Here is a 51,229-nt window from a genome sequence, read left to right on the forward strand (position 1 = left end):
GGATCCCTGTCTTCTGGTATCCACTCCTCTGGCATAAGGACCAGCCTCATGACTTGCTTCTAGTTCACAGAACATAGCAAAGGGATGAGATGGCATTTCTTTGATTAGGCTACAGGAGCCTGTGACTTCCATCTTGCTAGCAGACTCTCTCCCTCCGGTTTTGATGAAGTAAGCTGCCATGCTGGAGAGATACATGTAGCAAAGAGCTGAGACCCTCAGTCCAACACCCTTCAGGAACTGTCAACAACCACCTGAACCTGGAATTAGATTCTTCCTCATTCAAGCCTCAGATGAGACTGACACCTTGATTGCAGCTCAGAGCACACAACGAAGCCATGCCCTGAGTCCTGATCTATAGAAACTGAGAGTAAACATGTTTAAGGTGTTAAATGTGTGGTAGTTAGTTAGGCAGCAATAGATAACTAATATACTCATTTAGTAAAACAGCCTTGAAAAAAGAATTCACTTTCGTCCCTTTTTACCAAAGAGGAACCTGAAGCTGAGAGAGGCTGGACCAAATGTCCAATCAATGTTATCAGTCATCTTCTTGGTTGTAAAAGCAGAAATGGATTCCGACTAATGTGAACAGAAGAGATATTTTTTGGTAGGTTATTGGAAGGTCAGGGACTAACTTGAATTTCCCTGGTGGCTGATGATAAAGAATCTGCCTGTTACGCAGGAGACCTGGGTTCGATCCCTGGGTTGGGAAGATCCCCTGGAGAAGGGAATGGCAACCCATTCCAGTATTCTTGTCTGGGAAATCCCATGGATAGAGGAGCCTGGGGGGCCCGTCCATGGGGTCCCAAAAGAATTGGACATGACTGAGCGACTAACAACAGGGAATAGCTTGCTCATAGAATTGATGGAAAGGTCTGAGTACCAAGCTTAAAAAACAGGCAGGAACAAAGGGAAATTACTTCCCAGGTGGTTCAGTGATAAAGAGCCAATGCAGAAGATGCAGGTTGATCCCTAGGTTGGGAAGATTCCCTGGAGGAGGAAATGGCAACCTGCTCTAACAGTCTTGCCTGGAAAATTCCATGGACAGAGGAGCCTAGCGGGCTTCAGCCCATGGAGTCATAGAGTCAGACACGACTGATACTGCACGCGCGTGCGCACACACACATAACCATGGAAGAGTCTGATTCCCATAGTGTCCGCCGCCCTGCCCCAGCACGGATTGTAGATTGTATGGTGAAAAACTGGAGAGGCTAACTGTGGGCTGCAGTGTCAGGAATCTGCCACCAGAGGGCACACAAGACTCAGAAATCAAAGGGAGCAGGCGGGCTTGGGGGCAGTAGAACCGGGTGTAGAGAGAAGTCTGGCTTGACTGGGGCTCTGGTGTGTTCTGGCTGTAGGGACTCAGAGAAGCAGGAGCTCGGTTGTGGGCACCATCTGGTTTCTCTTGTCCTCATGGCCCTGTCTGCCCCATCTCCCCATTGTTGGAGCTTTGGGCTCTCTCAGTCTTTGCTCGGAGATCTTGGGAGGACTTTGGACTCATTTTTTATGGCATCAATTCTCCAATTGTAAACACTCCCCCCACCCCCATCCCATTAACTCCAGCTCAGCATTGGAGTATAGTGCAGCGGTGAGGTGAGGGTGTGGCCATGGCCCCGAAAATGGGACAGGGCCCCGGGCGGGCAGTAGCTTGCCCAACCTAGAGCTTGATATGGTGGTGGGGCGGGAAAGGGTAGATTTGTCTCCTCTGGACTGTAACTTCCAACACCTAGCACAGTGTCTGGCATACAGTGGCTGCTCAATACATAAATGTCAGTTTGGGATTATTATTTGATGTGGATCAACCATGCAGAGGGAACCAAGACAGGTCATTAGGGCACTCCAACTCCAAACCTTTCACTTCTCAGTAGCCCACTATTATCACCATCCTTGTTTAAGACACTGCTGTTTTCCACCTGAACCACTATAATAGCTTCCTAAGTGGTTTCCCTTGCATCTCTTGATCCCTTGATTTATTCCTCATCTAGCAGCCAACATGATCTTTTAAAACCATAAATCAGATCATGCCGCTTCCGAGCTTAACATATTCCAAAGGCTTCTCATTACACTTTGAATGAAATCCAAGCTCCTCACCCTGGCCTCCGAGTTTTTGCACTAGCTAGGGCATGCCTCCCTCTCTGACCTCATCTTTACTCTCTTCCTCCAGCACACTGGGCTTCAACCTCGTTGACTTGCTTTCTGTTTCTTGAACCCAGTGAGCTTGCTCTTGCCTCCGGACTTTTACATTAGTTGTCCCCTCTGCCTGGATGCTCTTTACTCATATTTTTTGCACGGCTGATTCCCTGTCGTTCAAGTCTCCATGAAAACATTAGTTGCTCAGAGAGGAAGCTACTTCCTATCTGTCCCTGCCTTTTTTTTTTTTTTAAATATTTATTTTTGGCTGTATCAGGTCTTAGTTGCAGCACTGGGGACCTTTCAGTGAATTGCGTGGACTCTCTAGGGCTCAGTAGTTGCAGAGCATGAGCTTAGTTGCCCCAAGGCATGTGGGATCTTAGTTCCCCACCAGGGATCAAACTTGGGTTCTCTGCGTTGCAAGGTGGATTCTTAACCACTGGACCACCAGGGAAGTCCCTGTCCGCATTTCTAATGGCTATCATCGAACCTATCACCATCAACATATCTTCTCATCTATTCATTTGTTTCTTGCCTCCTCCCACTAGAAGGAAAGCTCCATGAGAATAAGGACCCAGTCTGCTGAGACTGTAGCCCCAGAACCTATGAATAGAACAGTACCCGGCCTTAGTAAACACTTGATAAATATTTGTGGAAAGAATGAATGAATGAACGGATGATGGGGAGCTAAGGAATGAGGAAGTTTGTATCCATCTTGGGTTGACAGTTAATCATTCCATTCCCATAGGTGGTAGCGCATGTGGGGCTGGTGGCATCCAAGGGCTCCTCTAACCTGGGACATAGTGGAAGCCAAGAGTCTCTGGGGTGGTGATGGTGGCAGTAGCCACGTTCCAGTGGGGTAGTGGACAGGGGATATACAAATGTGGGTTGTCTTGACACATCTTTCTTACTTTCCAGAAATGAAATACACAGAAATCTGATCTTGAAGAGAGAAAAGTCAGGGAATGGTTGTTTGCACTGTAAAGGAATCCTTGCCTTGTAAAAGGGAGTAGGCAGAGGCTCGCTTAACAGTTTCCCAAACAAGCCAGGGAAAGCTCAGGGGACCCAAGCTCTTCCATTAGTTATGTTCCAGGGTGCTTTCAACACTGGGTATTTATAGCATTGTCCAGATACACTTACAGTGATATGGAACTTGTATTTACATATGATGCACTTTTCTCATAGGAATTTCCTTTTTGTCTGAAAATGAGGGGTTGAGAGTATATCACTCTGTGACTGTGGTCTGTATTAGAAAAAACCACAGTCATTGACATTAAGCTAGACTTGGACAATAGAAACAGTTCATGCCAGCTGCCTCTCTCTTTTTAATTCTCTTTGTTAGGGTTAAAACTTTCCAACTGATTCCCGACTGGTTTTATTTTCCATCCTGGGATAAGAAGGTCTTTTCTGAATATTTCACTTATTGTAGTGGTTCTCAAACCAGGCTTTGCAGAGCTGGTGTTCCCTCAGCTGGATCAAGGTGTTCTGCCATGAAAATTGAGTAATAGCCGTTGTGTTCTGGCTCAAGGACTAAAAATTAATAGAATTTTCTCAATTTTAAAGTTTCTCCAATATTTTTTTCTAAAACATTGGTGCCTGTAATTCTACAATCTATTAGATCTGGCAAAGCACATTATGTATTTAAATATATTAATATTTCATCATGGTCTGCTAAGAGTACCATTTCTTCCAGGGGCTCAGGATTAAGTCTGAGAACCACCGTCTCAAAAATTCCATGTTTGCTATGCAAGCTCTTTTAAATAGCCTTGGTGCATTTCAGACGGAGGTGATTTGACTTAAAAGTGTCCCACATGTGCAACCTTCTTTCACCGAGGGGCTGGTGGAAGGCCCAGACTCTAACCCATGGTCTAATCTGGAGTCCCTGGTCCTCTGCAGTCAGTCACTAGCAGCAGGTCTCACTCTTCTGGGGTCAGGAAGCTACAGATCAGGGGCCCACTGTCCTTACCCTTCAATGCATTCCCCGCAGCCAAAGGTGAGAAAAATGTTGCCACCTGCCAGCAGAAGAATGTGGTGCTTCTGAGGGAACATAGAGAAGGATGAGAACAACTCATGTCTATAATCTCGGGTTGGCTAAAAGTTCATTTGGGTTTTTCCTTAAGATCGTATGGAAAACCCCAAACAAACTTTTGGGCCAACCCAGTGAAGCTGAGTAGAAAGGGAAAGGACCCGGGGTCAGGGGCTCTGTGTTCTGGTCCCCCTTCTGTCACCAATCAGCTGTGTGATCATTTGTTGTTGTTGTTGTTCAGTCCCTAAGTTGGGTCTGACTCTTTGTGACCCGATGGACTGCAGCACACCAGCCTTCCCTGTCCTTCACTATCTCCCAGAGCTTGCTCAAACTCATGTCCTTTGAGTCAGTGATGCTATTTAACTCTCTCATCCTCTGCCACCCACTTCTCCTCCTGCCCTCAATCTTTCCCAGCATCAGGGTCCTTTCCAATGAGTTGGCTCTTTGCATCAGATGGTCAATATGTTGGAGCTTTAGCATCAGTCCTTCCAATGAATAGTCAGGGTTGATTTCCTGTAGGATTGATTGGTTTGATCTCCTTGTAGTCCAAGGACTCTCAAGAGTCTTCTCCAGCACCAGAATTTGGAAGCATCAATTCTTTGGCACTCAGTCTTCTTTATGGTCCAACTGTCACATCTTTATACAACTACTGAAAAACCATCGTGCTGTGCTAAATCACTTCAGTCGTGTCCAACTCTTTGTGACCTATGGACTGTAGCCCTCCAGGCTCCTCTGTCCATAGAATTCTCCAGGCAAGAATACTGGAGTGGGTTGCCATGCCCTCCTCCAGGGGATCTTCCCAACCCAGGAATTGAACCTGTGTCTTTTATGTCTCCTGCATTGACAGGCAGGTTCTTTACCATGAGTGCCACCTGGGAAGCCCATAGCTTTGACTATATGGACCTTTGTCAGCAAAGTGATATCTCTGCTTTTTAATATGCTGTCTAGGTTTGGGTGATCATAAGGAAGTCAACTCCCATCTCAGGGTCTGGGTTTTCCAGAGTCAGTAGAGGACAGTGGTGACACACACAGACTCTGAAGCCAAGCAGCCCGTGTTCAGAATCTGGACCTACCACTCTTTGACCCTGGGATTAGTGAACCTCTCTGTGCCTCATTTTTCATGGGAAAAGTGAGGTACATCCTCATTCCAAGGTGAGGATAGTAATAACATCATGAACTTAATTATGAAGATTAAATGAATTATTTTAAGTCAAGGGCTTAGAAGACTACTCAGTGCACAGCAAATGATATAAATGTGCTTGCTATTTTGTTTTTGGAAAGTATAGCAGCTGAATTACATAAAGATTTCTTCCTGCTCTAATATTGTCTAGATTAACATTTTTAATTATTAAATATTCCCCACATGGCTAGCACTAGCTCATGTTTCCTATCTGTGAAGTAAAGGGCTGGAATCATTTTTATGGCCCTGATAGCGCTAGAAACAGATCCTCTGTGTAAGGGGCTGATAATAGGGATCAAAGAAACATGCTGGTGACAGCCTTGCCCTTGGGGAACCGGAAAAGGACTTTAGGAGGCCAGACTGACATAGCAGCTTTACAGGAGCGTAGAGGAGGCCAGAGATGTACCCCTAGCATATTTCTTCAGCTTACTTGGTTGGTGTCCCCCAAATTTTCTTTTCCATTCCAAAATAAAATGAAGGATAAAGCCTTCCATTCTGAAAAATAAAATTTCATAACACACACATTTCTTTCCCTCAATGTCTTTTGTATTTCCCCAATACTGTCCATAAACATATTATTCTAAGAGATAAATGGCAGATACTAGATTCAGATCAGAGAGGAAATTTTGACAGTGCAGAACACTGGCTACTTGAAGGGAGAAGTCAGGCAGAAAGGCCCCGAAGGTCAAATTACAGGCCAGGCCTGAACCACTGAGACTCATACATTTTAACCAACATTTTTCTAGCTTATCCTGAAAATTCTGTAAGAAAAGACAAGACAGATAGTTTTATCTCTATTTCATAGATGAGGCACCAAGAGAGTAAGTGATGATTAACCCCAGATGAAGAGTTTGCAATTATATATGCCTGGTAAGTGACTGAAAGAGGCTTTTCTTCTTCTTCTTCTTTTTTAAAAAATATTTATTTGGTTGCACCAGGTCTTAGTTGTGGCATGTGGGATCTAGTTCGCTGACCAGGGTGGAACCCAGGCCGCCTGCAATTTGGGAGGGCGGAGTCTCAGCCACTGGACCGTCAGGGAAGCCCCTTGAAAGGGATTTTCTTAATTCTTCGCCTCTCTTTCTGGCCTCCGGCTCTGTCCTGGGCAGTGGAATCCTAGTAGGAGTTTGGCAAGGACAAGAGTTGGGTCCTGAAGCACAGTGCAAGGAAGGGCTGGAGGGCTGGGTCTGAAGAGCAGCTTCAGATAACTAGCCTGGGACCTCGGGTGGGGAAGGCGCTGCCAAAGGAAGGAGGAACTACGGGTCTGGTTGAGGACCATGCGAGCCGCTCCAGGGGAAGGCTGACAAGCCGCCCTCTCCCCAGCTCGGGTGGACTGGCACCCCTCTAAAGTCAGAATCACCTACATCCTGGGTGAGTTCACCCACCCTCTTCTCCTTTCCGGCGACACCGTCTTTCTAACCCTCGAAGGGTTAAAGTGGTTTCCACGTGATTTCCCCATCACCCAGGTTACTTGGGCTGCAGCTCCGGGCTTGAAAACGTGGGAAATAAATAAGAGTCTCAAACAATTTCTCAGTACCTTAGCAATGCACCCTCTCTCCACCCCCCCCCCCCCCCCCCCCACTTCACAGAGAAGCACAACCCTTTGGGTAAAAAGTGTGTGTGTGTGTGTGTGTGTGTGTGTGTGTGTGTGTGAAAGGTGCAGGTGTGTGTGTGTGTGTGTGTGTCTACATATGGGCAGGTCCTGGAGAGCGGCTTCCCAGGGAGAGTGGGGCCACGTGGTGAGTGCCCCTTCCCTCAGTCCCCCTGGGGCTCTGGGTGCAGGAGATTCACGTGGGGCCAATGCTCCGGAGGGAGGAAGAAGAGGAAAAAAGTGATGTGTGGGGAAGCAGGCCGCACACACCTGGCGCCTTGTGGAATGAAATCTTTATTAATTATTAAACCGAGTTCCCTCGGGAGCGAGCAGAGCCGTGGCAGGCGGGGCGGGAATGGCGGGGTGGAGGCTGGGGTAGGGAGGAGGGGTGAGGAGTGGGTGCTGGGCACCCGTTCAGTCCCAGGGTACCCCGACAGGAAGGCAGCTGACCCTCTGGGCGCGGGGCGAGGGCGGGAGGGGGGTCGGGTAATCGCTGCCAGAGAGTGGGTTTCCCCTGCGGGTGGGGGGACCCCGGGAGTGAGGGTGGGAAGAGAATGCTAGAGGAGGCAGCCCGGGGGTGGAGGGAAGTGGGGAGAAGGCCGACCGGCCGGCTCCTCCCCGGGGTCTTGATCCCAGAACAGTAGCCGCCTGTTTTCCCAAGACTGGGGGAGGGAGCGGCCGGAGGAGAGGAGGGGGCGTGCGGAGGGAGGGTTTCCATTCTTCTTCGGTCTCGCTCGCCCCTACCCCGTTCCTCCGAAGGGAGTCGGGCCGCTCGGCCGGGCGTCCGGGGTGGTGGTGGGGGGGAGGGGGTGCCCAGACAAAAGGAGCTTGTGCCTTTAAGGCGGGGAGTCCGGGAGCCGGCGGGGAGGGGACTTCTGGATCCGGGGTAGAGGGCGGCTGCGCTGGACAACAAGGGAGGGGGCGCGGGCTCGGCGGACTGCGGACGGCGGGCGGCACGGCCGGGACGCACGGGCGCCGAGCGGGACCGCGGGACTGCCGGCCGGCCGGCCGGAGCCCGCGGGGACGGCGGGGCGGGGGCCCCGGGGAGGCGCCGACCCCGGCCAGCAGGTGAGACCGCGCGGAGGAGCGTCGCGGGAGGCGGCGGCGCCCGGCTCTCGGGTCTCGGCGCGGCGGTGGGCGGACTCCCGCGCGGCCCCCCGAGAGTTCTGTGGTCGCGCAGGAGCGGGGAGCACCGGGCCGTCGGGACTGGCGGAGGGGAAGTCCGGGAGGGGATGGATGGGGGACGGTGGACTCAGGTCCCGGGCTGCAGGCTCCCACCCTCACCCCTTGCCGGACGCTTCTCTTTCTCCACACGGAGCGAGTTCCCGGCCGGCGGGGAAGATGGGGAGAGGCATGTACGGGGGGGAGGGGCTGCCCTGAGGTTTTTGCAGCCGGGCTGTGGGTGAGTCTCCGAGTTTGGGGTAGAGTGTGGTTGTGCCTGGGGAAGAAGGGAGGGAGGGGTGCCCTCTGCCTGCAGTCACCCCCCTCACCCCAGACCTTGGGAACAGAAAGGGTTGGTGTGCTGGCCGGCTGTTAGGGCAGAATTTATTCAGAACAGCTCTGGGGCCCGACTGAAAAGCTCGAATCAGGAGTCAGGCGGTGGACTCTCTTCCCCCAGCCTCCCCTGATCCGAGTGCCTTGTGACTGGAGGACCCTGATGGGGGTTTTCTGGCTGTGGCGGAGGACGAAGCTCAGTGCCATCTTCAGGGAGACCAGGGGCTGGGGGAGGGAGGGGAAGGGTCGCCGGACCTCCTGATACAGGCCCTGGCAGGGCTCATTCACATCTGGATAGGCCTGGAATTGAGGCCCACGTCCCAGCCTCTTGGGTGGTGTTGGCACTGAAGTGCCCGGCCTGGGCAGCGCCTTCTGCCATGAACTTTCTGAAGTCCTTTTAAAGTCCCCCCTGGAGCCTCCTTTTGCTGAGGAGGGCAGGGGCAGAGGGGTCATGGGGACAGGAGCTGGCCAGGAAGAGGGTGTAGAGCGAAGGGTGTAGGGAGAAACAGCAAGTACAGCCATCCTTGGGGCTGGGGCCTGGCCTGCTTCATGCTCCAAGTCCCAGACCCACCAGAGGATCCAGATTTGGGGTCAGGGGCCCTGGGCCTGGGTCTGCCAGGCTGCATGGACACAGCTCCCAGATCGAGCCGGAGGTGCCTGGATCTGCATTGGAGCAGAATATCGGTGAGAGAGCAAAGAGGCTAGGAGCCTGGGGAGGAGGGGTCCGGGGCACAGGCTCAGGAGCCTGTATCTGGGGAGGAGCGGGTGGTCTGTGGTTCACAGTGTTGGGTTCCTGGACATGTAGGGGTGGGGGCCCATATAGGGAAGTTTTGTGGCTTTGAACAGTACTCTGCCCTGTTCCCTGCCGTACCAGCCTGGCGTGGGGTGCCAGGAGTGAGTTCTCCCAAGTTGGGCAGTGCCTGGAGTGGAGCCCAGGGTGGGATGGTTGCAGTTGGTTGGACAATTACAGATCTCTGAAGCTATCCGCTTGTGGGGTCAGAGCGTTCTTGGGAGGGTCATGCATTCTGCTGGACAATGTCTGTGCCTTCCTCTGTGAGTACAAGCCACATGCTAGGATGTGCTTCCAGGGGGCTGGGAACATGGCCAGAAACAGGTCCTTTGGGAACAGAGGTCTGGCCGTGGTGGGGAGGGTGGTGGTAAGGACAGGTCAGGGGACGGGTGAGGGTGAAGAGGCTTAAGTAAAATATCACGGGGAGTGGGCAACCTGCTTGCTCTGGGCTGTGTCTCATGCAGCTCTGGAGACTGACAGTTGAGGACATAGTGACACGTGACTGGCTGGCATGCGTGGGGTTTTGCTCATGACTTTTCCTCTCTTTCCATCTCTTGGACATTGACAGGCTTTTAGATTCAAAGTGGTGGAAGGCGGGGAGAAGAGCTCATGTTTATTAAGTGTGTACTACATGCGTGGCAGGGGCTGTTCTATTCTTTCCTTGCAACTCTTCTTATTCCCATTTTACAGATGAAGAAAGTGACATAGGGAGGTGATGTAACTTTGTCCGAGGCCGTGAAGCTAGCAAATAATCACAGTAAGGTCTGAAGCCTAGTCTCATCCCCAAGACCCCGTTTCCAGGGAACTGTTTTGGAGAGCCAGGCTTTCTTCGGTGACCTTTTCCAAACACCAGCCTGACCAGAAGTCTTGGGTTTTTGATTTGTTTCTCCAGATGGTGCAGTTAGTGATGTTAAGGGGTCGAAGGACACCAAGGGAACGTGGCGGAGTGTGCTTGGGAATGGGGGTTTCCCGTGTTCAGAGAGGTTCCCAGGCTGCCTTCTGCTCTGTGGGTCCCTGGGTGTCAGTTGAAACACTGCTTCCGTGGCCACCTGGGCAAGTGCTGGGTACTCTTCTCATGAGTACAAATGTCAGTGCTGCTAGCTCTGCAGGTTTGTGTGGGGAGCCCCTCAGGGTGCCCCGTGGGCATGGAAGAATGGAGCCCTGGAGGGGACACAGGCGTCCATGGTGGCAGGGCTCTCACCCTCACCTTCTCCTGAGCTGCGCTCAGCTGGAGACACGTCCAGGGTGTTGTCAGGGAGTCCTCCCGCCCCAGGTCAAGACAGTTTCCTCCTGGAGACGTGAGATCTGGGGCTGACTTGATTCCTCATGATCCCTTGAGCTTGGGCCGGCCGTGTAAGACTCCAGTGGACCTCAGTTTCATTCTGTTTTGTTTGGCTCTCAAATCTGTCCCGTGCACTGGGTGGCCACAGGACCAGCCTTACAGGGTTTTGGTGATGATCAGATAATCCTTCAAAGCAGAGGGAAAGTGAATGGAAGTGTTATCTATCCATCCATCCCCCAACCCACCTGTCCACTCAGTGAACATTCATTTAGACCCTTCTAGGTGTTGCAGATGTGGCAGTGAGCAGAACCAGCCCAAATCCTTGCCCTCGCGAAGTTGGCATTCCAGTTAGGAGAGGCAGACAATGAACAAATAAGAAAAATATATAAAATGGCAGTTGGCGATAAGAGTGGTGGAGAAAAATAAAGCATAAAGCTCGGAAGAGAGATAGGGAGCACCAGGAAAGGGGGTTGCTATTTTAATAGAGTGGTTAGGGAAAGCTGACTGATAAGGGGGTGTTTGAGCTGTGACCTGGAGGAGCCCTTGTCAAGCACCAAGGTCCCAGGCTGGCTTGTGCATGGTGTGTTGGGGAACAGCAAAGAGGCTAAGTGAACCAGAGTACAGTAAGAGAGATGGAGAATCATAGGATTATCGCTGTTAGTTATTATTTCACGTTAGCTTCTCTTGAACTAGTCCCTTGAGCTTGCTTTTTTGCTATCTTTTCAACATATAAATTGGTTGAGTACCTACTATGAGCGAGGCTCAATGCTCGGGGTACTTGGGGGTGGGGATAAAGTGCTGAACAAACTAGGTATCATCCTTCCTTTCATAACATTTATAGTCTGGGGGCAGAGTCACACAATTAACAAGGGGTGTTGTGGTTGCTGTTCAGCCTCTAAGTCTTGCCTGACTCTCTGCGACCCCAAGGACTGCAGCACATCAGGCTTCCCTGTCCTTCATCATCTCCTGGAGTTTGCTTAAACTCATGTCCACTGAGTCAGTGATGCCATCCAACCATCTTGTTTTCTGTGGCCCCTTTCTCCTCCTGCCCTCAGTCTTTCCCAGCATCAGGGTCTCTTCCAAGAGGTGATATAGTTTCAGTTGTGACCAGTACTACGGAGGGAATGCATGGAGAGTGAATAAGGGACCAAACCTAGTCTGGGTGGGGGCCTGGGACACCTTCCTGAGGAAGTTACGTTTAAGCTGGAACCTGGGGGAGAGTTTGACTTTCACTTGGTAAAGTGTGCGGTGTGTGTGCGCGCGCGCACGCGTGCAAGATCCCCGCTTGTACAGAGGTCACCAGTTGGCAGCTCACAGGCTGAATTCATTCCATAGATGTGATTTATTTGGCTTGCAGTATTGAGAAATGTTGGTTACTTGCCAAAGTTTAATTTTTTTTTTTAATCTTTTGACCGCACCACATGGCATGTGGGATCTGGTTCCCTGACCAGGGATGACTCCTGGGCCCCCCACTTTGGGAGAGTGGAGTCTTAACCACTGAACCACCAGGGAAGTCCCTTGCCAACATGTAAAACCAGGGGATGTCGTGTTAAAGTCTACTCTTATTTTTAAAAGCTTCTGTTGAAAAATCAGAGCAGATTCCACTGGGACACCAGTCCCCCAGTGCGGGGTGGTGCTCGCCCCTGTCTGGGGTGAGCCCCCGCTCTCCTGAGCCAAGTGGCTTTTCTCACTGACAGGCACTCGAGTCTGTGACCACCAGATCAGTGCCTTGTAGGGAAGAGGTGGATGTTTAAGTGAACTGCTTTGGAGTCAGACCAGTCTGGGTTAGAATCTCGGCTCTTACACTTGTGTGGCTGCTTGACCTTGGGCAGGTGACCCCACCCTTCCTCACCTGTTGACTAGGGCTACCCTGGTCTTCCTCAGAGTCATTTTAGGAGGAGGATGTGCCCGAAGCGCTCAGCGTGGCAGCAGGAAGTGCTCAGTGAGAGCTGCTGGTGGTGGCGGCCCGTGATGGGGGTATTGACACCGTCTCATTCCTTTCCTCCCCGCAGGATGTCTTGGTTTAGCGGCCTCTTGGTCCCCAAAGTGGATGAACGGAAAACAGCCTGGGGGGAACGAAATGGGCAGCAGCGGCCGCGCCGCGGGACCCGCACCAGTGGCTTCTGCACACCCCGCTACATGAGCTGCCTCCAGGGTGCGCAGCCACCCAGCCCAACCCCCGCCACTGCCCCTCGGTGCCCCTGGCAGGATGAGGCCTTCATCCGGAGGGGGGGCCCAGGCAAGGGCCCGGAGCTGGGGCTGCGGGCAGTGGCCCTGGGCTTTGAGGACCCTGAGGGGGCCGTGGCCGTCGGGGCAGCTGAGGCGGCCCCCAGCGTGGTCAGCAGGAGCAGGCGAGCCTGCTGGCACCAGCTGGTGCAGGTGTTCAGGTCGAAGCAGTTCCGCTCGGCCAAACTGGAGCGCCTGTACCAGCGGTACTTCTTCCAGATGAACCAGAGCAGCCTGACGCTGCTCATGGCGGTGCTTGTGCTGCTCACGGCCGTGTTGCTGGCCTTCCACGCGGCGCCCGCCCACCCTCAGCCCGCCTATGTGGCCCTGCTGGCCTGCGCTGCCACCCTCTTCGTGGCACTCATGGTGGTGTGCAACCGCCACAGCTTCCGCCAGGACGCCATGTGGGTGGTGAGCTATGTGGTGCTGGGCATCCTGGCGGCCGTGCAGGTCGGGGGCGCCCTGGCAGCCGACCCGCACAGCCCGTCTGCAGGCCTCTGGTGCCCTGTGTTCTTTGTCTACATCACCTACACACTCCTCCCCATCCGCATGCGGGCCGCTGTCTTCAGCGGCCTGGGCCTCTCCACCCTGCACTTGATCTTGGCCTGGCAGCTCAACCGTGGTGATGCCTTCCTCTGGAAGCAGGTGGGTGGTCGGGGAGGTAGGCCTTGGGGCATCAGGCCAGGAATGAGAAGGGGTCTGGTGATGAGGGGGGCGGGTGAGTCCTGGATGGACACTGGGTGAGGGATGTCTGGATGGATCTGGAAGGGGGGCAGGGGTTGGGAGGCCCGGTTTCAGGGGTCAGTCTCCATCTGCGATCTGGGGCAGAAGGCCCTGAGGAGGGGAAGGAAGGCTGCAGACCCTGTGCTCTGTTCCCGTGGGCCACTGTCCGCAGCTCTTTAGCCTGAGGCGCTTGAAACAGTATAATCTGTAGAGACACAGTGTAGGGCTGGAGGAGGGCAGGTGATGTTTAGCCCCTGGGTGGGGGCAAGGCTGAGAGGGGCAGGGGAGGCCATATCCTACCCTGACCCCTGACCCCAACCTGAGACTCCAGGCTTGGTGCCTTCCTTCTAGGTAGCTCTCGGTGGTGATGTGGGGGGATCAAGTAGGTTTTCGATGGAGTTGGCAAGGGAGGAGTCACCTGTCTCCTGGACTGAGGCCAGCTGCCAGAGGACAGGGGAGCTGATGGGTGGTCTCTTCTCTCCTGGGCTGGGAGTAGTTTGGGGTGGGACTGTGGACAAGAGGGGCATTAGACTCCGACCTCATCTCGCCTTCTTCCCATTGAGCACCAGGGCTCTGGAAACTGCCTTGAGGCTCTCTGCCCCTGTGGGCTTCTGCTTCTGGGTTCTGAGTGGTATGTGAGGTGAGGCTCTCGTAAGAGCTTGGCTGCGGGCAGACCTGGTTGTCCAAGGGGCTGAAATCCTCTCTGTGAGCGCGCAGACAGCACATCTTGCCTCTCCTGGTCTTAGGTTCCCATTCTGTAAAGAGGAGATACAGATGGTGTCTGCCTCGTGATGCTGTTGTCTGGGCCCTGCCCTCTGCCAGCGCAGAGTAGAGCCCCACAGGGTGGTGTTCTCACCTGCAGCGAGGTGTGGGGAGGCTGGAGGGGATGGGACCCAGCGAAGGGGCTTCTGGGACGTCCGTTGCAGAGAGACGTGAGCCAGTGGAGTTGGCTGTCTCATGTCGTCCCCTGACCAGGCACAGGGGCTTTTGCCAGCTGAGCCTTTGGGGCTGCTGCAGATACAGCTCCCCAACCCTCCTTGTGATCCCTCCGTTGGCCCCTGCTGTAGATGGTGCTGTCCTCTTTCTTGCTCTACCTTGCCCAGAGCTTGTGGCCTGTAGCCCACCCAGCCCCACCCACAAAGAGGAAGTTGCCTGGGGCTCCCAGGGTGAGAAGCTGGGTGCTCTGGCATGATGCCCTTCCCTGCCTCGCCTGTGGAACAGAATGTACCTTTTTAAGAGTAACCTTATAGCCAGTTTGTTTGTGGAGCACATACCCGCAGGGCGCTGTCAAATCTCTTAAAGGGCCAGGGTCCTTCTGCCATTGCTAGCCCCCCATCTCTCTCCAGGGGAGCTGTCACACTGGGCATTGGAGTTGGACTGCCCTCTTGGGGAAGGAGGAGCCTCCCATCCCCCATCCTTTCTGGGGTAGATGGGTGTCTCTTCCCTGCTCTCTGCTGGCCTGGTGCCCAGAGCCAAGCCCAGGGCCTGACTAGGGAGGCACAGGTCCTTGGAGGCCAGGACTGTGCCAGTCTCCCGCCTCTCCAGGGTGCCCAAGCAGTGGGGCTCAGTGAGCCCCCTGGGGCGAGGGGAGAAAGCTGCCAGTCCTTGGGGCCAGGGCAGCCCATACCCCTTCTCTGAACTGAGGATTCCCTGCACCCAGTTGGCTCTCAGGTTTCTGGGTGGGGCTCTGGCCTCCTTTCTATGGTCCTTGGACAGCCCCTTCCCAGATCCAGACCTTTCATCGTCCTCTGACCCACTCACCCAGACACGCTGAGCCGTTTCACCCGGTGACCCAGTCCAGCCTGGCATGTCCCACACTGCCCTGGCAGCCATTTTTTCTCACAGTCGGATCGGGGTCTGTGTACAGATCTATTTCAGTCTCTTGTCCCCCTTCCCCTTCCCTCCACCATGACTCACATTTTCCTCTTGGGCTCCTGGGGCCAGGAAGGGAAGTTGCCTGGTTTGCCCCCCCTTTTCTTCTCCCCCACTGGGGGCTATTCTTAGAAACCCCCGAGGGAGATAGTGTGCCCCCCTTCTTCACCCCTGCTGCTGGGAAGGGGGGGTCTTGTGAGCTGCACAGAGAAGGGAAGCTGGGAGACCAATCCTAGAGGGCGGGAGCTGGGAATGGCCGGGGGTTAGCCGGCCCACCCTCCGTCTTACCCAAGGAACAAGAAGCCGAGGTCCCAGAGACTGAGTGACAGGCCCAATTTTGCAGGACGAGTCCTGGTTCCGGGCAGAGCCCAGAACTCCTGGCTTCCAGTTGGTGCTCTTGCCCTCCCTTCTCCCAAAACCAGAGCCCTGCCCCAGCCAACTCTGGGGTGGAGCCACAAGTGCCAGGTTAACCCCTGAAGTTCCAGAATCACCGAGGCCAGCTTCCCTTAGACTCGCTCTCCAGTCACTGTTGCTGCTGCTGACTGAGGATGGAATACCCTTGGGTTGGGGTCCTAGGGTGTAGGGACCTGGCTGGACCAAGTGTTGGGGGTGGCCAGGCGTGGTGGCACCCCATCCCACTTCAGAAGCGTTCTTCGTGTCAGTGGAATCGATGACTCCCAAGCCTGGGTTCTGAGGTGGGCCTCAAGAGCATTGGTGAGTGGAGTGAGTTGGAGTCCTGGGAATGTGGGCTGTAGTACACGGTGGGGTTAGGACACAGCCTGGAGTCTGACTGTCCTGTACTTGAGTCCCACACCAGCTGCTACCAGCGGTGAGATCCTGGGCAGTTTATATAACTTCTGTGCACCTGAGTCCCTCACCTTTAAAATGAGATCATGCTCTCCATCTCATAGAGTTGTAAGAAATGCATTCGTTAATGTATAGAGCACATCTATAGAATCCAAGCACGTTGTAAATAGCCAACAAATTAGCTCCAGTAATGATAATAGTAGTCATTATTATCATATTAATTTATGTCAGGGTAGGGAGGAACCTTGGAGATCTCACTGTCCCTCTCCAGGTTCCAGACAAGCAGACAGGCCCAGAGAGATGAGGTGACTTGTCCTGGGCACGCACAGGGAGATTGGGCGCTCAGGTCTCCTGGGTGTCGTCCTGTGAGGAGAACCACGTGCTGGAGCAGCAGCATGTGTCTTTTGTTTGGGGCGTTTGTGTGGCAGGGAGTCAGAGTGTGCTGGGGCAGGCCCTGTGACCTACCTGGCCCTGGCTGGTGCGTCCACTCCCAGGAGCTGTGAGAAGATCACATTTCTCACCACGGGTGAGCCAGGCAGGGAGCTGGACCCCTATGGGGAATGGGGAGCTGGACTGCAGGGGTGGGGCTGGGCTTGGGGAAGACAGGGCACAGGCTCCTGGCTTCCTCCCCAAAGCAGTCCGTCTGCCGAGAGCCTAGCTAGTTGCAGCTGTGTGTGTTGGGGGTGGTCACCATTTGCCTCTGCCACCCCTCTGCAGCTCGGTGCCAACATGTTGCTGTTCCTCTGCACCAATGTCATTGGCATCTGCACTCACTATCCGGCTGAGGTGTCTCAGCGCCAGGCCTTTCAAGAGACCCGCGGTTACATCCAGGCCCGGCTGCACCTGCAGCATGAGAACCGGCAGCAGGTGGGGCTGCTCTTCCAGATCACGGCCTTCCCCTGCCCCACCTGCCAATAGCTTGCAGGTTGGATCTGCCACCTTGTGCACTGGATGGAGTAGTGAATGGTTCCCCCTGACTGCGTCACAGAGGCTCTCTGACTTTGGACTTGGTGGCCTGTCAGAGGAGGGGAGGGAATAGATGGAATGCACCTGAGGGGTTGAATGGGGTGTAGTCAGAGAAGACTGGGGTGTGTGTCTGCTGAGGGCTCTATCGGAGGAGGGTCAGGCTACGGTCCAGGAGGGAAGCTCAGGTCTCCAGAGAGGTCAGGGAGGGTTCCAGGGATGTGGAGGGACCAGGAGGGATTAAAGCGTGAGGCCAGGAAGATAGCGGTGCCCTGTTGAAACCACTGGTCTAGGAGCGGCTGCTGCTGTCTGTGTTGCCCCAGCATGTTGCCATGGAGATGAAAGAAGACATCAACACAAAGAAAGAAGACATGATGTTTCATAAGATCTACATCCAGAAGCACGACAATGTCAGGTAGAGTTGGGGTGGGGAGGATACTGGGAGAGGTGGGGAGGTCTGTGAGTCTCTGAGGGCCACACCGTCCTTCCATCTTCTGCCATCTTCCACAGCATCCTGTTTGCGGACATTGAAGGCTTCACCAGTCTGGCGTCCCAGTGCACGGCGCAGGAGCTGGTCATGACCCTGAATGAGCTCTTTGCCCGGTTTGACAAGCTGGCTGCGGTGAGGGTGCTGGGGCTAGGGGGCAGGGCCGACCGGGTGAGGGCACACCTCTTTGGCAGCAGCTCGGGGGTGAGAGCCCGTGGAGTCTGCAGTGAGAGCAGTGGGCTAGGTGGGCCGCGTGGTACGAGAGTAAAGGTGACTCTCCCCCAACTCTTTCTGCTTCAGGAAAATCACTGCCTGAGGATCAAGATCTTAGGGGACTGTTACTACTGCGTGTCAGGGCTGCCAGAGGCCCGGGCAGACCATGCCCACTGCTGCGTGGAGATGGGGGTGGACATGATCGAGGCTATCTCGTGAGCACCTCCCAGGCTTCCAGGGACTGAGGGGGCCCCGCCTGCCCCTCCCCTTCGATGTGTCCTTAGGCCCTTTCCTCAGTCTTGGCTGTCTCTCTGTCTTGGAGATCCATGCCTGGGGAGGGGAAAGGCTTCAGCCCACGTGAAGATCCATGTGCACCGTAGACTCCAGTGCCTGGGATGGGGCAGGGGGAGTCAGGGTGAGGGGGGATTTACGCTGGAGAGAATGCCAGTTGTCGGCCTGCTGGGAGGGTGGTGATCCCTCATCTCCTCCCCCAGTCCCATAGGATGCAGCTGGACCCCTGCTGGCGAACAGGGTTCCCACACATGTGTCCCTGAGCCCTCTGCAGCCTCCTACCTGTGTCTCGCCGAGGGTGTGTCCCGCCGAGGGTGTGCCGTGTGCCCTGTGGCTGGGTCTGTCCTTGCCCACTTGGCTCCGAGGCGAGCTCAAGGCCTGGGCTTGGGCTGAGGGTGGGGAGGACTACCAAGAGCTGAGCCAGGCCACCTCCTCCCAGGCTGGTGCGCGAGGTGACAGGAGTGAACGTGAACATGCGCGTGGGCATCCATAGCGGGCGTGTGCACTGCGGCGTCCTTGGCTTGCGGAAGTGGCAGTTTGATGTGTGGTCCAATGACGTGACTCTGGCCAACCACATGGAGGCTGGGGGCCGGGCCGGGTAAGTGCGGGTCCAGGGGGTCAGGGGTGGGAGCCATTGGGTAAGCCGGGGTCTTACCTGCCCGTCCCACGCAGCCGCATCCACATCACCCGGGCCACGCTGCAGTACCTGAATGGGGACTATGAGGTGGAGCCGGGCCGCGGCGGGGAGCGCAACGCCTACCTCAAGGAGCAGCACATTGAGACCTTCCTCATCCTGGGAGCCAGCCAGAAACGGGTCAGGGTCGGGTTGGGGAAGGCAAGGCGGCTGGGGAGAGGGGCAGATGGAGGGAGCAAGCAGAGGCCTTCTCTGGGCGCCTCTTCCCAGCCTGTACATGTGCTGTCCACACAGAAAGAGGAGAAGGCCATGCTGGCCAAGCTACAGCGGGCACGCGCCAACTCCATGGAGGGGCTGATGCCACGCTGGGTACCTGACCGTGCCTTCTCCCGGACCAAGGACTCCAAGGCTTTCCGCCAGATGGTGAGGGTCCCACCGCACCTGGACCCGGGCCTTGGTTTCTTGTTTCCCTCAACACTCAGTATCCCCCTGCCCTCTTCTGCCTCCCTTGTTGAGGCTATTGTCTCTAGTTTCTGGAATTAGGAATGGGAGGGCTGATTTCATCCCAGGGGTCCCAGGCTCCCCAGAGTCTATGGGGAAAGCCCTCAGCACAGTGTTGGGGGCGGGGAAGGGATTGTAGAGGTGAAGGTGGCCTGCCCATCACCTCACTCACACACTCTGTCCCTTTCTCCAGGGCATCGATGATTCCAGCAAAGACAAGTAAGTCAGGCTGTTGAGGAGGGCGGGTGGGTGCCACTTGCACCCTGGGGTGAGGTGGTGGGGAGCTGAGATCCCCCTCTTCCCTGGACTTCAGATGTGTCATGTGGGAGCAGGTGCCACCCACCCCGCTCACACTCCTCTGAGTGCTGCCCGTGCCCCTCCCCTCTCATCACCTGTCACGTGGCCGTGGTCAGGCACCTCGTGAAGCCATGTCCTCTGCCCTCAGCCGGGGTGCTCAGGATGCCCTGAACCCTGAGGATGAGGTGGACGAGTTCCTGGGCCGGGCCATTGACGCCCGCAGCATCGATCAGCTGCGCAAGGACCACGTGCGCCGGTTCCTGCTCACCTTCCAGAGAGAGGATCTTGAAAAGAAGGTTTGGGGGATGCAAGGGCAGGAGGAGGAGGTCCCGGCAGGGCGGTCTGAGCACAAGTGAGGGAACAGGAGAGGTTTCTGGGGAGTGGGGGGTGACCACGGGGCACTGTGGGCATGCATCTCAGCTGGGCCGACTGGCAATACCCCGCCTTCCGAGGGCAGTGGCAGCGCCCAGCTCAGTCTCCTGTCCCTCAGTACTCACGCAAGGTGGACCCCCGCTTTGGAGCCTACGTGGCCTGTGCCCTGCTGGTCTTCTGTTTCATCTGCTTCATCCAGCTCCTTGTCTTCCCACGGTGAGCTCTGCCCCTCCTTGCTGGGCTTCTCTTCCCTCCCCTACTTCCTGGACCCTTCTTAAACACTCTCACAAGCACACAGTCCTGGGGCCTGCCCCCTGCCTGCCCAGGGCATGGGAAAGGACCCCCAGATCTGCCAGAGTAACATCTTCCCTGGCCCTCTCCCACCCAGCTCAGCGCTGATGCTTGGGATCCACGCCGGTATCTTCGTGCTGTTACTGGTCACCGTGCTGACCTGTGCTGTGTACTCCTGTGGCTCTGTATGTGGGGGACCTTCCAGGGCTGGTCGGGAAGGCCAGGCTGGGAGTGGGGAGGGAGGAGAAGGCCAGGCCTCTGCCACTGGGCCTGGCCCTGGGTGGCCTTACCTGTTGGGTGACGTGGCCTCTGTCTCCGTCTCCTGCCTCCTGACAGCTGTTCCCTGAGGCCCTGCGACGTGTGTCTCGCAGTATCGTCCGCTCGAGGGCACATAGCACCGCAGTTGGCATCTTTTCTGTCCTGCTTGTGTTCACCTCCGCCGTTGCCAGCATGGTAAAGGTCCAGGGAGAATTCTCCTGCTCCTTCTCTGTGCCAAGCACTTTCTGGGTGCTACGGCTACAAAGAGGAACGAGACACATTTCCTCCCCAAAGCAGGAGCGAGGTTAACCCCTGTCCTCCCGGCTTGCTCCCTTTGCCTTTTGTTATTCCTCAGTGAGAACTGGGGCCTCTGGCATATAAGGCACTTGGGCATGGCCCTGGTAACCCTTCCCCTCCCTCAGTTACCCTAATATATACCTCCCCTCCTCCTGTTTTTGCAGTTCACGTGTAACCACACCCCCATACGGACTTGCGCTGCCCAGATGCTGAATTTAACCCCTGCTGACATTACCGCCTGCCACCTGCAGCAGCTCAATTACTCTCTGGGCCTGGATGCTCCCCTGTGTGAGGGCACCGCACCCACCTGCAGCTTCCCCGAGGTGTCCAGGCAGTGGTCAGGCGGGGTGGGGGGGGCGGGGTTCCTGATCAGTACCAGTTCTTGACCTTTCTGTGCCAGGCTTGGTGGTGGGCACTGGGGACCCAGGATCTCACCAGAGTCTTCAGCTCCAGGAGCAGCCCTGGCATGGTGTGGTGTAGGGGTGTGTGGAGAGTGAAGGAGGCTTGGGTTTGAGGTTGTAGAAGGGGACTTAGGTCAGGCGGCGGCATGCCTTGTCCTCTGCCCTCACCCAGACTTCCTCTGCCTTCGCTCCGCAGTACTTCATTGGGAACGTGTTGCTGAGTCTCTTGGCCAGCTCTGTCTTCCTGCACATCAGTAGTATCGGGAAGTTGGCCATGATCTTTGTCCTGGGGCTCGTCTATCTGGTGCTGCTTCTGCTGGGTCCCCCGGCCACCATCTTTGACAACTATGACCTCCTGCTGGGCGTCCATGGCTTGTGAGTTTATCCTCAACCCCTTTAATCCCCCAGGAGCCTCTTGACCCTGCTGGGTCACTGAGAGCCCTTTGTGCCCTGGCATGCTACCACTCACCCCTCACATGGGGGGAAAGGAGGTGCACATGACCCCCAGCAGTCACCTCAAGGAAACCCCAGAGCTGGGAAGTCCCTTTGTCTTTAGGCTAGACATTGAAAATAAAAACTCCCTTTTGCATCTGCATGTTGCTTTCATATCCACTCTTAACTACTTGGAGGTCACATAGCTGCTTGGGGTAGAGCCCCGGCTAGGAAAGGAACCAAAACCCGGGCTCCTGCCTCAGGGCTCTGCCTGGGACATCACTGGCTTTTCCTCTGTAAAAGCCCACACCTTATGTGGCAGAAACATACGATGTGGTAGAAAAAGCCTCTGCAGCCTGCTGAGTTTGAGTCCCTACTCTGCCACTTATTAGCTGTGTGATCTTAGATCGGTAAGTTAACTTCTCCGAGCCTCAGTTTCCTCATCTGTAAAATGGCAGTGCCATCCCTATCACAGGGTAGTTGTAAAGATTATAGTGACTAACGTTTATCGAAGACCTGCTGATGCCAAGCACTGTGCTAAGTCTTTTTTTTTTTTTTTTAATTAAAAGCATTTTTTAAGAATTTAGACTGTGCTGGGTCTTTATTGTGCTACTTGGGCTTCCTGTAGCTGTGGATGTGCTAAGCCTTTTGCTCACATTGTTTAGATCTGATCACTCTTGTATTGATGAGGAAACTGAGGCTTACAGAGTTAAACTTGTTCCAGGTCACATAGTTCGTGGGTAGAGGAGCCAGGAGTGGAATCTCTGCTCTTAATACAAGCAAATGCCTTGGCTTGGTCCCTGATCTGTAGTGCTCAGTAAATGCAGTTTCTATCTCCTCTTCCATGCTCTGAGCTGGCAACCCAGGAAGAACCAATGACTTTGTCTCTTGTATCTTCCTGCCAGGGCTTCTTCCAACGAGACCTCTGATGGGCTGGACTGGTGAGTGAGGCTCCAGGGCAGCAAAGGGCTGGGCTGCCAGACGCCTCTTTCAGCCACTGAGCCCGCCTCTGCTTCCCTCAGCCCAGCGGCCGGGAGGGTGGCACTCAAATACATGACCCCTGTGATTCTACTGGTGTTCGCACTGGCGCTGTACCTGCATGCCCAGCAGGTGGAGTCCACTGCCCGCCTGGACTTCCTCTGGAAGCTGCAGGTGACAGGGCAGGCCTCTGGGGTGGGTGGGTGGTTCCTGGGGGCGGAGCCTTGGCCGCCTCAGGCATTTCTTAGGCTGGTCAAGGTTCAGCCTGCCCTGAGCCCACCCTGGCTCCATGCTTTCCCTGTGCCCACCCCCATCCCCCACCTCATCTTGTCCCTGCCTGCTCGGCCCGTTTGCCTGTTCTCTGGCCTCATCTCTCCCTGGTTTTCTTCTCCCACGCGGTTCCCTCGGATACCCTTCTCTAGGTGTTGGCCGCTGTACCCACGCCTTGTAGATGTTGGGCAGTGGGTGATGGGTGTGGTGTCCACAGGCAACAGGGGAGAAGGAGGAGATGGAAGAGCTCCAGGCCTACAACCGGCGGCTGCTACATAACATTCTGCCTAAGGACGTGGCCGCCCACTTCCTGGCCCGGGAGCGCCGGAACGATGAGCTCTACTATCAGTCCTGTGAGTGTGTGGCTGTCATGTTCGCCTCCATTGCCAACTTCTCTGAGTTCTATGTGGAGCTGGAGGCCAACAACGAGGGTGTCGAGTGCTTGCGACTGCTCAACGAGATCATTGCTGATTTTGATGAGGTACTTGTCCTCAGCTGGTGCTGGCAGAGGGTGGGGGATATGGGGACCACAGAAGTGGGGAGAACTTTGGATAAGAAGGCCCCAGTTGGAGGGGCCCATCTGATGAGACCCAGAGATGTGAAGGGCAGGAGTAAAGGTAGGCACAGTGAAGTTGGGGACAGATACGAATGTGTCACAGGCAGCAGGGTCAGCTCCAGTGGGGCAGGATCATTGTTACTGGGGAGCAGAGGAGGACGTGAATATCTGTGGAGGGGCCAGTAGAGTTAGCAAGTGGATATCATTGAAGAAGGAGCTGGTAATCTGTAGAGTATGGCCTCATGAGGCCAAGTAATCAAGATGATCCCCTGAATAGAGAAAATGGAAGTAAAATATGAGGAAGCGTCCTGAACATTCAGGTCAGGTCTGGAGAGAAGACACTTCCTCAGTCCGGGACTCTTTTCCCAAAGGTGAGGGTTGGAATCTTTGATTCCTGATAGCCCTCCTGTGGTCCTGGGTTCTGTAGTGACCTGTCGAAGTTGACCTGGAGTTGTATGCTCAAGTCCCTGCTTGGGTTTTGGCGGCTGCCTAGTAAGGGAGACGTTTTCCCTGTTCCTAGCCCAGCACCAAGAACAGTAGTTGGAAGTGGGGCTCACTTACTGGAGTGAAGTATTGAGACAGGAAAGTGGGGCAGGGGGCCAGAGCATAGCCAGGAAGGAGCCTTGGGGCAGGGCTGGGTCTGGCCTTTCTGCCTTGACAGCCAGGTCCCCTGTACTGTCCAGATCATCAGTGAGGAGCGCTTCCGGCAGCTGGAGAAGATCAAGACAATTGGTAGCACCTACATGGCTGCCTCTGGGCTGAACGCCAGCACCTATGACCAGGTGGGCCGCTCCCACATCACTGCCCTCGCTGACTATGCCATGCGGCTCATGGAGCAGATGAAGCACATCAATGAGCACTCCTTCAATAATTTCCAGATGAAGATTGGTAAGAGGGCCTGGATCATGGCACATTTTTCCCAGGGCTGTTTCTGGAGTGAAGCTGAGGCAGCAGGCTGGGGATGGCGTCTCAGACTCCCCATCAGGAGTCCTGTGGGGATTTCCTTTTCTCCCACTTCCTATATCATCTGATGTTAAGAATAGATACCATTTATTAAGGGCCTCCTATGTGCTAAGCATTGTCTCAGACTTTTTTTTTTTAACACATCAGTCCTCACATTATTATCCCCTTTTACAGAAAAAGAGTTGGATTTTCAGAGTGGGTAAACAACTCAGCTAAGGTCATACAACTAGTTATGGCTGAACTGGGATTCAAGACCAGGTTTATGTAGATAATACCAGTACCTACGTCCCTATCTGTGGCTGGTCTAATAAGAGCCACTTCCTCCCAGATGAGCCGGTGGATGGGAGTGGTTAATAGCGTGGGTTTTGGAGTCAGAATGTCTGGTTTGAATTCTGGCTCTTCCACTTATGGGCAAGTCACCTAACTTCTGTAAGCTTCAGGTATCTTTTTTATAAAATGGGGCTGATTTGAGAGGCTGAGATAGTGTAAAATACTTACAGAGCGGTTAGCACAGCATGAGCCTTTGGTGGATTAGCTGCTGTTCTGGCATAGCCCTTCTGACTCAGGGGAGCTCCTTGGCATTCTTTACAACCAGGAGACTTGTCCCGTTTCCAGTTTCTTCTCTGGGTCCTTCTAAAGGTGCTGGGAGGTGGTGCCTCCTTGGGCTGACTGGGAAACATTCACTGCTCTCAATTTCTTACTTTTATCCCTGCCCACCCCAGGACTGAACATGGGCCCAGTTGTGGCAGGCGTCATTGGGGCTCGGAAACCACAGTATGACATCTGGGGGAACACAGTGAATGTCTCGAGTCGAATGGACAGCACCGGGGTCCCCGACCGAATCCAGGTGAGGGGGTTGTAAGCGGAAGCTGGGAGGGGTCTGGGTGTGGGGAGCTTCCACAGGGCCCCCTCTGCAGTCAGCCAGGACAGGGGTAGGGCGGCGATATTCTGTGTTTGGTGGAGGGGGTTATGGGGGGAGATAGTAGCATGACCAGAGAACCCCTGGGCCCCTGCAAATGCAGCAGGAAGGATCCTGGCCTAAGCAGGTTCCCCTCCCACCCCACCCCCCCAGGTGACCACGGACCTGTACCAGGTTCTAGCGGCCAAGGGCTACCAGCTGGAGTGTCGAGGGGTGGTCAAGGTGAAGGGCAAGGGGGAGATGACCACCTACTTCCTCAATGGGGGCCCCAGCAGTTAGCAGGGCCCAGCTACAGATCAACTGAAAGGACCAAGGTGGGCATTTGGGTGGATTCTGTGCTCGCTGGGGGAAGCTGTGGCAGGGGGCGCTGAGCCTCCAGACCCTGCTGATCACAAAGGGAACACCCCAGCTGGCTGTGTTCAACCACGTCCTCAGGCTGGTGAACGAGGGGATACCAAGAGGATTATGCAAGTGACTTTTTAAAACTAGGGTAGGGCTGCTTTCCCTCCTTTCTTCCAGCTTTTGGGAGCAGGGGAGGGGGCAGCAGCAAAGGTCGGGGGACCCTTCCTGCCTGAGAGATTAAAATGGCAGCTTCTCACACCTCCTCTTTCCCTGTCTGTCTGGGCAGCAGGCTCAGGGCTGGGCCCTTCCTTTCCCTTTTTCCTGGGAATCTTTTGTACAAAGACTGGGGCAGGCTTGAAGAGTGCCTGTTCCACGCTTGCCTTTGCCGCGCCTGCATCCCCAGCATGGGTCCTGGGCCCTCCCCACCCTGCCGGCTCTCCCTCAGGGACACAGGGCCAAGGAGGGAGAGGCTCGGGAGACCCAGCTCTGTCCATATTTCAGGGGAACGTTTCCATTTGCCAAATCCTAGTCCCACAATCTGTCCCCAAAGGGGAACAAAGGGACTTCTGACAGTTCAGATTAGCCCCAGTTCCTGCACAGCTCCAGGGAGAGGGGCATCTGGTCTCACTGGTACTGTGAAAACACCCAGCCAGGGAGCAGGCACGTGCATGAGGATGTTAGAAGACTGGAAGGTGGACGTTCGCCTGCAGGTGCCAAAGAGAGCAGGCAGGCCAGGGATGGGGGTAGTGCCAGACTCCAAAGGTCAGATCAGGCCGCTCTGCCCCTATGCACTCTTGCTGTCTGCTGAAAGGGACAAGAGCATCTCTACCCCTTCTATTGCCAAATAGAAAAGGGCCAGGGCCTGGAGGAAGACAACCCTGATCCTAAACCTGTCCTCTCAGGCCTCTGGTGCTGGGGAGGGACTGTGTGTCTGTGTTAACTGTGTGTGCACGGTGGTCCGTGTGTGTGTGTGTGTGTGTCTGTTTTCCAGGTCTGTGTGTCCTTGCGCTCCTGCTCCTCGACTCTCCACCCTGGGTTGCCTCTTTCCTGTGGGCCTGTCTTCTGGGAATAAGGCGGGATGTCTGATTTCAAGGGATGGAGACAGATGCCCATTTTGCACAGGAGTGGGATGGGGTGTGGTAACAAGAGGAGGGTGACTGGGGAGAGGAGGTCTTTTGTGCCAAATCCCTAATTGCCGTGGGGGGACCACATGTGCAGCATGACTGTCTCTCTGCTAGGGCAGGGACCCAAGCGCCTGCTGGAGCCCCCATGATCCTTGCACTTGAACTCTCTGGGGTTTGGTGGGCAGAGGCTCAGGAGTCCCCTGGATTTCCCCAGGTGGTATCCTGGGACGTGGTAAGCCTTGGGGCTGGGGTAGCATGGGATCCCCCGAGGACCCAGATTCTGGTACTAGGGGCAAGGAGAGGGGAACCCGAACCTCAGCCGTCCCCATTCTGCAGCCTGAGCCCAGCGTGCTCCATGCTCCCCAGTCCCCATGAAGCCTGCGAGGGCTGGCAGGAGGGTTAGGAGGGCTGGGCCTTAGATTCCCTTCCTGTCCGCGCCTGCCTTTCACCTGCGTCCTTGCAGCCTTGCCTCTGGCCTGAATGAGTCGGTACCTTGGTTTCTCTGCACCTGTTGAAGCTGAGGCATTGGCCACAGTTTTGCTTGAAGATCGCTTTGTCTCAGAGGTGTTAGAGGCAGAGGGGAGAGGGTCCCAGAGTTGCTGACTCTGGGGACTGGAAGGGGCAGATGGTACTCTTGCCCTTCCTCATGCCCTTTCTGACTCTAGTTCCTTGCAGAGGTTGTTTCTGGCTTGTATTGACTGCTCTGGGGGATCTTCATGTATCAACCAAGTGGGCCATCAGTCACTTCTTTAGCCAAGGCAGGAGAAGAAAAAAGACTAGGTGGTCCAGATGAAGTCAGCTCCCCTTCCCTCAGACACAGCCCTGGACAGGAAGGTTCTGCATGGGGTCCTGGGGTGGGGATGAGGCTGTGAGGAGACCAGAGAGGAAGACCACTTCACTTACAGCGGAAGTGAGTGACTTGTGTCTGCTTCTTGCCAGTGGAAGGGGCCTCTCTGCACCCTGGCTCCCCGCACCGCAGTGCCAACCATGCATTTCCCCTGGGCTGATATTGCCCCCTTCCTTGCCAGTTGGTGGGGGAGTCAGTGGATGGGAGGCCCATGGACTTTGGTTTTATAATGTAACCAGCGTGGGGGCGGGGGGAGGGTGGCATACCATTGTATTTCAGTGAAATATTTAATATATTTAAATATCAATAAAAATCAAACTCTTTGTAAAATTCCCGGTTCTCTGCAGCTGTTCTGGGCCCTGGGTTGGGTCCGAAGTGGCAGAGCCTGGTGGAGGGGGCAGGCCCCTGCCGGGGGTTCTGTAGACCTCTTTCATCTGCCAAGATGAGGCTGCAGTGTCTGCAGAGAGCGTGACCTTTCTGAGGCCCGGCAGCATTCGTTACTCTGACTCCTTCCATGCATGACCTCAGGACCCCTTGTAGTGGTCTGTCCTGGCCCCTCCCAAACCAAGCACCAAGCTCTGACTCCTTCAGGAATCTCTCACAGTCCTGATCTCACAGGAATTGGGGAATAATTTCCCACTCCCTCATTTCCTGTGTACACAAGTTACTTCTAGATCAGTCTATTTATTGCACTTTCTCAGTCCCCTCCTCCCATTAATCAGCCATTGGAACCAGGATACCTCCCTCTTCACCGCTCCATCTGCGGTGTCCTTCTGCAAACACATCCTGCTCAATACAGACTGAAGTTTCTGTCATTGAGAATAGAGTGATCCATAAACCTGGAAAAGAGACAGTCTCAGATTCAGCCAGGTTAGGCTGGACTCGGGGTAGGGGTGGGGGGCTTAAACCTTGAATGGGCAGGGGTAGTGATGAAGAGGTGGAGCTGCTGCCAATGGGTGGTGCTTAGAGGGGTGGGAGGTGGCAGTGAAGGGAGCAGAAACATTCCAGGCCTCCCACAGGAATGCTGTAGATTCTTGAGTCTGTTCAGAAGTCAAGGCCATAAGGTGAAACACAAAGACACGGATAAATCTTTTAGCTCCTTTGAATAGCCACTACTAACAGTAGCCATTACTGCCTAGATTCTGGGGCCAGTTTTCCCTGGTAAGACCAAAACCTCCTATTCCATTTTCCAACTCTGAATAGAAATGAAAGCATCTCCAAGGATTTAAGTGATCTCCCCACCCTTACCCCTCCCAACCTAACCTGGTCATTGCACTTTTGATGAGGCAGTGGCGGGGGCTCCGGATCCATGGCATGGTCTCCTCTGGGCGCACTCCTGCACTGTTGGACCGCCAGAAGCTGAAGTTCTGAGCATCAGTCAGGGGGACCCTGAAGACCTGATTGGGGACTGAATGGTTGGGCAGGTTATCAGATTTCTTAGAGTTGGGTGCCCCCTTTTGTGCCTCAGGGCACCACAAGCCCAACCTAGCAACTAGGCTTGACCAGATGCTGAGAAGTCCTGGAAATGTAGTCACCACACCCAGCTCCACTTCTGGATTTCAGCGTCTTACACCCTTCATGGTCAGTGGAATCAGTCTTGGTTCTTCCTGTGTTTACCGGAAGTGCTAAGGTGGTGCAGAAACAAGTGGTCTGCCTACTTCGTTTCTTTTCTATTTGGCCATGCCACCTGGCTTGTGGGATCTTAGTTCCCCAACCAGGGATTGAACCCAGGTTCTCGGCAATAAGAGCACAGAGTCCTAACCACACAACCCACTCGGAAAATGTGCAAGATGGGTCTACTGGCTCTTCCTCCCCTCCCCCTTGGCTTATTTCAGGAAATTCTCTGAAATTTAGCAGTGATACTGCCTTATGTTTAGGTATTGCTAACATATAATTTATCAAGTGAAAGTGAAGTCGCTCAGTCATGTCTGACTCTTTTCGACCCCATGGATTGTAGCCTACCAGGCTCCTCCATTCATGGGATTTTCCAGGCAAGAATACCGGAGTGGATTGCCATTTCCTTCTCCAGGAGATCTTCCCAACCCAGGGTTGAACCCGGGTCTCCCACATTGTAGGCTTTACCATCTGAGCCACCAGGGAAGTCCTATAATTTATCAACTACCTGTTAAATTCTACATGTTGTATTAGATATTTAAAAAATTTTAATATCAGACTTACCTAGATTTTCTTTTTTTGAATTTTCACTCTTAATTTATTGTATAAATCTAATTATACCAATGTATAAAATTTGTATATGTTTTAAAACTTAGGATTATAGCCTAATATTCTGGCTATCTAGTCTTTATAATTATTATTAAAAAAAAAAATCCCTACTATATTATTGGGGCCTTCCAGGTGGCTCAGAGGCAAAGAATCTGACTGCCAGTGCAGGAGACTCGGGTTTGATCCCTGGGTCAGGAAGCCCCCTCTGGAGAAGGAAGTGGCAATGCACTCCGGTATTCTTGCCTGGGAAATACTGTGGATAGAGGAGCCTGGGGGGCTACAGTCCATGGGATTGTAGAGAGTCCAATACGATTAAGCAAAAAAAAAAAAAAAAAAACTTCCACTTTTCACTGTTACAAGTAGGCTATTAACATATTGATAAGTTCTGTCACCACAGGATCCCAGAGTTGCCCTTTCATAGTCACATACTCCTCCCTCCACTCCTTGGTAATCACTAATGTGTTCTTCAGTTCTGTAATTTTGTCAGTTTAAGAATGTTGTATAAATGGCATCATACAGTACAGGATCTTTTGGGGATTGGCTTTCTTTACATAGCAGAATTCCCTGGAGATTCCTGCAAATATCTGCCTATATCAGTGGCTTGTCCTAGGAACTTTTTAAAATGTAAGTTTCTCTTTCACAAAAAACACTAGATTGTTATTCCAGTTTTCAGATGGTCCAGAGAGGTTAAGTGATCAAAGATTTTGCCCAAGGTCACACAGCTTGTTGAGTTGAAACTCAGTTCAAATTCCAAAGCTTTGATCCTCTTAACAATCCTGTAAGGTTGGTGGAGTCTGCATTTTCTGCCTTTTTTTTTTTTCCTAAATGAATGAAGAAACCAGTTAAAAAAGGATAAGTGACTTATCCACGGTGAGACACTTGAAAGAGAAAGTACTCACAGGTAGATCTTCTGCCGTCAATTCTGATTCAATTTTTATCTTATCTTGCTTACCTCACTATTGGAGCCTACTTTCTCCCTCTTTTCAGTCTCTTCTTGGCTCTTTTTGACCTTGCTGCCGGCTCTAAAACAGCACCCCCCACATCCCAGCCACTTTAGCAACTCAGACACACCTTTTCTGCCCCTAGAATGGTGACAAATCCATGATACTTACATGTCTTTAACGATACCTTCCGAACAGCTTCATGGTACTTCATGTGGCTATTTTGGTGCACGGAGTAATTCCCATCTTCTGAGATAATAGGGGGAAGCCTAGTGGGCACTGGATCCTTCTGGTCTGAAATGAGAGCAGACTTGTTCTGAGTACCTAGCAAATGGGGTTATTCGACTTTCTCAGTCTCTGGTCTCCATGCTAACCTGGCACAGGGCAGGGATCCCTCCAAGCCTCTCACAAGCCAAGTGTTGCAGGGTAAGAAGGGGTTCATGGGACACAATAGTATCAGGAAGAGCATTTGGGGCAGCAGGTGTCAAGTGTGTTAGAAGCATTAGAGAGGTCTCAGCTTGCTCTTGGTTTAGAGCTGGACTGGTGCTGGGTCAAGTGGAGAGGGACAGGGCCAAGAGCTGGAAAGGCAGTATAGAGTGGGATAGTGTAGTCTTAGCCTTCTTACAGGGGTTTAGGAATCTTCTCAGATGCAAAATCTGTATCTTCTTATAGTGACTGAAAAGATGAGATTTTCCTTACCCAGTGCTGTGGTCTGAATGTTTGAATTCCCTCCACTCCCCCGCCCCCCAAATTCGTATGTTGAAAACCCAATGCCCAAGGTAATAGCATTTGGAGGTGGGGCTCTTGGGGTGTGATTCATGAGACGGAGCCCCCATGAATGGAATAAGTGCCCTTATAAAAAGAGGCCTGAGAGAGCTTCCTGGCCCCTTCTGCCACGTGAGGGAACAACAGGAAGTCTGCAACCTGGAAGAGAGCCCTCACCTGGCTTCCTAATCCTGGACTGCCAGCCTCCAGAACTGTGAGAAATAAATCTCTTTTGTTTATAAGCCACCCAGTCTACGGTATTTTGTTATAGCAGCCTGCATGGACTAAGATACCCAGCCTCTCTTGTAGCAAGGCCAAGGGCCAAGAGGTTTGGCTAGGCCAATCAACATGTCTTCTTCAGATTTTGAATCAAAGATTGGGGTTGCGAAGAAGCTGGGACCATGTGAAGCCTTTTTCTGTTGATGGAGGTTGGGGCGGTGAAGCTGCCTCTTGTCTCCAGCAGCATTATCTGGGGCCCAGTGTCCTCGGGGCTGGCATTGCCCACAGCACTGAATGCACTGGTGTCTCTGCACAGCCAGGTCTGTGGCATGATTGTGAACCTTATTTCTGGTTACTGTCTGCCAAACTTGGTTCTCTGTCCCTTCTACAGTTTTTATGTCCCTCCTAATATTTTTTAAACAACTACTTCAAGGACTTGCCTGGTGGTCTAGTGGTTAAGAATTTGCCTTGCAATGCAGGGGGTTTGGGTTTGACCCCTGGTCAGGGAACTAAGTCCCACACACTGCAGAGCAGCTGAGCCTGTGCACCACAACTAGAGGGTCTGTGGGCCCCAGTGAAAGATCTCACGTGTAGCAGCTAAGACCTGACACACCTGAGTAATTATTTTTTTTTAAATAAAAAATTACTTCATTGTGTAACACACAAAAAAAGTGGTACATATATAATTTATACAACTTAATGAGTTTGGAAATAAGTATACACCTGTGAAACCATCATCAAAATCTATGCCACAAACATATCCATCTCCTCCAAAAACTTCCTCTCACCTTCTTTATTATTATTTTGTAACAAGAACATCTAACATAAACTCTAGTCTCTTTGCAGAGTTTTAAGTATATAGTATAGTATTAACTATACTATGCTGTACAGTAGATCTTTAGGATTTATTCATCTTGCATAACTGAAACTTTGTACCCTTTGATTACTGCCCTCCTGTTTTTTCCTCTCCTGAGCCTCTGGCAAACACTGTTGTATTCTTTGCTTCTTTTGAGTTTAATTATTTTAGATTCCTCATATAAGTGGTATCATGTAATATGTGTCCTCTCTCTGACTTATTTCACTTGGCATATCTTCCAGGTTCATCCATGTTGTTGCAAATGCCAGGATTTCCCTAGTTTTTTTTTTTTAAGGTCAAGTAATATTCCATTGTATGCATTTACCACATTTAAAAAATCCATCCAAGCCCTGATGGACATTTCTGTTACTTCCATGTCTTGGCTAGTGTGCATAATGCTGCAACAAATATGAGAGTGCAGATAACCCTTTGAGATCATGATTTCAATTTCTTTGGGGATATATATACCAGAAGTGAGATTGCTGGATCAAATGGTAGTTCTATTTTAATTTCTTGAGAAATTGCCCTACTGTTTTCTACAGTGGCTGTACCCATTTGCTTACCCACCACAATGCACGTGGGTTCCCTTGTCTTCTCACCAATGCTGTTAACTTTTGTGGATTTTTTAAAAAATTATACCCACTTTAAGAGGTGTGAGGTGATATATCATTGTGGTTTTAATTTGCATTTCCCTGATGATTAGATGTTAAGCATCTTTTAATATACCTGTTGGCCATTTGTGTGTCTTCTTTGGAGAAGTCTATTCAGATCCTCTGCCCATTTAATTGGATTTTCTTTCTTTTTTGCTGTTGAGTTATAGGAATTCATTATATGTTTTGGGTATTAACCCTTTATCATATATATGGTTTACAAGTATTTTCTCCCATACTGTAGGTTGTCTTTTCAATTTGTTTCTTTTGCCAAATGGAAGCTTTTAAGTTTGGTGTAATCTCACCACTATCTTTAAAAAAAATTCATGTTCTGCTTAAATAGGCTAGATTTGGCTTGCATCTCAGAACCCTGAGCTTGTGAACTGGATCAAAGTTTGCCATTCTCTCTGGAAATTGTTGAGATTGCTGACTCATCTTGGGTGGGTGGTGGGGTTGCCCGCTGTTCTGTAGTTCTTCCGCAGTTCCTGCTTTCCCCTTTATTCTGCTTGGCCCCACACGTTCATCATCTCTGTCCCTCCACCCTCCCTCTTGCCCTCCCATGGACATCTTTAACATTCTCTGTGACAGTGACACCACCAGAGTGGGGCAAAATTTGAGTCCCCTCCATTGACAGTTGAAGGCTGGGACAGGTGGAACCCTGGACTGAACCAGGGGTTGGCTTTATACTTCATCACAGGTTACATTTCCTAGAAACAGTGTCATTTGAGTTTGGTTGTTTGACTAAGTGGCATAATTTGACTTTCCAAATTATGCCACTAAGGGTGGCAGAATGTCCATAGTCAAGTAAGTGCAGACCCAGAAAGAGCAGGAGCATATTCCTCGTGGGCAATGGGACCTGGACTGCAAGTAAGTACTGATTGGGTGCAGGCGACAGTGGGAGCTCTTTCTCTGGTCCTGAGGCCTCAGGCTGATTGTTCTTTAAGGTATAGCCATATGATTTTTACCAGATGACTGTTATGTCAGTTTCTGAGTAGTAGGCACCCAGTTTCCTGTATGGGTTACTGTGTGCTTGGAGGTATATTAGACAGTATCACCCACTTGGATGCCTTCCTCTTGAATCAAGCACTAGTTGGCCTACTCCTTGGATCAGTATTTGGCAAGCTGGAAGATATTTTTGGTAACCCATAGCTTTGCCAAGTTTTGGAAGCTACCCGAGGTGAAGGGTAGTGACGGGTAGTTAAGAATCATGCCACAGTTACTGTGAAAGGGGATGTTCTGGATAGCGCGATGCAATGAACTCTTTATAAGTAAATTCCACTGTGACAAGGGAGGAAAATTCATCATTTTTTTGGCAGATGGTATAACAGAGGCTCTTCATCCACTCAGTTAATACTATACTCCATATGGTTTTTTGTGGTAAATAGATAGGAAGGGCCCTGACAGCTTCTTCTAGAACCAGGCCATAAATTAGAAATTGCCAAAAGACCACATTTAATGCTTTGAATGGACTGTGAAAGATATATGGGGTAATGCAAAAGTAGTTGGCTGGATCTTCTACTTTTCCAAATTTATGTTGTAGATTTCTCAGTAGTATAAACTTCCCAGGGCCCCTAGGAAGGTCACAAAATCTTAGATTCCCACTGCTTTGCCCATTGTTTCTGTTAGTTGGAACTGGGGCTGATTGGCCACAATGTTTTCAGACTGAAAACTTTTTAGAATTGAGTCTACCTATGATGGCTCAGATGGTAAAGAATCTTCCTGCAATGCAGGAGACCTGGGTTTGATCCCTGGCTCAGGAAGAACCCCTGGAAAAGGGAATAGTTACCCACTCCAGTATTCTTGCCTGGAGAATTTCATGGACAGAGGAGCCTGGCGGGCTACAGCCCATGGGGTCACAAAGAGTTGGACATGACTGAGCAACTAAGCACCTACGCTACCTCAGTGGCTCCCCAGAATGCTGAATTTTAGATTAAGGTATTTGCCGGTTTGTTCCACATTCTTAGTACATAGTGATGATAATATCTAATATTACTTGAAGTTGGTGTCACTGTAAGCAGAGTAATACCACCCAGACTAGAAATGCATACAAGATATTTGTAGAACATACTTGTAGAAATGCAAACAACATTTCTAGATGTTGTGGTATTGTACATAAAATATGACTCCTATCTAAGAGGTCGTATTAGATATGAGGCAAGTTGACTGGAGTATTAACACGGACTGAAACTGGTTGAAGTATTTTTGGAAGGCTATCTTGCACTTAGTCTTTCCTGATATCAGGAAATTGTCACGGATTTGGGAGGAAGTGAACAAGAACATAAACCCAGGGAACCAGACCAATTCTCAGGGCACATTTTACACATGGGGGCAGTTCCTTTGCTTCCAAAAATATCTTCCTTAAAGTGCAGTTCTTAAGAATTCTGAACACAGGGAAAGTGGGGGTGGGGCACGAGATAAGATAGAGACAGTGCTGGTGATATAAAATGCAGACTGCTGTCTTTTGCAGACTGCTGATATAAAATGGATCTTCTAGATCCATTGGATCTTCTAGAGATAACAGCAGTAAAAAGAGCTGATATGCAGTGAATGTGCTTGGCACAACTGTAAAACGTGGGTACTGTAACCTTATTTTATAAATGGAGAAAGAGGCCCAGAGAAGTTTAGTGATTTGCCAAGATCACATGACTAGCATATGGCCAAGACGTGAGTTTAACTCAGCACTTTGGCGCTACTGCCCATGCTCTTAACCACCACATTAAATTGGCTTTTGAAATGCCATCAGGGTTTCCAGGAAAGACCAAGGGCTAAGGAAAAACAAGACCTGATAGAACTACCCTCTTAGTGGGCTCCCTTGGGTATAGCTCAATGAGGGCCCTGTCAAGGGTGTCTTCTTACCCTGAAGAAGCCTTGTGTTGGTTAAGGGACTTAGTAATAATATTACCTTGTTCCAGAAGTAGATCTTTGCCTCCCTGAGCGTCACTTAAATGCAGAACATCATTTCCTATGACTAGCATAGAGGGAACAGAGAAGACTGGAACCTGATGGGTCACTCTTCAGTGGATTAGACCAGTCTCAGTGGGGAGAACCAGGGGGAAAGATCAAGCCCCTGTGAAAAAAGTGGTCTATCTGTTGCAATACAGACACAGTCACCTGCCTTGGAGGTGCCCATTCCTGAGGCTCTGGCAGGGTGGTATTACTCTGCTTGCAGTTATACCAACTTCAAGACAACTGCGGGTAATGTCTGTTAGATATTATCTAACTGTGAGTAGCTTGAGTATCTTCTCCCTCTAGTTTCAAGTGGATGAGGATGATGGTCTGTAGCAGCTATGAGATGTATGAGTGTTTCCAAAAATACACTTCTATAATTTCAGTATGTTTATCCATTTAGAAAGGCGGAGGGGCTCAGAGACTTTGGCCAGTTCACTCTTGGCTGCGTTGTGCCGGTCACGCTCCTGTTCGAAAAGCCAGAACTACAGTGCCCTCTGCTGGAGTCTAAGAATGGCATATCCAGCTGTCTTCTCATAGCGGGTCATCAAACAGGCAGCTAGGAGAGGTCAAGAGAACTAGGAGACTGAGCAGAGTACTTTCCAGCAAGGGTGGGGAAAAGCACCTAAGGGATCCCTTTGACAAGATTCAGAAAACGAGAATACAGCTTTTACAAAAGATTTACTTTTTCTTTGAAGAGATTCATTTGGAAGTAAGAGCAACTAGGAGGACTCAGGATGGAATTCCTCTGGGAGGAGGAATGATAAAGGCCGCAGTGGAGGAAGATCGAGTGAGGCCCTTTGGATTTGCAGAGCTTGGAGGTCATTGTGTCTGTGGCTGGAGGGCTGTCACTAGAGAGTCTGGCGGGGAGACTCTGTCATTTGTTTCAAATCAAGGACAAGCATAAGTACTCTTTACCACCAATCCCCATCAATTTGCCTCTGAGATGCCTGTCAGTGGGCAATGCCCTGAGTGGAGATGTGTGCTGGGATTATGTCTAGCTTGACCTAGGTTTTTCATATAACAAGGCAAGGGACTTGTCTTAGCAAAGGGCCACATAAGGGAATTTTTCTGAAATTCTAAGACACTTCTGAACCAAGAAAAGAGTGCAGGTGTGACACTAAAAGAAGATGGGAGAACGAGGTTCAAAGCAACTGGTGAAACAGATTCAGCAAAGGAGAGGACAGATATGTGGCCAGGCTCTCCTGGGCAGGATAGGGAGGGAAAGCTTAGGCACTCAAGGTGAATGAACTCAGGAGGCTTGGCTGAACCTGCAGGGGCAGCTGGTAGAATTAGGATCAGTAAGGTGAGTCTGGGAGGGGTAGGAATTACTGATTGGTGGACAAGAGAGTTCTGGTCACTGGTCAGGGATGCTCCTCTGTGAGCAACTGCAATTGACCAGGCTCTTTCAGGGTCTAGATGAGCTATCCTTTGATGCCAGCTAGCATTTGTTGCTTCTCAAGAAATCTTATGGTTAAAAATATTGCTTTTCATGGGAATTCCCTGGTGGTCTGATGGTTAGGACTTGGTGCTTTCACTGCCAAAGGACCCAGGGGAACTAAGATCCTATAAGCTATATGACCCAAATATATATATTGCTTTTCAGGCTCTCTACCCTGGCAAGTATGTTTTGAGTAGCAAATATATTCCAGTCAAAGGAAAGGTATATATTCCCTATGTAAATAACATTATGGTTTTTAACTTTTCTTCCAATCATCTGTCATACAGTTTTATGTGCTAGGTCTTAGGTGTATTACATACATTGTATGTTTAATTTACTCTCCATAACAGATCAGTAAAGAAGGCATTATTATCTCCATTTACAGGTGAGGAAAATGAGGCACTCTGAATTTGCTTAGTGTGAGTTAGCTCCCTGAACAACTTTGAGTACCTGATAAAAATGAGTTTCTGAAGTCAAGGACAGACCAAAATATGCTCTCCACACCCAGGTTTCCTCTTTGGCTTTTCTATTTTTGTACTTTATCAGGAGGAAAAGCGGAGAAGGCAATGGCACCCCACTCTTGCCTGGGAAATCCCATGGACGGAGGAGCCTGGTGGGCTGCGGTCCATGGGGTCGCGAAGAGTCGGACACGACTGAGCGACTGACTTCACTTTCACTTTTCACTTTCATGCATTGGAGAAGGAAATGGCAACCCACTCCAGTGTTCTTGCCTGGAGAATCCCAGGGACGGGGGAGCCTGATGGGCTGCCATCTATGGGGTCGCACAGAGTCGGACACGACTTAAGTGACTTAGCAGCAGCAGCAGGAGGAGGAAAAGAAAGGAAGGGGGCAGAGACTGGCAAAATATTTAGTTACCTGTGTTGACTCACTTCTACAAGTTTTCATTATGACTATAATAAGGAAAGCTTGAGTGGGCCCTCATATCTACTAGAAGGGAAAAAAAAACCTTTCTTGAAAGGAAAATTGTGAATAACTTTAAAATATCATTATAGTATGTGTTAAGAATGTGAAGTGTTAATAGGTCCATTTTAATGTTGCTGTTAAAGCCCTCACTGAAGAGCCAGATAAGAGTGTGGCTGATCTGAGCATGGAGAACAGGTTGAAGTGCTAGTACAGGTGGTCAGAAAAAGGTCAAGCCACTTGAGTGGATGTAGTAACAAGGTGAAATCAGTCAGAAAGCGAGCAGGGCCAGAGAATCATTCTGAAGACAAGTGTGAGTTACAACTCACAGTCCTGTAAGATCACTTGCGTTGTGGAACTAAGGGTGAGCACAGTCAGGCACTGTGTGTTCCTTAAATTAATGAATGTAGAAATCAAAATTAGGAAGACCTGGTTAAGCATGGTGGATGGATGTGGTTTTGTAAGAGCCAAACAGAATGCAATATTTTCTCCACACATACTTTTTCCAAACCAGTTCTGAAGTAACAGAAAGGTATGAAGCAAGTTCCCCATTATGGTGGTCCACATTCCCAAACTTCTACCAGCTGACATATTGTAAGCAATATTAGCACCATCAGGATTCAGAACCAGGTGAGCTCTGTTGCTCTTTCTTGCTAATATGTTAAATAAGATGAAAGCTAAGAGTTTACCATTTAATTTAGCAACATCACCATGGATAGGAGCACTGGTGACTAAGTATGTTTCAGTGGACTGGTCGGGGCAAGAGCCCGATTGATGTAGGTTCAAGAGACACTGGCAAGACATTTGGAGACAGAAAGACCAGACAATTCTTTTGAGAAACTTTTCTATATAGGGGGTAGGCAGGGAAATAGGATGTAAGTTTCTAAGATGGAAGAAATTACAGCATGTAGGTATGTAGGGAATGGTTAGACATAGAAAAACTGATGCAACAGTTGGAGTAGAATTGGAGTAGTATCTTTGAATAGTCAAAAATCTGATACACAAGTGGAGGGCTTGGTCTTAAGTGTCCAGAACATTCACTCGTTATTATAAGACATATATGTGCACAGATGCAGGTAGATGGATAGATACGGTTTGTGAGGTGTTATATAAATTATCTTCCAGTTGCTTCTGTTTTCACTGTGAAATAGAAGGAAAGTCATTATCTGAGAGTGAGGATAGGGGAGGAAGTGGTGGAGGTTTGAGGGAAGAGAAGGTATGAAGAGGCCTTCAGGAGAGTGAGAGAATGCATAGAACAAAGAAATGTAGTCTGACATTTGGGCAGCCATAAGTGAGGTCAATCAGCGTGGTTGTTTTTCTCCTGTTGATGAGTATTAACTACTTTTCCTAGGAATTTTTGGTATAATCAGGAGTGGGAGGGGGAAGAATGGTGGAGAAAAAATGGGGACAACAGCTTGAGGGGACCATATGATCAGAAGAGGATTCCTTTTTTTCCCAGATGGAAGATTACAGCACATGTGTATACTTCTGGGAATGATCTGGGAAGAGGGGAAAAACTGAGGGAGAAGGGGATAATTACAGGAGCAAAATCCTTGAGGTTAAGAGTGGATTAGATCCATGACTTCCCTGGTGGTCCAGTAGTTAAGAATCCGCCTGCCAATGCAGGGACACAGGTTCAGTCTCTGTTCCAGGATGATCTCATGTGCCACAGAGCAACTAAGCCTATGTGCCACAACTACTGAGCCTGTGCTCCAGAGCCCATGCTTCCTAACAAGAGATGCCACCATAATGAGAAGCCCATTGCACTGCAACAAAAAGTAGCCTCCACTTGCCACAACTAGAGAAAGCTCACTCACAGCAACAAAGATCCAGTGCAGCCAAAAATAAATAAACCTAAAAAAAAAAAAGTGGATGAGATATAGTAGACAAATGGAGTTAGTTCATTCATTGTAGCAGAGGGAAGACAGAAATGCAGTGGAATGTTAGATGTGATGATGGAAAGTGTCTTTTGATTACTCCTACTTAGTTAAATAAGGAACAAGGAAGTTATTACCTCAGTGTAAGGATGGGAGAGGGCATTTTAGAGATTCGAGGAGAATAGATGTGAAGTTGCCTTGAGGAGCGGGAGAGTGGCTAGGGAAATACAATAGGATTATCAGGAAGTCCCAAGTGCTCACTTGAGATTTGTGGTTATTGTTCCTAATCATTCTAGGAAGACTAGATGTCCTAGGAGGAAAGCCATATACACATACCTTTGTCTTTATAGATTGCCCTGGAGTTCAACACTCCAGCTCCCTTGAGTTTCATAGCCTTATCCTGAGCTTCTAGAGTCAGCCTATGTACCCCAGAGCTTGGTCACATGAGCCCAGATTTCAGTTCTGGGGCAGCTGACGTGGCTTCAAGGGAATACTAGAAACATAACATAATACATAATTGCTACTGAGTGGAATTTTTACGTAGAAGACTTAATAATACGACTGAAACCAAACTTCGCAGAAGGTAGTCAAGTTCCCTGAATGTCTTTGTGCATAGATATTTCAGGATGTGCACAATTAAAATGAGTGGTGAAGAACATACAATATGCTGCCACTTTATGGCAAAAGACACACATGGATTGAAAGTGAGGGGATGGAAAAAGTTACTTCATGCAAATGGAAACAGTAAGAAATCAGGGGTAGCAATACTCTTATCAGACAAAATAGACTTTAAAACAAAGTCCATAAAGAAAGACTAAGAAGGACACTATATAATGATAAAGGAATCATTATATTACAAGAAGAGGATATTACATGTGTTATTAATAACATATATACACCCAATATACACCCAACAAGACAAAATGGTTCTCTGAGGAGGTATTACAAAATAGCTGAAAAAAGAAGAGAAACAAAAGGCAAAGGAGAAAAGGAAAGATATACCCATCTGAATGCAGAGTTCCTAAGAATAGCAAGGAGAGATAAGAAAGCCTTCCTAAGTGAACAATGCAAAGAAATAGAGGAAAACAATAGAATGGGAATGACTAGAGATCTCTTCAAGAAAATTAGAGATACCAAGGGAACACGTCATGCAAAGATGGGCAGAGTAAAGGACAGAAACAGTATGGACCTAACAGAAACAGAAGATACTAAGAAGAGGCGGCAAGAATACATGGAAGAACTGTACAAAAAAGGTCTTAATGAGCTGGATAACCACCATGGTATGTTCACTCACCTAGAATCAGACATCCTGGAGTGTGAAGTCAAGTGGGCCTTGAGAATCATTACTACGAACGAAGCTAGTGGAGGTGATGGAATTCCAGCTGAGCTATTTCAAATCCTAAAGGATGATGATGCTGTTAAAGTGTTGTACTCAATATGCCAGCAAATTTGGAAAACTCATCAGTGACCACAGCACTGCAAAAGGTCAGTTTTCATTCCAATTCCAAAGAAGGGCAATGCCAAAGAATGTTCAAATTACCATACAATTGTGCTCATTTCACATGCTAGCAAGGTAACGCTCAAAATCCAAGCTAGGCTTCAATAGTATGTTAACCGAGAACTTCCGATGTACAAGGTAGATTTAGAAAAGGCAGAGGAACAGAGATCAAATGGTCAACATCTGTTGGATCACAGAAAACCCAAAGGAATTCCAGAAAAATATCACTTCTGCTTCATTGACTAAAGCCTTTGACTGTGTGGATCACAACAAACTGTGAAAAATTCTTAGAGAGATGGGAATATCAGACCACCTTACCTGCCTCCTGAGAAATCTGTATGCAGGTCAAGAAGCAACAGTGAGAGCCAGACATGGAACAATGGACTGGTTCAAAGTTGAGAAGGGAGGCTGTATATTGTCACCCTGCTTATTTATGCAGCGTACATCATGTGAAATGCTGGACTGGATGACTTGCAAGTGGAATCAAGATTGCTGGGAACAATATCAATAACCTCAGATATCTAGATGACACCACCCTAATGGAAGAAAGCAAAGAGAAACTAAAGAGCCTCTTGATGAGGTGATAGAGGAGAGTGAAAAAGCTGGCTTAAAACTCAACATTGAAAAAACTAAGATCATAGCATTTAGTCCCATCACTTCATGGCAAATAGGTGGGGAAACAATGGAAACAGTGAGAGACTTTATTTTCTTGAGTTCCAAAATCACTGCAGATGGTGACTGCAGCCAAGAAACTAAAAGACGCTTGCTCCTTGGAAGAAAAGCTATGACAGACTTAGACAGTGTATTAAAAAGCAGAGACATCACTTTGCCAACAAAGGTCCATCTAGTTAAAGCTATGGTTTTTCCAGCTTTATGGATGGATGTATGGATGTGAAAGTTGGACCATAAAGAAGGCTGAGCACCAAAGAATTGGTGCTTTCAAACTGTGGTGGTGGAGAAGACTCTTGAGAGTCCCTTGGACATCAGGGAGATCAAACAGGTCAATCCTAAAGGAAATTTCCTGAATATTAATTGGAAGGACTGAGGCTGAAGCTGAAGTATCAATACTTTGGCCACCTGATTCAAAGAACTGACTCACTGGAAAAGACCCTGATGCTGGGCAAGATTGAAGGTGGGAGAAGAAGGGGATGACAGAGGATGAGATGGTTGGATGGCATCACTGACTCAATGGACATGAGTTTGAGCAAACTCTGAGAGATTAGTGAAGGACAGGGAAGCCTGGCGAGCTGTAGTCCATAGGGTCACAGAGTCAGACATGACTGAATGACTGAACAACAATAACAGAAATACACCCAATATGGGAGTACCTAATACATAAATACTATCAGATATAAAGGAAGAAATTGACATAAGTTATGTGTACATATGAAGTGTGTGTATATATGTAAATATATGTGCATAACACATACACACCTATATATGGCAAATATTTCAGTAATAGGAAGCTTTAACACCTCACTGACATCAAAGGACAGATCTTCCAGACAGCAGATCAGTAAAACAACAGAAATCCTATAGACACAATAAAACAGCTGGATTTAACTTATATCTACAAGACACTACATCCAAACAAAATAAAACAAAAAACAAAACAAAAGCAAAAAAAATAACTAGGACTTCCCTGGTGGTGCAATGGATAAGAATCCACCTGTCAATGCAGAGGGCACATGGGTTTGATTCCTGGTTTGGGAAGATCCCACATGCTGAGGAGCAGCTAAGCCCACGCACCACAACTACTGAAGCCCACGTGCCTAAAGCCTGTGCACCGCAACAAGAGAAGCCATCACAATGGGAAGCCCATGCACGAGAATGAAGAGTAGACCCTGCTCGCCACAACTAGAGAAAGTCCGCAAAAAGTAACGAAGACCTAGCACAGTCAAAAATAAAAACAGATAAATAATTAAAAAAAAAGAATCAGAGTACATATTCTTCTCAAGTCTCAAGGAACATTTTCTAGAATAGACCACATAATTTCACACAAAACAAGACTCAACAAAGTTAAGAGGAAAGAAATAATTTCAAGCATCTTTTCTGACCATAACAGTATGAAACTAGAAATCAACCATAGGAGAAAAAAATGCTTGTTATAAATGGGAGATGAGTCACCGGTTTCTGACTGGGATACAGTGAAAGTAGTCTGTGATCAAAGTGGGAGTTGGAAGTGCTTTGCTATAGTTTTGGCCTTGAACTGCTTCTAGATTCTGAAATTTGCTCTTATGAAGTTCTTGCCTTAGCTCTACACATGGCTGGTTCATCCTCATTCTTCATGAGGTTGCTCAAACATTACTTCCTTGATTATTGTCTAAAGTGAACCTCTCCAAGTTACTCTCCATCATGGGATCTGTGAACTCAGTTGCCTCCAAGAGTCAGGCAGATAATGTTAGTGAGTAAAACAAACTGAGCAATAAACTTCTCCAATCAAAATGGGCAGCTGCTACTTTGCTCTGACCATTTGTGCTCATGTGGGAATTTAGGGCCAGTGCGGCCAGTTCTAATCTTTAAGAGAAGTCAGAAATGTGGAATTTACATAAAATCTCCTGAGTTTAGATGTTGGTCCAAATTTTTTCAAGAAATCACTACGCAGGCTGAGTCTGGCCCTCTGGCCAGCATAACTCCTGAGCCATTGCATCAACTCTCCCACCCTCATATCTTTTCCATACTTGTTATGCTTGTCATAATCTGTGAATATCTTATTTATTTATTGTCTGTGTTAGTCACTTTTGTATTCCCAGTGTCCGACACAGTGCCTGGCACAGTCAGTTCTCAACAAATAAACGTCTGATGTTGGATGAGAAGGGGAGTCTGGATTGATGCACTACTTGGGGGTTTTCTATGTACTCTGAATATTATATATATGAATTATAGATATGTGTGTGTTTTATATGTATGTGTGAATTATAAATTTGTGTGTGTTTATATAGAGGTGTGTGTATATATATATAAATATGTGTATATACAAATACACATCTATAAATAGCAAATATTTTCTTAGTCTCTCTCTTTTTTTTTTTTTTTTTTATTAGTTGGAGGCTAATTACTTCACAACATTTCAGTGGGTTTTGTCATACATTGATATGAATCAGCCATAGATTTACATGTATTCCCCATCCCGATCCCCCCTCCCACCTCCCTCTCCACCCAATTCCTCTGGGTCTTCCCAGTGCACCAGGCTGGAGCACTTGTCTCATGCATCCCACCTGGGCTGGTGATCTGTTTCACCATAGATAGTATACATGCTGTTCTTTTGAAACATCCCACCCTCACCTTCTCCCACAGAGTTCAAAAGTCTGTTCTGTATTTGTGTGTCTCTTTTTCTGTTTTGCATATAGGGTTATCGTTACCATCTTTCTAGATTCCATATATATGTGTTAGTATGCTGTAATGTTCTTTATCTTTCTGGCTTACTTCACTCTGTATAATGGGCTCCAGTTTCATCCATCTCATTAGGTTAGTCTCTCTTATATTTATTTAATTTTGGCCATGCTGTATGGCTTGTGGGATCTCAGTTCCCAGACCAGGGATCAAACCCAGGTCTTTGGCAATGAAAGTGTGGAGTCCTGACCACTAGACTAACAGGGAAGTACCCTCTTAGTTGCTTTCTTGCCTTTAACTTTATGATGTCTTTTGATACAGAATTATAATTTTTTATTTAGGAAAAGTTGTCCATCTTTAATTTTAGGTTTCTGGGCCTTATGTCCTATAAGAAAGTTTTCTGAAATCATCCTAGGATTGTGAAAATATTTTACATCTTCCTCTAATATTTCTATAGTTTTGTCTTATATGCTTAGGTCTTTACATCATCAAGAACTTATTTTTGTGTATGATATGAGGTGGATATCATATTATGCTAATGATGTCCTTTTTTACTTAATTTACAAAGTGTTTTCTAAAAGTATCAAATGCCTTTTTAGTTCCTAGTGATAGTTGGATATAACTTTTTGACACACAGGTGTGATGTATTTATATTTATCTATTTCCTAATAGTAAATCATTATTGCATTTCTGGAATAAATCCTACTTGATGGTAGATGATTGTCTTTATTCTTGAATTTAATCTGTTAGTGAATTTGTCCATTTATTGGTCTATGGGTTCCTTTTTGTACTGTATTCTATATTGTTTTATGTTATTTTATCAGTTAAGTTAGTATTGTAAAATTAATTGCTTATTTTCATTTTTTTCTATTAAGAATGGAATTATCTGTTAACATTTTGAAAATATTTCCTATCCAAATTGTCTGAGCCAAACATTTTGTTCTATGTAACTGTAATAACTTTCATTTTCTCTTATGATTATTGATTTAATAAGGTTATACTATTTATTTTAAATCTGTCTTATAATCCAAACATTTACAAAAACACATAAACCTCTTTTCACTTACTTGACAGTGTTCTTTGAAACACAGAAGTTTTTAGTATATGTGCTGCCGCAGCAAGCACAACACAGAAGTTTTTAATTTTTATGAAATCTAATTTATCTATCTTTCCTTCTGTCACTTATGCTTTTGCTGTCATTTATTACAAAACATTGCCTAACTCAAGGTCATGAAGATTTTTCTTCTAAAAGTTTTAAAGTTTTTAAAAAATTTTTATTTATTTTTTAAATATAAATTTATTTATTATAATTGGAGGCTAATTACTTTACAATACTGTATTGGTTTTGCCATACATTGACATGAATCTTCCACGGGTATACATGTGCTCCCCATCCTAAGCACCCCCCCTCAGCCTCCCTCCCCATCCCATCCCTGTGGGTCATCCCAGTGCACCAGCCCTGAGAACCCTGTATCATGCATCGAACCTGGACTGGCAGTCCGTTTCACATATGATAATTACATGTTTCAATGCCATTCTCCCAAACCATCCCACCCTCCCTCTCTCCTACAGAGTCCAAAAGACTGTTCTATACATCTGTGTCTCTTTTGCTGTCTCGCATACAGGGTTATCATTACCGTCTTTCTAAATTTCATATATATGTGTTAGTATACTGTATTGGTGTTTTTCCTTCTGGCTTACTTCAGTCTGTATAATAGGCTCCAGTTTCATCCACCTCATTAGAACTGATTCAAATGAATTCTTTTTAATGGCAGAGTAATATTCCATTGTGTATATGTACCACAGCTTTCTTATCCATTCATCTGCTGATGGACATCTAGGTTGCTTCCATGTCCTGGCTATTATAAACAGTGCTGCGATGAACATTGGGGTACACATGTCTCTTTCAATTCTGGTTTCCTTGGTGTGTATGCCCAGCAGTGGGATTGCTGGGTCATATGGCAGTTCTATTTACGGTTTTTTAAGGAATCTCCACACTGTTCTTCATAGCGGCTGTACTAGTTTGCATCCCCACCAACAGTGTAAGAGGGTTCCCTTTCTCCACACCCTCTCCAGCATTTATTGCTTAGACTTTTGGATAGCAGCCATTCTGACTGGCGTGAAATGGTACCTCATTGTGGTTTTGGTTTGCATTTCTCTAATAATGAGTGATGCTGAGCATCTTTTCATGTGTTTGTTAGCCATCTGTATGTCTTCTTTGGAGAAATGTCTGTTTAGTTCTTTTGCCCATTTTTTGATTGGGTCGTTTATTTTTCTGGAATTGAGCTGCAGGAGTTGCTTGCATATTTTTGAGATTAATTCTTTATCAGTTGCTTCATTTGCTATTATTTTCTCCCATTCTGAAGGCTGTCTTTTCACCTTTCTTATAGTTTCCTTTGTTGTGCAAAAGCTTTTAATTTTAATTAGGTCCCATTTGTTTAGTTTTGCTTTTATTTCCAATATTCTGGGAGGTGGGTCATAGAGGATCCTGCTGTGATTTATGTTGGAGAGTGTTTTGCCTATGTTTTCGTCTAGGAGTTTTATAGTTTCTGGTCTTACATTTAGAATCAATATAGTAAAAATGAGTATACTACCCAAAGCAATCTGTAGATTCAATGCAACCCCTATTAAGCTACCAACAGTATTTTTCACAGAACTAGAAAAAATAATTTCACAATTTGTATGGAAATACAAAAAACCTTGAATAGCCAAAGAAATCTTGAGAAAGAAGAATGGAACTGGAGAAATCAACCTGCCTGACTTCAGGCTCTACTACAAAGCCACAGTCATCAATACAGTATGGTACTGGCACAAAGACAGAAATATAGATCAGTGGAACAGAATAGAAAGCCCAGGGATAAATCCATGCACCTATGGACACCTTATCTTCGACAAAGGAGGCAAGAATATACAATGGAGAAAAGACAATCTCTTTAACAAGTGGTGCTGGGAAAACTGGTCAACCACTCATAGAAGAATGAAACTAGAACACTTTCTAACACCACACACAAAAATAAACTCAAAATGGATTACAAGTTTTAAAGTTTTAGCTCTTACATTTATGTCTGTGATCCATTTTGAGTTTATTTTTGCATATGGTGTGAGGTGGCATCCAATTTCATTCTTTTGCATGTGATTATCCAGTTTTTGCAACACCATTTGTTGAAAAAACTATTCTCTCCCATTGAATTGTCTTGGCACCTTTGCTGCAAATCAATTGACCATAAATATAAGGGTTTATTTCTAGACTCTCAATTCTATTTCACTGATCTAATATGGCAGTTTTTATGCCAACATCACCATGGTCTTGATTATAGAAGTTTTGTAGAAGAATTGAACTTGGGAAGTATGTCCTCTGTCATTATTATTCTTCAAGATTGCTTTGGTTATTCTGGATTACCTACATTTCCATATGAATTTTAGGGTATCTTGTCAATTTCTATCAGATATCATTATCTTTGGGTAATATTTCCTTTTTAACTGAAGTATAGTTGACATACAATATTACATTAGTCTTATTTGGGTGATATTTCACCACAAGGAATTCTAAGCTTCTAAAATATGTCTGGAAAGGGACCTCACATTTATTTCCCCCCGTATCCTAACTCACATATAGAATTTGGCAAATATTCGGGACTCTCTAGCTTGGTCCATTACAAGCTTATCTAAGTTTTTATCAATAATTCTTTACAATGCCCTAGTTCCTTGATGTATTTTAGAATATTAAATGCGAATAGCTCAATATTATAAATATTAGGAGCTCTTCTAAAGAAGCTCCATTGAATAGGCTTGCTAGGTTAATTAATGTTCTCCATTTCCTCTGAAAAACGTATTAAAAGATGCCTGGAACACTCCAGTTGCAGCCAAGAGCTACTCTCTAGCATACCCACATACTTATGCTCCCACATACCAAGAGTCAGCTGTGATTTTTCTCCCCCCAAAATTTATTTCAGTTTTACTTTGTAATTGCAATTTAATGACATATTATTTAAACTAATGGAATATATATTTTTAAAAAAGGATCAGTGGGTGCCTCCATGAGATTTACTAGGGACACCCAAAGCAAATAGTCCCAACCTTTCTCTATAAAATGTATCAAGCAAGAATTAAATACTCTTGTGGGATATTAAAAAAAAGAGCAGTGATCTTGTATAAAAATGAAATTGAATGCTTTGGAAAAACTCACGCCTAAACTTTACACTTGGAATTAAAATGGATGTGAGTTAGAAAATTACCATTTTGGAACTATCATAGAGATAACCAAATCATCAGTAGATGCTAAAACTAGTAAGAAAAAGTTTGATGTAAAATACAGTATTTACATTTTTTCAAAATATCTTCCTGGAAATCACTACTAATTACAAAATAAAAATAGTAACTTTGAAACTGTTTGGGTTTCATCTCAGGGGCTCTGAAGAGCTCTGATACTGTAGTTCTTTATGTCTCAGTGCAGAAAAGAATTCAAGAGACAAAGTGATAGATAAGAAGTAGCTGATTAGAAAAGGACACTTGGAGGCTTACAAGCAGGTGGGCAAGGGGATGCAATGCTCCAAGAACTTCCTGGGCTAGTTTTATAATCACAGGAAAAGTGGGGAGAGGGAGAAGGACTTCTTTGTCTTTCTTGAGTAGACGTCATGCTTCCATCATCAGCTCCTCCTCCAGGTTGGGCAAGGGAGTTTTCTTGTCCCTACATGGTCAAGCTAGGTGCACAAATTATTGTTTTTTATGTGTGCAGAGAGCATGTCCTACGGATCATTAACTTACTGAGCTCAATGGGCAGGATGTGAGTCTCATGCCACCATTGTTTTATTGTTTTGCGTCATGTCTTCTACTGTTGTGTGGTTCTGTTGCTAAGCTAGTCTGCTTGGTTTCGTGGTTAAGCAAACCTGCTTTCTTAAGTAATCATCAAATTACAGGGTCTCCCATACTGTTTTGTGTAATTCCCCAGTGGGATTAACTACTTATTCACCTATTTTTTCCCTTTACTCTGTCGCTATCAACTTGGCAGTGAAGAAGACTGGAAAACACCACCTTAATCAAATGGTCAAAGTTAACATCACCAGTAATGGGACAAAATGACATCACAAGCCTCCTGATGTGATGTTTTAAAGACGTAATATTGCTTATTCCTGCCAAAAACATTTAAATCTGATCTAATCTTGAGAAAGGAAGTGTTAGTTGCTCAGTCATGTCCAACTCTTGGCAACCCTGTGGACTGTAGCCCACCAGGCCCCTATGTCCATGGCATTTTCCAGGCAAGAATACTGGAGTGGGTTACCATTCCCTTCTCCAGGGGATCTTCCCAAACCAGGGATTGAACTTGGGTCTCTCACATTGCAGGCAGATTCTTTACCATCTGAGCCATAAGGGAAGCCCTTAATCTTAATGAACGTCAGATAAACCCAAATTAAGAAAAACTGTATTAAATATCTTGCCTGTACTCTTAAAATTGTCAACGTCATGAAACAAAGGAGCAGAGGAATTTTTCCAGATAAAAGGAAACTAAAGAGGCATGCCAACTAACTGCAATGCCTGATCCTTAATTGGATCCTAAAAGGGAAAATTTTGTTCTAAAGGACATTAACAGGGCAACTGGAAAAATTGGAATATAGACTGTAGGTAATTAGATAATAGTATTGTATCAGTGTTAAAATTGCTGAGTTTGATAACTTATACTGTGGGTCATCTAAAATAATGTTCTTATTCTTTAAAAAAAATAATTTTATTTATTTGTTTTTGGCTGTGCTGGGTCTTTGATGCTGCTCGGGCTTTTCTCTAGTTGCAGCGAGCAGGGGCTACTCTCTAGTTGCAGTGTGCAGGTTTCTCTTTGTGGTGGCTTCTCTTGTTGCAGAGCATGGGATCTAGGGCATGTGAGCTTTAGTAGCTTTAGTAGCTGTGGCTCCCAGGCTCTAGCGCACACGCTCAATAGTTGTGGCACACTGGCTTAGTTGCTCTGTGGCATCTTCCCAGATCAGGGATCGAACCCATGTTCCCTGCATTGACAGGTG

General features: G+C 48.6%; 2 protein-coding genes across 5 annotated transcripts; one reads left to right on the top strand and one right to left on the bottom strand.

Moving 5' to 3' along the window:
• The first annotated feature begins 7,926 nt into the window (after window positions 1–7,926).
• On the top strand, window positions 7,927–27,793 carry ADCY6 (adenylate cyclase 6). 4 transcript variants are annotated; one of them, XM_061128972.1, is made up of 23 exons: window positions 7,927–7,989; window positions 12,500–13,358; window positions 15,885–16,022; window positions 16,833–16,982; window positions 17,372–17,493; window positions 17,589–17,700; window positions 17,866–17,993; window positions 18,509–18,667; window positions 18,742–18,883; window positions 18,998–19,126; window positions 19,398–19,423; window positions 19,650–19,797; window positions 19,992–20,089; window positions 20,262–20,349; window positions 20,501–20,617; window positions 20,884–21,042; window positions 21,317–21,495; window positions 22,458–22,493; window positions 22,575–22,704; window positions 23,018–23,281; window positions 24,040–24,244; window positions 25,042–25,166; window positions 25,392–27,793. In XM_061128972.1, exons 2-23 carry the CDS (start codon window positions 12,501–12,503, stop codon window positions 25,515–25,517), a joined length of 3,639 nt encoding a protein of 1,212 aa, XP_060984955.1. In that variant the 5' UTR covers window positions 7,927–7,989; window position 12,500; the 3' UTR covers window positions 25,518–27,793. The 4 variants fall into 4 exon arrangements, with proteins under 4 accessions (XP_060984955.1, XP_060984945.1, XP_060984964.1 ...); XM_061128962.1 differs by lacking the exon at window positions 7,927–7,989 and adding an exon at window positions 8,294–9,099; XM_061128981.1 differs by lacking the exons at window positions 7,927–7,989; window positions 15,885–16,022 and adding an exon at window positions 8,296–9,099 and having other exon boundaries at window positions 25,392–27,792.
• Window positions 27,794–27,949: 156 nt separating this feature from the next.
• SPMIP11 (sperm microtubule inner protein 11) lies at window positions 27,950–32,030 on the bottom strand. The gene is made up of 4 exons (XM_061123911.1): window positions 31,928–32,030; window positions 30,887–31,009; window positions 28,815–28,959; window positions 27,950–28,390 (listed from the first exon to the last, which is right to left on the bottom strand). Exons 1-4 carry the CDS (start codon window positions 32,028–32,030, stop codon window positions 28,342–28,344), a joined length of 420 nt encoding a protein of 139 aa, XP_060979894.1. The 3' UTR covers window positions 27,950–28,341.
• Window positions 32,031–51,229: the final 19,199 nt, after the last annotated feature.

This window comes from Dama dama, chromosome 3 (assembly GCF_033118175.1).
Source record: "Dama dama isolate Ldn47 chromosome 3, ASM3311817v1, whole genome shotgun sequence".
Lineage (NCBI taxonomy): Eukaryota > Metazoa > Chordata > Mammalia > Artiodactyla > Cervidae > Dama > Dama dama.

Coding starts and splice junctions, on each gene's coding strand:
- ADCY6 (XM_061128972.1), top strand. CDS start 12,501: ATGTCTTGGTTTAGCGGCCTCTTGGTCCCCAAAGTGGATGAACGGAAA. Junction 16,023..16,832: donor GGTGGGCCTCAAGAGCATTG/GTGAGTGGAGTG, acceptor ACCCCTCTGCAG/CTCGGTGCCAACATGTTGCT. Junction 17,494..17,588: donor CAGAAGCACGACAATGTCAG/GTAGAGTTGGGG, acceptor CATCTTCCACAG/CATCCTGTTTGCGGACATTG.
- SPMIP11 (XM_061123911.1), bottom strand. CDS start 32,030: ATGCCACAGACCTGGCTGTGCAGAGACACCAGTGCATTCAGTGCTGTG. Junction 31,010..31,927: donor AATGCTGCTGGAGACAAGAG/GCAGCTTCACCG, acceptor CTCTCATTTCAG/ACCAGAAGGATCCAGTGCCC. Junction 28,391..28,814: donor ATCAAAAGTGCAATGACCAG/GTTAGGTTGGGA, acceptor TCTCTTTTCCAG/GTTTATGGATCACTCTATTC.